Genomic DNA, 72,089 nt, shown 5'->3' with positions numbered 1-72,089 from the left:
ATGAGTAAGCCCGACTTGAGGGCAAGTGCATACTCTTTGTGTCAGAAAGCAGTAATCGTGTCCCAAATGCCTTCTCTTAATCCCCAAATAAATCTTTCCATCTTCTTCTCTTCTGTGTCCACTAGCCGAGGAACAAAGTGAGACAAGTGATAAAATTTCCATTCATACTCCACCATCGACATGTTCTCTTGACGAAGATTAAGAAATTCCACTTCCTTTTGATATCTCACTGTCAAAGGGAAATACTTGTTGTAAAAAGCCTTACTAAATTGCTGCCACGAGATCGAACCTTTGATCGTTCTTTATGTGGATTCTCACCTGAACTTTGCATCATCTCTTAACATGAAAGTAGCACAATTTACGTTCTGTTCTTTTGGGATGTTCATGTGGCGAAAAATGGTTTCTATTTTTGTTATCCAATTCTCTACTATAGTTGGATCCACGGATGATCTGTCAAATATTAAAGGATTGAACTTCCTGAATTCTTGAATGATTTTCGAGTCATTTGTATAATTGATTATTGGTGCGGTTGACAAGGTTGTGCTTCTATTACCCATATTCTGTATTAGTATCTGCAGTGCTTCTGGTGTAAGTAACACGTAAGGCCTTTGTCCATGTCCTAGATTTTGATCCCTTGTGAGTTCATTTTGAGATCTGCCTCGTCGTGTTGGAATCGTTGCGGTGGCATCTGGTACAACATTCTTTCATAAAAAGGAAACAATCTAATCCTACAGTTGATTGATTGATTTATTTATTTATTATCTTTTTCTTACTCATACTTATGTTTACTAAATTACTTGTTTGAAAATTCCACATACCAGCGTATTTGGCATAACTGTGGACATCATTTAACAAGCCAAACCATCAAATACTACAACTCTTCTAATGCAGTAAAGCCTACTTGACTCAAATGCTTTGATACCAAACTATAATGACCAGATCCTTACATATTAAGGCCCGACCACTACGACATGCATACTTAGATTTTCTGTCATGAGATGCGTTTTGGTAAAAAAAAAAAAATAAATAAAAAAATCAAAAGAACATGTCTAAAATTTTATTAATTAAGTAGCAAAACTATACAAAAAGTTTATTTTTTAAACACCAGGATCCTCAAAAATTAGCTAGTGGAACAAAATGCCTATATGACCAAAATAGAGAGTTTGATGGTTGGTCCGTTGAACAATGTCCAGTCATGCCACCTATGCTATATCCTTACCTACAAAGTCTGTAAAATAGGATGAGTATATAATATACTCAATAAGTAGTTCTCACTTAAGGTAGTGACCAAATGCATAGTCACATGCAACATGTCATGAAAACATATGATTGGGACCCAAAACTTAAAACTTATAATAACATGAAGTGGTCGGTTATGCTTCCAACGTAAGTTCTTCCACCCTGGTAGGAAGATGAGGACTTAAGCAAAAACTCACTCATCTGATGATTAGCGGGTCATGAAGTCAACAGGGACAGAGTTGCATCCAACATCAACCATTAGCATAAACGTAAGATTAGACTAGAGGGTGCAACCATACATACCCTGCTAGTTCCTAGCATAAACATAACATAAGATTGGGCCTAGAGGGGTGCAATCACACATACCCTGGAAGCATAACCTATACCTAATTAAAACTTGATCTTAACATAATCGTGAACAACCATAATGCATGTGGTCCCTTATAGAGAAACATGTTTTAAATATATAATACAACATAATAATAAGAACATAATAAAGTAACATAACAAAGGTACACTACCATAAAACACTTAAAGAGAAGGTGGATAAACTATTTACCTTTACTGCAACCCTAATTATTCCTTATGGTTTGGTCTTGAAATGCTCTTGATACTTTTTTTTTTCCCAACAAAGTGCCCCATTTTTTATTTTTTTTTTGAAATTTTAACCGACCTCCCTTTCTTCTTCTTCTTCTACTTATGTTTATCATTTTTTTTTTATATATTTATCTTCTCTTTTTTATGTTTATCTTCTTTTATATCTATCTTTTTTTAATGTTTATCTTCTTTATATTTATCTTCTTTTATATTTATCTTCTTTATATTTATCTTCTTTTATATTCATCTTTTTTTTTTATTTTCTTTTATATTAATCTTTTATTTTTTTTTATCTTCTTTTATATTTATCTTTTATTTTTTTTAATGTTTATCTCCTTTTTTATATATATTTTTTTATATTTATCTTCTTTTATATTTATATTTTTTTAATGTTTTATCTTCTTTTATATTTTTTTTTCTTTCTTTCTTTCTTTTAATGTTTTCTTTTATACTTATATATTTTTTAATGTTTATCTTCTTTTAATGTTTATCTTATTTTTTTTATGTTTATTTTCTTTTAAATTTATCTCTCTCTCTTTTAATGTTTAACTTCTTTTATATTTATCTCTTTTTTTAAAAAAATTATCATTATTATTTTAAACCTTCTACATATTATTATTATTATTATTTATTATTATTATTTCAATTTTCTCATAACGTTCTTATATTGTCATTATTTTATTTTCTAGATTTTTTTTCCTTACTTGGATATTTACTTAATTTTCAAATCAATATTATGTTTGTTATTTATTTAATGAACAATAATATTTATAGGCTAAGTTTTAAACTTAGTGGCTTAAACTTAGAATTTGTTTACTAATAACTAGATTTATTCTTGAACTTTAAGTAACATCATTATTTAGTTTCCTACAATATTTGTATACAAACTTGAGCTGTTACACTATTTGTAGCAATTCAATTGATAATCAAAGTAAAAATTGATGTGCAAATGAAGTGTAATATAAATAGATAAAGTAAAAATAGTTTATGTAAAATGAAAAATCAAACCCATCACTTGAGAACAAATTAACTTCAATACTCATTTTCATTAGCATTTTTCTTTTCTTTTTTACTAAGGTATTATAACTAAAGTATAGGGTGGGGGAATCGAATCTCTAACCTTGAGGTCGATAGTATAAGCACTATAGCAGTGGAGCTATGCCATTAGCTTTTAGATAATATGAAAACACACTATTTTTTAAAAACTAGAATTTCTTACTTTTTAAAAATTATTAAAGATTTTCAAAAACGTTTTCACAATTGAAAAACCATAAAACTCAATTAGATACCAAATATACCGATTTTTTTTTAAAAATCAAATGGTTTTCGAACGTTTTCAACTTTTGGGTTGTAATTTCTTTTTGTTTTCAATATTTATAATATTATTTACTTTAATAGATGTATGGATCAAAACCCGCACAAGTTATTTTGAACATTCTATATTGTAATTGCTTGGCCGTATATAAGATAAATGTTGCATATATATATATATATATATATATATATATATATATATATAAAATCAATTAAGAGACGAATAATAATTAAAAAGGGGGTCTAAAAGAAGAGATGATTGAAAAATCAAACTTTATAATAGCTCCATGTGTACTAAGAACATCAAAATTTGCAAAAAAAAAAAAAAAAAAAAAAAAAAAAAAAAAAAAAAAAAAAAAAAAAAAAAAAAAAAAAAAAAAAAAAAAAAAAACAAAACAAAACAAAACAAAACAAAAAAAAAAAAAGACAAAAGACAAAAAACAAAAAAAAAAAGGAAGTTAAAATAACATGCAATTTTAAACTAAAAGAAACATAATATTTATTCATATGAAAAAAAATTACCCCTCAAGTCACTGATTTTCTTACTTGATTTTTTTTTTTTTATTTAGTTGCCAATCTTTAGTGGGTTGAATTTTAAAATCTGTATGTAATAAATAAGTTGAGTTTTAAAATGTATTTAAACTATTTATATTTATATTATATCTTATAATATAAATTACATATAATTTATTTTTAAGAAATAAAATTTATTATTTTTAATTAAAAAAATCAAAATAGTATGATTTCTTGAACTCAAAATAGCATATTATCATATTAAAATATTTAAAATAAATAAAGAAAAATGGTTATTTTAAAAACAATTCTCCTTTAATTTTAAGATTAGTATTCCACTTTATTCAACTACTTTCTAACATTCTAATTGATATTCATCTTTCTTTTTTTAAAAAAAATATATGAATTTCGTTGTATGATTGGTTTAGGTGATGCACTAAGATGAGTGTAACCCACAATACATCCAAATTATATACTCTATATTTATTTAAAAATATATCTCTCTTTCATAATTTAGGCATGGCTTAAATATTTGACATTTAATTAGGCTATTTGATATTTATATAATTTTTTAGTATAATTGGAGATATAGAGATTCAAATCATAGACCTTGTAGTTACTAGTATACTTGTATGCTAATTGAACTATGGTCATTTTGACAATATTCATACTAATTAAAAAATATATATTAGAGATGGATGGTTAATGTCTGTTTCATCAAAGTACTTGAGTGAAAAATGTAGTTGAACTTAAGTTTCACATTCACTCAAATGAAGAATTTAAAAGCATTTCTTCGCAGATGTAACAAAAGAAGATAGAAGAATAAATGAGAATTCTATTTACAAATTAGAAGTTATAAATGTATCTTTATCCATGACATTTTAGTCTTTAATTTATAGTTTTTTTAATCAATAATGTTGGTTGTTTTATTCGGCTCGCGATGTGATGATGACACAAAATGTGTCAGCCATTACTTTTGGATGCAAACGATTAGTGTTTTGTGTAAAACATATCTTTACACTTTAAAAAAAATATTAAAAATACCTTTATACTTAAATGAAGTTCAAAATACTTACCCTTACTATTAGTATATGAACAAAAACTGTTAATATCTCATTGCATAAGTAACTTTAAAATTTAGAAAAAAAAAAAAAAAACTTAAAAATGCTCATACTGTTAATATAGTTGATCACTTTGTTTGAAGTTTTCTTAAGTTCTAAAAGAATCAATTTTAAACAAATTCTATAGATATCATAATTTATTATTTTTTTTTTAAGTACTTTCATTTTTCTCCTACTTGTCCAATTTTTATAAAAAAAAAATTTATCAATAACCAAAAAATAAAACTCAAATCTGTAAGTTAAAACATGAAACCCTACAAAACCTCAAAAAATTTCAAGATCAAAAGGTCACCTTAAAACATACTAAACAAATAAGTAGCCAAGGAAAAAAAAGGTATTTGGTTATTAACAAACACTCAACTACTAAAGTACAACAGGTTCTAAAATTTTCTTCTTGTTAATTATAGTCTATATATCTTCAGTAAGGTTGATAGCTTTTAGATAAACAAATGTCACAGTTAACGAAAAGAAGAGGTAGGATGGAACGGAAGAAGAGAGTGGAGAAAAAAAAGGAAAAATAAATAAGTATGAGGTATTAACGATGTTTGTTCATATACTAACAGTAAAGATACCTTTTTACCTTTTTATTTTATTTTATGGATATTTTTGAAATTTTTTAAACAAGGAGTTTTTTATTTACTAATAATAAAGGTACTTTTTAATCCATGATCAACCTAACAATTATTATTTTAAATTATTAGTTTCCAGTATTTTATAGTTGTCATTTATAGTAATTTGACATTAATAAAAATGTTCTTAGTATATAACAGACCAAATAAACTTTTATATAGAAGTACTTTTTACTTCTAAAAACGAGTTGTTAAATTTATTAGTGTTTTTATTTAATTAATTTTTATTAAAAATGTTTAAATGAAAATGATTTTTTTGGAAAAAAAAAAAAGTTATTTCCTAATCCATCAATACAGGCCTCCATCAATTAATGAATCGTTATCCATGGCAGTTAGCCTCAATTCACAATTTTTTAATTAATATAGGATTCAAGGAGAATAATCCTCTTTTATATCTTCCAAATAAGAGAATATTAAAATTCTAACTAAAGGTAAAAAAGATGATATATTTTTTTATGGGTTTTATAAGATATATTGTGGAATAAAATATATGATATAATTTTTTAAGAGAATGTAAGATTATATGTTAGTCTTTAACTAATCGTGTATATGTATATAATTATAAATTTGTAATTATTTAATGTGAATTCAAATTTCATGTCACCTAATAGATAAGTCAAAATATTATCCAAAGATATTTTTCATATACGAAAATAATATAATTTAAGGGTTAAGAATACATAAATAGTAACTAGGATTTGTTAAAGTTGTAAGATCAATTAGATTGGTAGATATATTGAGATAAGTTTTATATACTTTTTAAATTTAAACTAATATGGAGAAAATTGGAAAGGAAACAACCAATTAGGTTAATAAATAATGAGGTAAGTTTAATGAAGTTGATTGACCATGTAGAGTATGTAATTAATTGATGGATATATATGGGAGAATATATAATTAATTAATTAAGAAGGATATATATTAGAATTAATTAACATGTTGAGTTGAAATATATATATACGAAGATATCTGTTAAAACTTTAATAGTATAAGAATTAGATTCGGAAAGAGAATTAACATGGAGTTTGGTGGGTAAGTTGATAAAGTTGAAGAATAAAAGAATAGTAGTTTAGTAGTATATAAAGGTGAAAGTGATAGAGAGAATTGGTCCAAGGAAAAATTAAGGAAATTAAGGAAAAGCATTAAGATCATGACGTTGGGAGGAATTTTAGGAGGTGGGTTGGATGTAAATGTGAACCTGGGAATTTTCCAACCCATTGGGAATTTGGCGGACGCAATTATACAACAAATCGCAAATTTTGTGTTGGGAGTGATTGCAGCGGCGGTGGGACTTGAGCTCAGATTGACGGCTGTGGTGAGTGCTAGTGTTTCTATTTTGTCCAATGGAAAACTCTACAGGCTCACGATAAGGGTGTTGGCCAAAATCAACAATGTTTGGGTCACTCAAACATATGAATGTGACGTCTTTATTCCGTTTTTTGGAGTCTGGGAATGCAGATCTTACAAACTTTGTTAAACTAAATAATCCCTTATCAATCCCACTACTACTGTACTTTACTCTACCACATTCTCTATCCAATCACCCATACTTTTCTATTCTCTCTTTCTATCATCAATCAATAAAATAATTACCTAATTTCTTACATCTCTATATATATCTCATGTTCTTTTTCTAATTTTTCTCTTACCACATTATATCATATTTATCATCTCTATTTTTCAACTCCCAATTGCTCGTAATAAAAAACTATTTATCATATAAATAAATATACGTACATATAATAATGTTGTAAATAATAATATATTTTTGAAATGCCTTGAATCTGTTTGTTGGCACTTCGAACAACCTAGTACGGCACTTCGAACAACCTATTTAGATTTTGTATTCAGCATATTTATTTATTTGCAGTTATTTACATTTTTTACCGTAGAGTTCAGAGCAGTGCGATATATAAACTCTCTAATCTAGAGGTGCCGTTTTTTATGTAATTCTGAAAACATTCTCTTGAAATAATATTGTTCTCCCTCTGCTCGTGGACGTAGCTAACACACTTTTAGTGAATCACGTATATCTGTGTGTCGATTTTCCCTACTCTACGTTCCTTTTTGTGTTCTTTAATGGTCGATTTTACAACATATATAATGTGTGCTTCTATCTTCATTTTAAACTCTATCAATTATGATTAACCGACTACAAACCTAGTAAGTGACAAAAGTAGGTAAAACGATAAAATACAAGATAAACATTCGAGTATCCATGACTACCTTGAGTGGTCTTCAAACTTCAATATAAATTTAAAAACAATTAATGTTGCATTTATGATGAGTGCGGTTCAGTAATTATACTATTCTACAAACTTGAACATAGTTCTTGGCATCAAGTATTAGAGGAATGAGGAATAAAATAAGATATTATTTTGTTATAAACTTTTATTTTACCAAGTCAAATTTTTTAGTATTAATTATCCCTCAATTTGAACTGTTAAAGGTAGAATTACACGTTGTCTTAGATGATTGATTGTATTGTCACTTCTCAAAGAAATTGAGCATGTTTTATCAACGACTGGGGCAAGTACGTATCAATAAATGTACCCATATAGAGCATTCAAAGGTAAATAGTTCATTGCATATTGCATAACTGTTATACTGCATTTGCAAATTCACACAACCTCTTTTGAGTGTTATTTATCATTTCAAGATGATCTTCATATCGTATGTTAAAATCACATCTCATGCATATTTCCAAACCTTAGGTTGAAAAAGAACAAGCTTTTCAAGTTGTTACTCTTAATTTAGATTTCTGCAACAAGAACCCTCCAGTTCTTCAAGTTTCTATTTTCGATGATGAGGTTTAAATAAAATTACCTTTCGCCTTTTAAATTAGATTTCTACCATGAAAAACCTCCAATTTTTCCAGTTTTCATTTTAGATAAATGAGATTTGAAATAAAACTAGTTGTCTTTTCTTAAACCCGATTTTCGAAATAAAAACTTCCAATTTTTCACGTTTTCATTTTGGATAATGAAGTTTGAAATAAAACTAGTTCTTCTAAATTGGATTTCTCCAATGAGAACCCTCAAATTTTTCAAATATTTATTTAGACAATGAGGTTTGAAATAAAAGTAGTTGTCATCTTCTAAATTGCACTCCTGTAATAAGATTCCTCAAATTTTTTCGATTTACATTTTAGACAATGAGGTTTGAAATAAAACTAGTTATCGTCTTCTAAATTGGATTTATGCAATAAAAGCTCTCCAATTTTTCAAGTTTTAATTTTGGATAGTGAAATTTGAAATAAAAGTAGTTATCGTCTTCTAAATTAGATTACAAAAATAAGAACCCTACAATTTTTCAAGTTTTTATTTTGGACAATGAGGTTTGGAATAAAACTAGTTACCGTCTTCTAAATTAGATTACAACAACAAGAATCCTTCAATTTTCAAGTCTTCATTTTATATAGTGAGGATTGAAATAAATCTAGTTATCTTTTCTTAAATTTGATTTCTACAATAAAACCCTAAAGTTTTCCAGGTTTTCATTTTTGACAATGAGGTTTGAAATAAAACTAGTTGTCGTCCTTTAAGTTTGATTTCTGAAATAAGAGAAGTTTGAACTTTCAAATTTTTCATTTTCAACAATGAGGTTTTATAACACTCCTGGCTCAGGATTCGGAATTTGACACGTTATCTATTGGGATAGGTGTCCTAATTCTCCTGGTGGTCTATTAGTTTGTAAATTTTTTGTACACATTGTTATTAATAAAATAAATGTTATTTCATTTGCATTTACTCATATCCAATAGACTAAGATCCGTGGTTATTTCATGTAACTTAAGCATGTATGTGAGACATACAAGTGGATCATGCCTTCAGTAATAGCCTAAATGGTATGTAGTATAAGGATAAAGGAGAGATACCTTATCCTGGTGACACTACGGATACAACCCGCTTTATAGATGTTACAAGTATTGTAAAGTGCTACAAATGGTCTGATCCTGACCATTCATGTGGAGACATGCGAGCAGGGATGTCCTATACAAAGAGTTTGTATAAGACCGAACCATGAGATGATTAGTCTCTTTATATAACGTCGTTGATAGTTGAGATTTACATTTAACTAAAATAACCATAGGTGACATGACCTTAATCCTGAGTGAGTTGGGAACTCCTACCTATGATGGCGGTTCTTTGATTAGTATGGATGAGAGTGGCCAGATTACCAACTCAACAAGCCTACCTTTTTGGGGATTTGTCTAATTGAGGAGTTGGAAACTCAGCTACACAAGACGGAATTCACTCATTTCCTGAAGTAGGGGTAAGTAGATAATTTCTCCTGTAAGAGTTGATTCCGGGTCTTGAACATAGTGGCCACACCCTCTCTTTTGAAGAGAGGACTCAGTCATAGTAGGACTATGACTTATTGTTTATTAGAGAAATTAGTGGTACTTAAGGAGTTAGATGTAACTACAGGGACAAAATGTTAAATTGGCCCAACTGTACTTACGAGCAATTTGTGAAGGGTCATTGCATTATTGATTGGTCATATGGGCACAGAAATATATCTGTAGTGTGAAGAGTGTAGCTGTCAGTCTTTAGTGGAGTGATCAATAGTTAATGGATGGTGGATCTCGTGACTAAAGAGTTTAGTCAGTTATTCACGTACCATTGGAGCTTCAAGCTATAGGTCCATGAGGTACCCTTGGTAGATCAATGGGTTCAAGTTGAGAATTAGATTTTGGATTAGTTTGAAGTGTTCAAATTAACAAGAGGAAATTCAATTATATATGATATAATTGATATGATGTATTAGATACATTAATTGGAGGAATTACATAAATATGATTTATATTAAATACCATAAAATAGAAAAAGAACTATGGATTATATGTTTCGTATGATGAAATATTAAAACTATAGGTTATAAATATAATTTGATAAGTAGATTATCATATTTATTTATAATATATTAATTCTATGATAATTAATTCTTTTTCTCTAATAACTGAATTGAGTGGGAGTTTATTGGAAGTTTTATGGTAATCGTGAGATAAAAGGAAAATCGTTTTCCAAAATTAGTAGTTGACTCATTCGAAAAATTGTCACAGAAAAAGCTATCAAGAAAAAAGAGTTTTTATTAAGTGATAGCCATTGAGAGCATACACAATCGAGCTAAGAGTTAACTATACAATAGTCACTCGCTGATTGTTACTACACGATCGAGTAGCAAAGTCTATACGATAGGCTTCATCTTCTAAATGATCGAGTACATCGTCTATATGATAGACAGTCTTCATATCTCCCACTTACTTGGTCGTCTACTCGATCGTTTACCTCATTTCTTCCTCAATCCAAGATCATACAGAGCCCACAACTCCTGGATTCTCACACCGAGAATGCCAAGGTAACTGTTGTGTTCCTGTTCAGTTCGTGGATCGAGTTGGACTCGATTAGGATCAAGGCTTATTCAGACGGTCGTGGAGTCGTGTTCTGTTCGTTGCATTCGAGTGCTGTTTTGGACGCATTGGAAACTGGTTGAGGGATACTTGAAGAATAATTCTTCAAAAGTACACATACTCTATCTCTTGTATCCTCTTGTAGCATGCTGTAATTTATATTTATAATTTGTTTAAGACTGTAATTGTTTTTGTTCATTCTGAAAGGAATTTGGAATGATCCACTTCCGCTGCTCATGAAGATCTCTGTTTAGATTTCCTTCAATTGGTATCAGAGTTAGGTTGTTCTGATATTCCAAATTCCATTGCTGTATTGAACTTCTTTTACAATGATGGTGGGTTTTAAGTTTTCTACAATGCGTTTAAGAGTTAAATGTGTTTGTGGATGTGTTGATGGATGTTTACAGGATGATTGCTTCTGTTTAAAGTTTTTTTTTTTTTTTTTTTAAAGTTTACAAAGTGTTAATTTGTCAAGGCCCCTATGTTTTTAGACATAATTAAAAAGAAATCGAGACTATATTCAAAGTGTTTGAAGTTATTTGAGTCGTTCGTGATGAAGTTTCGAAGCATGGATATATTGTTCTCATCGAGGAAGAAGACCAAAGGTTAGTCGCATCGTGTAGCCCGAGCTAAACGATCATGCAGAAAAGTTCTGTCCAATCGTGTATTATTTACTAAACGATTGTATAGCTAATGCTAAATGATTGGGTAAAGAGTTTACTCTATCATGTAGTGTTGGTTGCTCGATCGCGTGGATGTTCAAGGTAAATGATCGCATAGAGTATTTGATGCTCGTCGTTTAGAAAGCATGCGCACTAAACGATCATGTAGTTCAGCATGCTTCATCGCATAGTCATTGGCTACACGATCACCTAGTATACAATACCTTACGCTTGCTTCATGATCGTTTAGACGATCATTCTTCGCCGCATCGTTGTCATCCACTTGATTGTTTAAGGCATGCATTACACGATGTGCGCTGCACGATTGCATGACCTTCATGCTTCATCACATAGTCCAAGGTACCCGATCGTTGCTAAGCAATCGTTTATGCTCATACAGCATTGCTAGACAATCACAAGGAGTTGTTAAACGATCAAGGAGACACAATCTTCTCCCAGACAGTTCAAGACCCGGTTCGCCTATTTGAACCGGTGGACTCATTGCTCTTTGTAATAGTTAGCTTTGTTTTTTCTTAAGGATTTGAGGCTAATTATCCCCGTTCATCAACTTTTATTAATGTACATGAGATGTATGTTTTTTTATATACCATAGTATATGATATATAGATTTAAAACCCACCTTAGGTTATGCATGCATCATATATTATAAGCGTTATAATATAGTAAATGACATGATAAAATTACAAGAAAGCATGCTCATGCATCATATAATATAAGAGTTATATTTATGCATGCATTAAGCATATTTATGCATCATCTTTATATTATAAGTATTATAGTATAAGGATGTATGAGAGTATGTACGCTTGGTTCATTGCTTTGTTATATAGGAGTTATATACCAGTGGTAATGAATGAATAATGCATGGAGGATGACACTTAGGATTATTTATAAGAGTATGTGTTGCTTTGCGTTGTGGTTGGTTTTAATTGTTTCCTGTTATAAGTGTTATATTGGAAATTAGAACAAAAAATAAATAAGAAAGAGTTACATGCGAACTTAGGTGAACTCATGTTTTAAAAGGGTTTTAAAATTTGATTGAGATAGACCTAAGTTCCTTGTTCTAATGAGATTAGATACCTAAGTTTAATCTTTTAAATCGGTTTAATAGGATTAAATTGATTTTCATACAAGATTAAATTTTTATTAAATCTATCTATAAAGGACCTTTTATCTAAGGCTGGTTTTGGTTAGGCTGGGGTTTTTAAGCTGATAGAAACATAACACCCCTAGCTGGGAACCTACCTGGAAAGGTGAATTAGATAGATTTGCTACAAGCATGCAACAGTTGATCAAAGACTTCGTTAAAGAGTTTAATGAATGATGATTAAAAGTTGTTCAACTTTCCAAAGTAAAAGTTACTTTTGGGCAAACCTAAACAGTCACTTAATTAAAATCATTAGTCGTGCTTTTTCTAAGTAAACTAAACTCTAGGTTATAAAATACTCAATGGGAGGAAAAATTATATATGATATGTTAATTCCACTCATGTTTCTCCTTGAATGTTCACATCGTGAGATTCATGCTTGGCCTGATGGTGCCCTGGGAGCATCCCCCTTCAGATGGTGTTTGCATAAGTCAATATCAAGGTGGATGGAGAGAGTATTTATGGTAAATGGGTGAGGATGAATGTAAACATGTCCTGCGATCTCCTTCATTGGTTTGCATCGTGAGATCTTCTTGTACGGCCTCGTGGCACCCTAGAAGCTTCCCCCTTTGGATGTTTTGTGCGGTTGGTCAATATCAATGTGAACTTTGGAAATGGATAGGGTCGCTTTTGTTATTTCCCAATCGAATTTTTTCCTTTAGATTGGCTGCTTGGGGTAGAACTCTAGGATCTAAAATGAAGAGTCATACTTATGGAAAATTGTTAAGAAAGTTAATGATTTTTTGACTAAATCAATGATGGCTAGTCGTTATAGGAACAAGAATTGTTCTGGTATTAATGACTAGTTGAGAGTGTCTCAATTTAGAAGAGGGATAAATTGACTACCTTTCGGTGGTTTTTGTCCTAAACAACTGAAGTGTCATTGCAAAACTAGATGTCACATAGGGTTCGTTTAGATTTTGCTAAATCAGGTTGGATTTTGTTTTAAAGAGTATTTGCTAAAATCTAACATAAATCAATGTGTTTGTTTTTTTAGCAACATGTATGATTTTCCATTAGTTGTCTCTTTTAGTTTGACCGATTACATACATTGGAAAAAGTCTCTTAAAACATATTTCATGGTAAACAACCTCGAGTTTTTCATGGTTGAGGAGTGTTTTTAAGTTCGATAATGGACAGAAATGCATGTTATTACAACGCAAAGTTATAAAACAATGCAGGATTACTTTGATTAAAATATACAATATTGCGTCCAAAAGCATTAAGTTCACAACATTGCGATCGCATGCGTCCATCGCATTAAAATAGCTAACTTATGTATTTTTGTGCAGAAAATGCGTTGATGCAAGGCGGAAATGTGATCCAAAGAAATTAACGTCCGAGCACATTAAGAGATTGCGTTGACTCAATGTCACACCCTACCCCCAAACCACCTTCTCAACCTGAAAGAGGGATACGACTGCAGCAGTTATCAACCCTTGAGCTGACACTTACTGCCTAATGATTCTTGCGAAATAACTCTGATATCATACTATAACTTATACACAGCGGAATGATCAAGTCAAGGAGATAAACTATAAAGGATTAAGTAGGCCCATCTTTTATTACGATAATGATATAACGTTTATATAACTTAAGGACTTAACAACAAAGTTTACAACGACAACCGTAAAAACCCTCTAGAAGTGTATTGGGGCACGTGGCAGACCTTGAACTTAGCAGCACCCTAGAACTCCTCATCTTCCGCTACCTGAAGGGGGGGAGGGGGGGGGGGGAGATTAAGAAAACATTTGGAAGAGTGTGAGCTACTAAGCCCAGTGAGTGGTTCTTTTAAGACATAAATCATTTGAAAATCAACATTTTTGGGAAATCAATCACATAATAATAATCACAGTGTACCCATGTATGATCATGGATTTATTCATGTAATGATTAACCTTTATTCCAAAATGCTACACGTGGCATGCATATCATATCATCAATCAATACAATCATCTATAGAAACCTTCCTATGACCCCAATTCCCGCCAATGTGCACATCGACCATTTTATTTATCCCACTAGTCATGCTTAGGTACTTGACCATATTTCCCGCCGGTCATCACCGACTATTATTTCCCGCCGACCAAAGTTGACCATATCTTTCCGCCAAGCACCTTTTGTTAAGCATGCTAACCACATCCCGGGCATAATCGCAGTTTCCATAGTTACTACACAAACAATATCATGACAATCATCATATCACCAAAAGCATATATTTTGCATTTACTTATGCATATAATCCTATATCATAGTATAAAGCTAAGTAAATACTCATAATATGCATTTATATACGCATAAAGTTATATAATACTCATAATATATCAAAGTTATATGGCAATCACAGTATGTATCCAAGCTATAATAACACTCCTACTATGCATTTATTTATCAAAGCATCCTAACACTCACGATATATCAAAACTATAACGCTATAACATTCACACTATGTGTTAATTATCAAAGCTATAACACTCACCTTTATTGCTTAGGAGCCTTTCTAATAGTTCCCTTTTCTACCTCGGGCTCCCTTTTTACCCCTAGAATCCATATCCAATTTACAGCTTAGATTACTCATAGTTCTAAACCTTATTTTGAGATACTTCCTTCTACCAAACTATTCTAAAATATCTCAAGAAGCTTACCATAAAATATTAGCTCATAACTCTTCATGGTTTAGCCGAAATCATTCAAACATCAAGACTGGCCCAGCTTACCCGATAACTCGACCCCTCTGTCTTTTTCCCATTCTCCAGCCAAATTCCTTAGAGCTTCTTCTTCGGCAGCCTCACCATGAAAACTAGACTCTCTTATCTTTCAGATGGCTTTGGAATTTCATCAAACACTCAAGTAGATTGGGCGATCTTCTCGTCTCAAGTTGATGCATTCTCCTCCACCCTCACTGTCCAATGCACTCTACTCTCCCCCTCTTTTTACGAATTTTATGATTTGTGATTTGAAAATGAAATCCCAAAGGCTCTATTTATAGGCGTCCAAACCTCTTATGGTGTTGAAACCACCTACTTGGCTACATGGCCAAGTGGTTACTTCTCCCCTCATCAATGCAAACTTACCTCACTTTGGCTCAAGGTGTTCTTTCCATACGCATCCACCACAATTTCTTAGGGTTTAAGAATTTCTCTTAATAAGACACCTAATTTTGGTTGACGTTGGCTCTTGCGTCTTCAATCTTTGTTTGTATTCAATTTAGGGGTTTCAATGCATAATCTATAAGATCGTGGTCAAATTCAACGCATAACTGCCTGACCGTTCGATGAACAAACGGTTTCCTTCGATCGCGTGGGCGTGACGTTCAAATGAGATGTTTAGTCTGCTTTCGCTCTCTCCCACTTTCTCTCTGGTCTCGTTCTTTCCACTCTCACTCTCTCCCACTTTCTCGCTCACAATCTCGCTCTCTCCAACTTTCTCGCTCGTCTCGCTTTCTCCACTCTCGGTCAAACTCTCGCTCTCCCCCATTTTCTCGCTCAAACTGCTCTCTCCAATCTCATTCTTTCCAATCTTACTCTCTCCCATTTTCTCTCCAATCTCGTTAGCTACTGTGAACATGGTTTATCTCCATGCAACTTCCACACGAATTTTCCCAAATAATTTTCTATATTTTCCTCAGTTTTTCAATCCTTTCTTCACTATTCAGGATTTAAGTCTTCAAGGTTTTCTCTTCTTTTTATCCTTTTAGGGTCCTCTCTACTCGTACTCCAGGATCAAATATGGTTACATAACTATAATACCTAACCATTATAGTTTATATTCACTCTTACTAATTGTTGATCCACAGAAGGTGACAATTATTACAGTGATTATGAAAATTGTAAAATTATTAGATTATTTACATATCCTAATTAACCCCTTAATCACTTGCTTAAGTAGGAAAATGGAGAACCGGGGTTCACACGCAAGGCTATGCGATCATTTGTGCTCACGAATATCTACTCAAGAAGGTTGCCGCATAGAGCCGGCGTATCATGGTGGGCGCATCTGTGTGAAAAACATAATAAATCACGATGGGACAGAAAGATGATGACGGTCGATTCCGAATTAAGTTAACAAGACGTTTATGACCTACTGTAGCAAGTACACTCAATGTTTCGATGAAAAATATTCGGCACATCAGACAGAGAATTAATGCTATCCCATCAGTGCAATCATAAGAGAGAAGAAGCCTTTCACCCCGAAACTCTATAAATACCAAAGGCCATCTTCAGTAAAGGAGTTCGTTCAGTTAGACAATTTTCCCCTTAGATAGAAGTAGTCTTGTTCATAGTTTTCTTTTACTTAGAAGGTGGAAGCGAAGGAAGGGAGATTATACCGAGAGATCGTTCCGGTGAACTTAGAAGAGTGTCGGGAGCGTCGAGATCAGAGAGAGGGCTAACTCTTGCGGAAGCAAGAACATCTTTTGAGTAGAATAGAGATAACAGTGTAAAAGCCTTCGGAAGTAAGGAATTGCTACCAGGCTCTCTACCCTTATTTCCATTGTCATTTTATACTATGAACTTATTTATATAAATGGAAATTGCATCTTTATATTTGTTCACTCTCTGTACAATACGCATGAGTAGCTAAATCTGTCGAATGGGTTGAGAAGCACTTAGCTAGGATAACCTGGGATCTTCATTCTATGCGATTATCTTATATTATGTATGCGTCATTCGTCCATTAGAGATACTTGATGACATGCATTAGAAATGCATGTCATCTTAGGCCTTTTACTTAGATTTATGAAGGTTGTTAAGCAGAATATGTGACAATTATGCTAGAAATTCATAAGAAAGTGAGCTTGCGTCGTTCAACATGATGAATCTCGGCTAACCCGTTATTATGCGTTATTATGCGTTTAATGTTCTATTTTTGTAGCTAATGCAAGAAGTGGATGCAAACACAGAAACGGGACCATTGCATAGACGACCGCTTGTGGAGAAACTCTCCATTGCAAAGGTGAACACGTTCGATCAACAAATGGATGTTGCGGTAATCAGCCGCATGCGTCCATCGCATGGGAGTTGCGCTCGTCAAGCGATTGCGGTCATCGTGTAGAGTTGCGGTATTAAGCAAATGCGGTCACTGAATGATTGCGGCTACGTGATAACGCATACTAATGGGGTCAATGCAAGTTTGATGGAATGAACGCATCAACACATCTACCTTGTATGGGTACTGTATGACATTTTATGATTAAAGAATTAATACAATTTGTTTTCAATGCATTTCTCTATTTCCTTCGACTCCATCTCCATCTTCTTTGCTTAGAATCCTTACTTTCATTGCAACACTTAGTGAGATTGCTTGGGTATCGTATACTTAGTCATGTGGATTAGGGATATGAAGCATATAGCAACCCACCGAGAGGTGTGCGTTGCGTGAGTGTGTGAGTAACCTTATTTCCTTAGTGTAAAGCTATGGCAACACCTGTCTATAGGCTAACGCAATGCTTGTCTATGAGTAAAGTCAGCAACAACCAACTGCCTGGGAGGGTAAGTGGTTGGTTGCATTAAGAAATGTATGCATTGTTCACTAGAGATAGATAGGAATAATCTTAGGTCAGCAAAGTTCATGCGGTTACCTTGTCCTGTGAACGCATTATTCATCATTTAGGCATACTTGAGATAGTAGTCTAAAACCCAAATCTAAGACTCGAGAGAGTGGATTGGAATGCATAGGCAAGAACGGGGAACTTAGAGATAAGCTCCATTTGCTAACCTGCATCGTATGCACCCTAGGAATATGTATGATATTATGTGGTTGCCTTATTTGTGTGTGTGTCACTTTGTCATCTCATAAATAAGAATAGAGGCTTATGTGTAGGTCCTATAGACTTATCGCATATATCACATGCATTCTAGCATTAGAAGCTGTAGTATTCGCATCGAGAGGTGGTTTAATATTGTATGTGTGTTGCATGATTGCATGGCTTGCATTGACTAAGGTTGCCCTTGCGGTCACTCTTAAGGATTACAATGAAATCATCTCCGCATTTTATCTATTTTTTCATTCATTTGTTTCATGTCAAGAGTTGTCGTGTCTCTATCTCTCATGCATATTCTCATTGCGTTGTCTGTTAGATAGGAGTAGGAGTAGGGTCAACTTAGCAACCTCTCTTCCATTATTTTATTCAAACGGCCACATGCACATTACTGCATTCATTTTGCTACACGTCCCTGTGTTCGACCTCGGATCACCTGAGAAACTTGCGTTCGCATTATACTTGGCGTGAGCATATGAAAACTTGTGACAGGACGCATGGTCATTGCATATATTTATTAACGCATATTCATTTCAATGCATAACCATCGACGCATGACAATCAACACATATCTTAAGAACATGCATCGCATATTGCGTCCAAGTGATTTTAGTTGTTGAATAATTTGACGTCTAATTTTCCCGTCATCAATACTCAAGAGGGTAGTCTAAGGATAGAATCTAGGCTTAAAAAAGTCAGGTTAGAATCTAGGCTCGTGAGAGTCAGGTTAGAAACGCGTAATCAAGAGATAGAAGCTTAGGAATAAGCTCTGTTTGCTATTAACGCATCGCATGCATCCTAAACATAGTTATGATTATATGCGGTCACCTTGTCCTTGTGTGCATCTTGCATCATTGCATAGGTAAGAAGTAGAGACTTAGGAATAAGCTCTATAGACACTATCGCATTCATCGCATGCGTCCTAAAATTAGGATCCACCACATTTACATTGGAAAATGATTTGTTGTCGCATGAGTGTAGCATGATCGCATAGTTTGAACGAATTCTCGAGAAACGCTAGCTAAAGACCTTCTCAACCCATTATGCCGCATACTCAATGTATATGTCGCATAATTACTTTTATCTTAAATCTGCCGCATACTTTTTATACTGTAAACAACAAACCAACCAACTCTTGATTTATTGTGTATCGCAAAGTGATCTAAAAGTTACTACCGCATATTATTTTCCTTAGTCCTTGAGTTCGACCCTAGGCTTACCAGGAAACTCAGTAGGGTTTATACTTGGGTCCTGTTGAGAAAACTTGTTTGCACAATGCATTTTCCATCAACGCATTCCACTTAATTATTTCATCGCGTAAAATAACGCATCAAGTTTTTGGCACCGTTGCCGGGGACTTCAGCAATACAGTGTGCTAATGGTAATTTTCTAATTTTCTTTGCATCTTTCAATCTCTGGCGCATTACGACCTAGAGATTGAAAGAACGTTCTGACAAAGACTGACAGATAGCTGTCAACAACAACAACAAGAGAAAGATAACATGGCGGAACAACCTGAAAATGGAGCACCAAATGAAAATAATGTCATGGTGAATCCCATCCTATTGGCGAATGACCGCAATAGGCCCATTCAGGACTATGCGTCGCCCAACCTCTACGATTTCTCCCTAGGAATCATAAGGTCCACTCTTGATGGATCGAGATTCGAAATGAAGTCGGTGATGCTGCAGATGATCCAGACTGCTGGTTAGTTTGGTGGAAGGTGTGGCGAGGACCCGCACACCACCTTCAGAGTTTCATAGAGATCTGCAACACTTTTGTGTTCCCTAATATCTCCACCGAGGAAGTTCGACTAACTTTATTTCCATTTTCATTGTGCGAGCAGGCATGAAAATGGGTTTATTCTCTTAAACCAGGAGAGATAACTTCGTGGGAATAAGTCGTGAAAAAGTTCATGAAGAAATACTTCCCTCCAACGAAAGACGCAAGAAAGAGGAAGTTAATTAAAAATTTTGAACAGGAAATTGACGAATCGCTCAGCGACACTTGGGCGAGGTTTAAGAGGTTGGTAAGAGACTGCCCATATAACGGCTTACCAAACTGCTTACAGATGGAGATCTTCTACCAAGGATTGAATTCGCAGACCGTTGCCAATGCGGCAGCCGCTGGGGGTCTGCTGGATAAAACCTATGATGAGGCCAAGAACATCCTTGATCGCATTTCTAAAAATCATGAAGATTGGAGAGAAAGTGATCAAAGATTGAGAATCAAGGATAGTGACGTGAACAATGGTGTCATCGCATCCCTTCAGAGTCAAATGAACACAATGATGAGTTTGATACAAGGCATCATAATTAATAGCACGGAAGCGCAAAAAGGGCAGGTCAACGCAATTGGCCAAACGACCAGAAGTTATGTCATCTGTGGAGAAGCACATCCGATGACAGATTGCCCAGGAAATCCGCAGTCAGTATGCTTCATAAAGAATAACCCTTATTCTGATATGTACAACCCTAGGTGAAGAAACCACCCCAATTTCGCGTGAAAAAATAAACAGTAAGGCCTTCAACCAGTGGCGCAAAAGGAAGGGCCACCCAGATTTTTCCCGCGAACCAACGGTCAAACGCATAACCAAGCCAGCAGTTCGCAGACATCGCAATCTTCATCCTTAGAGAGCTTGCTGAAAACATATTGAGAAGAATGAATCAGTGCTTCAGAATCAAGCATCGTCCATCCGAAATCTCGAAATTCAGCTAGGACAGATTGCGGGCAAACTCAAAAATAGACCACAAGGAGCGTTGCCGAGCTCAACTGAATTCCCTCGCAACGCTAGGGGTACAGGGAAGGAATAATGCTTAGTAGTCTCCTTGCTAAGCAAAAAAAAATGACTACAGATGTAGGGGAGGAACCCATCACGACCAACTTGAATGTGGTAATAACCGAGGACCTGTTGACTTATAATTTAGAAGAGCCTGAGAAGATGAACTCAGAAATTGTGTTCACCCTCAAGCCTCTAGAACATGAGATAGAAGAAGCCCAGCTACCACCATTCCCGCAAAGATTGAGAAAGAAATAGAATGATGAAGATAAGATCGCTATGGAGGTAGTAATGCAAAATACAATGATCCCACCAAAAATGTGCAACCCAGAAATCTTCACGATACCATGCTCAATTGGAGGGGTCTACAGTGGCCAAGCACTATGCAATCTTGGGACGAGTATAAATGTAATGTCGCTATCAATCTTCAAACGATTGAATATGGGCAAACTCACGCCCACGACGGAGACTCTTCTACTCGTGAATAGATCCCGAATACATCCCGAGGGAGAAAGATGTCGCAATCTTAATTGACAAATTCATCTTGCCGATAGACTTCATCATTTTGGATTATAAAGCGGACGAAGATGCACCCATCATATTGAGACGACCATTCCTCTCGACCGGTCGCGTTCAAATTGATATGCGCAAGGGGAAAATCATAATGAACGTCAATAGAGAAAAGCTCTGGATTAAGGCAGTCAAGATCCCAGAAGACCGAGAAAAGAAGAAAAAGCCACCGTGGACGTAAAAAATCCAGCTTGAAATAAGTAGTCCCTGCGTTACTATGTGACTCAAACTCATCAGGGACGCATTCTTTTTGAAATATCCTTTTTATATTAATGCTTCATGAATTTTCATTACCTGTCTTTTAACTATTACCGTATATTTGCTTATCTTTATCTTTATATTTTCATTAAAAAAAATGCAATCGTATTGAACGATCGTGGTAAACGATTTGTGTTAACTTTATTTTTGTATTTGACCCACTAAATGTTTTTTTTTTTGCAACGATCGAGGTAAAAGATTGTGGAGGCACTACACGAAGACGCAACTACTTTATTTCGTCACCGCAATAAAAAGAAAGCAGATCGCCCCAAAGCAGGATGCGTCCACAAATAATGCGGGCGACAGCGTAAATTTAGGGGTTGTATCTTTCCTTGACTTTATTCCAAATTTTGCACTATCACATCGCATTTTAATTTTGAAAATTTTATCACCACGTCCTCTTTGGTTGGCGCAATCATTTAACATTGATCAATTTAGTAAGTCACTGCATGATTTCTCCTTGCCAATTATGATTTCAATGATGAAACGCGTGCTTCTATTTTTTTCGTATATACTAGAGTCAACTTAATTTTAGGATAGTCACCTCATAAAATATTTCTTGAAGTTAGGGGTCTGCTAGTTTTCTTTTAAACTGACCCTTTATGAAACTTCTTAAGAGCATCGCATGACTTCTTTCAATCTTTTAGCAATGAGGACCATTGCCGCATTTTAAATTTGGGGTGTGGTATTCATTTTTTCGGCCTTGCTATTTTTAGTCTTATATAAAAAAATCATCATAACGTTGCGATCGGATCCTACTTGTAGTTGGATGTCCACGTGACACACATGGAGGCAAGCCAAAACGAAGGTAGGAATTGTGTCAACACATAAATAAATGATCGCAACTCCGCTGCCAAATAGGCATGAGTTTAGACTGAGAAGGAGCGCCTTGCTCGTACTTGGATGTCTGCATAACACTCGTGAGGGCAAGCCAAAACGAAGGCTAGGCACTTGGATCAGCGCAAGGTCATAAAAAAATTATTATATGTCTAGAATACGCAATCATAAAAATCATTGAAAAACACCCCAATAAAAAAAGTTTTTTTTTTAATGAAATAAATCATGCAATGCCCTAGAATCTAGTAAAGTCTTTTTTAAGGTAAAACTTGCGGTCCCTAAATTTTAGAAATATTTTAGGAAGAGACCTGGATGAGAATTAAGGAGATTTTGGTGTATAGGATTTGAATAAGGCATCCTTGAGAAATCTAGGAAAGAGAAGGCAATCGACTTTCTAAAGGAAATCTTTAGCTTATGCTTGAGGACAAACATTGTTTAAATTTGGGGGTGTGATAATAGGCAGGAATGCACGTTATTACAACTCAAAGTTATAAAACAATGCAGGATTGTGTTGATAAAAATATACAATATTGCGTCCAAAAGCATTAAGTTCACAAAATTGCGATCGCATGCTTCCATCACATTAAAACAGCTAACGTATGTATTTTTGTGCAGAAAATGCGTTAACTCAAGGTGGAAATGCGATCCAAAGAAATTAATGTCCGAGCGCATTAAGAGATTGCGTTGACGTAAGGCTATGCGATCATTTGCGTTTGCGAATATCTGCTCAAGAAGATTGCCGCATAGAGCCAGCGGATCATGGTGGGCACATCTGAGTGAAAAGCATAATATATGACGATGGGACAAAAAGCTGATGACGGTCGATTCCAAATTAAGTTGACAAGTCGTTACTGACCTTCTGTAGCAAGTACACTCAACTTTTCAGTGACAAATATTTGGTACATCAAACTAAAAATTAATGCCATCTCATCAGTGCAATCATAAGAAAGAAGAAGCCTTTCATCCCGAAGCTCTATAAATACCAAAGGCCATCTTCAGTAAAGAAGTTCGTTTAGTTAGACAATTCTCCCCTAAGATAAAAGTAGCCTTGTTCATAGTTTTCTTTTACTTAGAAGGTGGAAGCGAGCGAAAGGAGATTATACCGAGAGATTGTTCCTGTGAACTTAGAAGAGTGTCGGGAGCGTCGAGATCAAAGAGAGGGTGAACTCTTGTGGAATAAAGAACATCTTTTGAGTAGAATAGAGATAACAGTGTAAAAGCCTTGGGAAGCTAGGAATTGCTACCAGGCTCTTTACCCTTATTTCCATTCTCATTTTGTACTATGAACTTATTTATATAAATGGAAATTGTATCTTTATATCTGTTCACTCTCTGTACAATACGCATGAGTAGCTAAATCTGTCGAATGGGTTTAGAAGCACTTAACTAGCATAACCTGGGATCTTCATTTTATGCGATTATCTTGTATTATGTATGCATCGTTCGTTCATTAGAGATACTCGAGAGAGTAGTCTAAGGATAAAATCTAGGCTTGGAAAAGTCAGGTTATTATCTAGGCTCAGGAGAGTCAGATTAGAAATGCATAATCAAGAGATAGTAGCTTAGGAATAAGCTCTGTTTGCTATTAACACATCGCATGCATCCTAGAGATAGGTTATAATTTTATGCAGTCACCTTGTCCTTGTGTGCATCTTGCATCATTGCATAGGTAAGAAGTAGAGACTTAGGAATAAGCTCTATAGACACTATCGCATTCATCGCATGCGTTCTAAAATTAGGAGCCACTGCATTTTCATTGGAAGATTTGCTGTCGCATGAGTGTAGCATGATCACATAGTTTGAATGCATTCTCGAGAAACGCTAACTAAAGACCTTCTCAACCCCTTCCGCCGCATACTCAGTGTATTTATCGCATAATTACTTTTATCTCAAATCCACCACATACTTTTTATACTATAAACAACAAACCAACCAACTCTTGATTTATTGTTACTGCAAAGTGATTTAAAAATTACTACCACATATTGTTTTCCTTAGTCCCTGAGTTCAACCCTGGGCTTACCAGGAAACTCAGTAGGGTTTATACTTGGGTCCTGCTAAGAAAAGTTGTTTGCACAATGCATTTTCCATCAACGCATTCCACTCCATTATTTCATCGAATAAAATAATGCATCATGTTTTTGGTGCCGTTGCCGGGGACTTCGGCAATATAGTGTTCTAACGGTAATTTTCTGATTTTCTTTGCAGCTTTCAATCTCTAGTGCATTACGACCTAGAGATTGAAAGAACATTCTGATGAAGACTGAGAGATAGCTGCCAACAACAACAACAAGAGAAAGATAACATGGTAGAACAACTTGGAAATGGAGCACCAAATGAAATAATGTCATGGCGAATTCCATCTTATTGGCGAACAACCGCAATAGGCCCATTTGGGACTATGCGTCGCACAACCTATACAATTTCTCCCTAGGAATCATGAGGCCTACTCTTGATGGATTGAGATTCAAAATGAAGCTTGTGATGCTGTAGATGATCCAGACTGCCGGACTGTTTAGTAGAAGGTATGGCGAGGACCCGCACGCCCACCTTCGGAGTTTCATAGAGATCTGCAACACTTTTGTGTTTCTTAATATCTCCACCGAGGAAGTTCGACTAACTTTGTTTCCATTTTCGTTGTATGACCAGGCACGAAAATGGGCTTATTCTCTCGAACCGGGAGAGATAACTTCGTAGGAACAAGTCATGGAAAAGTTCATGAAGAAATACTTCCCTCCAACAGAGAACGAAAGAAGGAGGAAGTTAATTACGAATTTTGAACAGGAAATTGATGAATCGCTCAGTGATGCTTAGGCGAGGTTTAAGAGGCTGGTAAGAGACTGCCTACATAACGGCTTACCAGACTGCTTACAGATGGAGATCTTCTACCAAGAACTGAACCCTGCATTGGCCAAAAGTTTTGAGAACATGGTCATTGCAGTAAGATCGTGGACTTGTTGCAAGAATTGTTTGAACGCCAATTCTCACTTTTTGAGCAAAAAGGGATGGATGACAAAGAAGCAAGTAGTGTCAGTTCCCAAGATAACCTCAGAGTTTCTTGAATGTCAAGGGACTAAAAGAGAAAGCAATTGTTGCTGATTCTGATGAAGTTCATTGACGATATTTTTTCTCTAAAATAGAACCTTGAGATTATTTAGGTTCTGATACTGATCCCTACTCTCCAGAACAGAAAGAAGTCTAAAGACAGTAAATGTGATTTATTTGTCTTGGAGACGTGTTTGGTAGAGAATGATGATCCTACCTAGATACTTAATTTAGGTGCTACTAATCAAGTAAGTTCTTCCTACCAAGGATTTAGTTCCTGGACAATGTTGGAAGATGGAGAGATGACTCTTTAGAGTTGATACTGGTGAGGTTGTTTCAGCTGTTTCTATAGGTAGGCTGAAGTTATTTTTGGAAAAGAAATGTTATCTGTTCTGGATAATGTTTTTGTAGTTCCACATATCAAGAGGAACTTAATCTTAGTTTCTTGTCTGACTGAACAATGTTATATCGTCTCCTTTTCTGAGAATAAAGTGTTTATTTTTAAGAATGGTATGGAGATTGGTTTTGGTTCAATCGAAAATAACCTATATGTACTAAAGGTCGTTAATCATAAAAGCCTTGCTTAATACTGAAATGTTCAAAACAACAACAACTACAAAAAGACCAAAGGTTTCTCTTAAGGAAAACACCCATCTTTGGCATCTAAGGTTAGGTCACATTAACCTCAATAGGATTGAGAAGTTGGTGAAATGTGGACTTGTAAATGGTTTAGAAGAAAACTCCTTGCCAGTATGTGAATCATGCCTTGAAGGCAAGACGACCAAATAACCTTTTACTAGAAAAGGTTATAGAGCTAAGGAAATCTTGGAGCTTATACATTCAGACCTCTGTGGTTTGATAAGTGTTAGAGCTCGAGGTGGGTATGATTGTTTCATCTCTTTCATAGATGATTATTCAATTATGGGTATCTATACCTAATGCAATGTAAGTGTGACGCTCTTGAAAAGTTCAAGGAATATAAGGCTGAAGTTGAAAACTTGTTAAGTGAAAAGATAAAAACACTACAATCTGATCGTGGTGGAGAGTATATGGACTCAGCATTCTAGAACTATATGATAGAATATGGAATCACGTCCCAACTCTCGGTCCCAGGTACACCCCAGTAGAATGGTGTATCAAAATGGAGAAACAAAACCCTATTGGACATGGTTTGGTCTATGATGCTTATCTTCCAGACTCATTTTGGGGATTTGCAGCGGAGACTATATGTTATATTTTGAACAACGTTCCCTCGAAGAGTGTTTCTGAAACATCTTTTGAGTTGTGGAGAGGTCGTAAAGGTAGTTTACGCCACTTCAGGATTTGGGGATGTCCGATCCACTTCTTGTGGCTAAACCTAAAAAGTTGAAACCGCTTTCGAAAGTTTGCCTCTTTGTAGGCTACCCCAAGGAAATGCGAGGTGGATACTTCTATAATCCGAGGGAGAATAAGGTGTTTGTGTCGAAAAATACTATCTTCTTCGAAGAAGACCAAATCAGAGATCATAAGCCATGGAGCAAGCTTGTTTTACATGAGATTTCTAGTGAGACTACTGAAAGTTCAACAAGAGTTGTTGAACAAATTGATAGATCAACAAAAGTTGTTGATGTCGGTACATCTAGTCAACCATCTCAAGAGTTGAGACTGCCTCGACGTAGTGGGAGGGTTGCGAAGCCACAAAAACACTACATGGGTTTGACTGAAGCCCAAAATATCATGTCTGATGATGGAGTTAAGGATCCATTGTCTTATAAGCAAGCAATGGAAGATGTTGACAAAGATGAGTGCATTAAAGCCATGAATCAGGAAATTGAGTTTATGTACTTCAATTCTGTCTGGGAACATGTGAATCAGCCCGATGAGATAAAACCTATAGGGAGTAAGTGGATCTATAAGAGAAAACGACGTGTAGATGGAAAGGTGCAGATCTTTAAGGCTAGACTTATGGCAAAGGGTTATACCCAAATTGAGAGAGTGGACTATAAGGAAACTTTCTCACTTGTTGTCATGTTGGAGTCTATCAGGATTCTCCTGTCTATAGCTACATTTTATGATTATGAGATATGACAAATGGACATCAAGATTGTCTTTCTGAATTGTAATCTTGAGGAGACCATCTACATGGCTCAACCAGAGGGACTCATTATTCCAGATCAAGAGCAAAAGGTTTGCAAGCTTAATAGGTCCATTTATGGGCTGAAACAAGCATTTAGATCATGGAAAATTCGATTTGATAGTGCGATCAAATCATTTGGCTTTGATAAAAATGTTGATGAGCCTTGTGTTTACAAGAAAATCATCAACAATTCAGTTGCTTTCTGGTGCTGTATGTGGATGATATCCTACTCATTGGGAATGATGTAAGTTTTCTGACTGACATTAAAAAGTGGCTAGCCACCCAATTCCAAATGAAAGATTTGGGAGAGGCGCTATATGTTCTAGGGATCCAGATCTTCGGGATCATAAGAATAAGAGGTTAGCCTTGTCTTGAGCATCGTACATTGACAAGATGTTGATCAGGTACTCGATGCAGAATTTTAAAAGGGGTTTATTACCTTTCAGGCATGGAATTATTTTGTTTAAGGAACAGTGTCCTAAGGCACCTCAAGAGGTTGAAGAAATGAAAGTGATTCCCTATGCTTCGGCTGTTGGAAGCCTCATGTATGTAATGTTATATACTAGACCTGACATTTTCTATGCAGTAGGGATTATCAATCGATATCAATCAAATTCAGGATTAGATTACTAAACGGCAGTCAAAACGATTCTCAAGTATCTTCAGAGAACGAAAGACTATATGCTCGTGTATAGAGATAAGGATTTCATCCTTACAGGATACACAAACTCTGACTTTCAGACTGGTAAAGGTTCTTGAAAATCGACATCAGGATCAGTGTTCACTCTAAATGGAGGTGTTGTAGTTTGGCAAAATGTCAAACAAGGAAGCATCATGGGCTCCACAATGGAAGACAAATACGTAGCCACTTGTGAAGCTGCTAAAATTGCTGTTTGGCTTAGGAAGTTCTTTATAGATTTGGAAGTTGTTCCAAATATGTCTTTGTCAATCACATTCTATTGTGATAACAGTGGGGCTGTGGCAAATTCAAAGGAACCTTGAAGTCACCGAAGAGGCAAGCATATTGAACGGAAGTATCATTTTATCAGGGAGATTGTGCATCGCGGTGATGTGATAGTCATGAAGATCGTGTTGGAGCACAATGTTGCTGATCCGTTTACAAAGGCTCTTATGGCTAAAGTGTTCGAGGGTCATCTAGAGAGTCTAGGTCTACAGGACATGTGGCACCTTGTCTTGGGCAAGTAGGAGATAATAATGGGGTATAGAGTATGCTCTAGTTTATTTTATATTATATTGTTTTTATGTATTGTACATTAGTCTCCCGAGGCATTAGGACAAGTGGGAGATTGTTGGGATTGGTGTCCTAATTCTCCCGATGATTTAGTAGTTTGTAAACTTTTTGTACACATTCTCATTAATAAATGTTATTTTATTTGCAGTTACTCATATCCAATAAACTAAGATCCATGGTTATTTCATGCAAATTAAGCATGTATTTGAGATATATAAGTAGATCATGCCTTAAGTAATAACCTAAATGGTCCGTCGACACTACGGATACGACCCGCTTTGTAGATGTTACAAGTGTTGTAAAGTGCTACAAATGGTCTGATCCTGACCATTCATGTAGAGACATGCGAGTGAGTCCTATACAAAGAGTTTGTAGAAGACCGGACAATGAGATGATTAGTCTCTTTATATAACGCCGTTGATAATTGAGACTTACATTTCACTAAAATGACCATAGGTGATATGACCTTAATCTTGAATGAGTTGGGAACTCTTGCCTATGAGGGCGGTCCTTTAATTAGTATGGGTGAGTGGCCAGAGTGCCAACTCAACAAGTCTACCTTTTTGAAGATTCGTCTGATTGGGGAACTGAGAACTCAACTACACAAGATGAAATTCACTTCTTCACTAAAGTAGGGGTAAGTAGATAAATTGCTCCCTTAAGGGTTGATTCCGGGTCTTGAACATAGTGGCTACACGCACTCGTTTGAAGAGAGGACTTAGTCATAGTAGGACTATGACTTATTTTTCATTAGAGGAATTAGTGATACTTAAGGAGGTAAATGTAACTATATGGGCAAAATGGTAAATTGGTCCAACTGTACATACAAGGGTTTTGTGAAGGGTTATCGCATTGTTGATTAGTCATACGGACACAGAAATATATCTATAGTGCGAAAAGTGCAGCTGTCGGTCTTTAATGGAGTGACCAACAGTTAATAGATGGTGGATTTCGTGACTAAAAAGTTTAGTCAGTTATTCATGTACTGTTGGAGCTTTAAGCTACAGGTTCATGAGGTCCCCTTGGTAGCTATAGGATTTCATGACTGTAGTATGTTCTAGCAGCACTCCAACACCTAATGAATAACACAAAGACTACCGGTACGTCTCATAACAGCCCCAAATGAGCTCCCTCATCGCCTTGCAGCTCTAGAAAAACACTATGAGTCAGATGGGCGACACCTCAGTAGCAGTGCAACCATAAATCCACGGATTTCTGACAGCTACATTCCTCCGGCGATCTACTAATGGCTACTGTGGTAGATGAAGAAGAAGAGTTTAGAGATGAAGAAAGGAAGCAGGAAAATCATAAAAGTGGAGAAGAAAATAAATTTGGTAAATTAATGGTGGTACCGAGCACGTCGTCTCAACTTTGGCAGTGGGAGGCCTCCATCTAACTTTACAAAATAGGTTTATCATTTTAAATGATGTATATATAGTACCTGAATTAAAGAGGAACTTAATTTCTGTAAAGTGTCTGCTTGAATGTAAATATACTCTCAACTTTCTAATGAATAAAGTATTTATTTTAAAAGATGGCGTTGAGATATGTTCAACATTACTGGAAAATAATTTGTATGTGCTAAGACCGTTAACAACAAATTCCCTCTATAATATAGAGATGTTTAAATCTGTCGTAACTCAAAATAAACGACTTAAAATTTCTCCTAAAGAAAATGCCCAACTTTGACACCTTTGATTAGGGCACATAAATCTCAAAAGGATTGAGAGATCGGTGAATAATGGACTTCTAAACTTGGTAGCTCAAAAGGATTTAGTACCGGTGGAGCTTCAATCTACAGGTCCATAAGGTTCCTTTGGTAGCTCAAAAGAATTTAGTTGAGAATAAGTTTTTGGGTTAATTTGAATTGTTCAAATTAATAAGAGGGATTTAATTATATATTGCGTCAATTATATATGATATAATTGTCATAATATATTTGATACATTGTTGTTAAATTGGAGAAATTAAATATTTGAATGAGATTCAAATATATTTTCTATCAATATAATTCATAGTTGTTAAATTTAATATAAATATGATTTATATTAGATGCCATAAAATAGAGAAAAAAACTATAGTTTATATTGTATATGATACAATATTATAACTATAGGTTATATGTTATATATGATATAACATATAGTTTAATATAAATATAATATGGTAAGTTAATTATCATATTTATTTATATTATTTTATTATTTTTGAATACTTACTATCCTATTTTCTCTCCAACCATCTTAGTGGGTGGTTATTGATTTTTGTGGCAAGAGGAATAAAAGAAAATAGTTTTCTTCTTCTTCCTCAACAATACGTTTTTCGCTATACCATTGAGTTTTTACATAAACGTTTTGTGTGCTTCAATCTTCTTCTTCCTCCAAACTCAAACAATCCCTCCTAACCAAAATAGTCAGAGTCCATCACTCTTGGGTTCTCACCTTGAGAATACCAGAGGCTTACTGTGGTAGTGTATGATCTATTTGGTTCAAGAAGTTCTTGAAGACGGTTTTCAAGAGTAGCTAAGTTCGTGACTATTTGAGGGAATTACATGAAGAAAGGTTCTTCAAAGGTTATATCTCTTAAACCCTTTTTTTATGGTATTAAACATGTTGTAATTTACTTTGATGCATATCTTGTTTGTTTATTGTAAATTATATTTTTAATAATTAACAGATTTTGGACGATTTGCTTCCGCTCAAGGATCTACTTCAAAACGAATTCCTTCATTTTTTATATTATATTATTAGAAAAAATAATAAACAAGAAACTGTTATCAATTTTTTTTTTTTTTTCAAGAAACAAAATTCAAGAATAGTTATCAAGCATATTTATATTTCTAGTTCATAAAAAGTAGGAAATAAGAAATAAGGAACTAGAAACAGAAAACAGAAACATTATGGACATGAGCCATAACCAATCTCAAATACCGTACAAAAAGTTTAGAATAAAGGAAAACACGAAAATACTAATAATTGACTATAATTTACATCAATAGAGTATATATTCGCATAGTATGAAAACAAAGTTATAAGCCATCTAGAATGTCCCTTAAGAAAAAGATAAGAAATAAAAAAACTATATATAATATATACTTGTAAACTTTATCCCAAAATCTATACGTGGCAACAAATAATACCTCAATTTTTGTCAAAATTATATTCATCTATTGATATTGGTCCAAATTCAATCCATAATACCAACTAAGATTATTCCAATAAAGTTTTTGACATTTAAAATCTGAAGGTACAACACAGACCTTTTTTTTTTAAAAAAAAAAAAAAAAATTTCTTTATTTAAGCATAGAGTAGAAATTAGAAGTTTTGTCCTTTTAAGACTATTACATTTATTTTTATCAATAAACACTTATAGATGTAATTAAAAATAATAATTATTTTTCTTGCGGTACTAACCGCATCAACTATTTTAATTTCCAGTTTTATAACTATGTCCTCGCTTTGTTTAAAAAAAATATACTTATTTTCTCATCATTTCTATATCACATATGATTTTTTTTTAACTTTTATTTTCAAAATTTGTATTTAAATTTATAAACAATAAAAAATGAAGATAGCAAGATAAAGAGAGGAATACGTGGACTCAGTGTTTATAAGCCAATAATTAATTTTTAAAAAGAAAAAAACAATTAAATAATTATCAAACTGAGTTTTTTTCTTTATTTTTGGAAACTCTATGGTGATTGGTTTTTATTTTTGGTTTCTGAAACTTAAGTCTATTTTCTCTCAAATTCTTATAATGATTTGTATCTTTCTTAAATATAAGAATTGAACTTTTAGCTTAAATTCCAAAATAACGACAAGTTTTTAAAATTTATTTTTTATTTTTAAAGTTTTAGCTTAGTATTATAAAATTTAGGTAAAAAGTAATTAAACAAAGCATGAATTTTAAAGGTTGTAATGACTCTTTATGGGCTTAATTTTTTTTTAAAAAAAACAAAAAAACAAAATAGTTTCTGAGACTTTAGCTTCTTGTTTTTAAAAATCTGCTTTTTTGTTTTTTTTCTTTGTTTTCAGAAAATAAAAAACATGTACATTTGATAACTCTTTTTTTTATCTGCTTTTTTTTTTTTTAAAAAAAAAAAAAACAAACATGTTTGATAATTTTTTTAGTTTTATGTTTTTCTTAATTGAAAATCTGAAATAAAGTTTGATAATTGTGTATTTTCTTTTTGTTTTTAAAAATCAAAATAAGTTTGGATGCATTTTCTATATTTTTTATATTATAAAAATAAAAATAAATATTTTTTGCAATATTTTTCTGCCTAATATATATAATTATAAGATAATATCCTCATAAAATAGAAAGACCATATTGATTAAAAATACCAACATTTAAAATGCATTGATTAATGAATCAATTTGACATAACCTTGCAAGATAAAATTCACTCCTACCCTATTTAGGATTAGTAGATAAGTTGTTCTCTTAAGTACTGACTCCAGTTCTTGAACAATCAGGACCCCGCCTTCTCGTGATAGAGAAAGGATTTGGTTCATAAGAGATTATGAATCAAAATTGTTCATTAGAGAATCAGTAGGAATTTAAGGAACAAGATGTATTCACAAAGGTTCTCACCATGAGAATACTAAAGGCTCACTATGGTAATGTCAGATTTATTTGGTTCGAGAAGTTCTTGAAGACTGTCATCAAGAGTTACTGAGTTCATGATTGTTTGAGGGAATTACACGAAGAATGGTTCTTCGAAGGCTATATCTCTTGAACCCTTTTTTATGGTATGAAGCATGCTTAATTTACTTTGATGCATATCTTGTTTTTTTACCGTAAATTATGTTTTCAATAATTAATGGAATTTGGACGATCCGCTTCTGCTCAAGGATCTCCTTCAAAACGAGTTTCTTCATTTTTTATATTATATTATTAGAAAAAAATAATAAACAAGAAATTGTTATCAAACATGTTTTTGTTTTTGTTTCTTTTTTTCAAGAAACTGGAAACAAGAATAGTTTTCAAACATATTTCTGTTTCTAGTTTATAAAAAGCAGAAAACAAGAAACAAGGAACAAGAAACAGAAAACGGAAACGTTATGGATATGAGCCATAACCAATCTCAAATATCGTACAAAATGAATCCAATTGTTTTATTTATTTATTTATACTTTTTCTATCTTCGTATTCATTTTCCAAAAAAAAAAAAAACTCTTTCTAAAATTACATTTAAGTAATCTTAGTGTTCATAGTTCATGCAAAGCTCATTTAGTTCACCCTATTAACTTGGCTCTTAAAAATTTTATAATCAACCCAATCTCCAATATAATTGTATTCTTTATATAAATTATTATTTTTTACCCTTAAACTTTTCTTTTAATTCTTTCCTTTATATTTACATTTCTTGTAAATGAATACATGTCAATTGCTAACATGTCACACCCCACCCCGAGCCAGTCTCTTGAGCCCGAGGAGAGGCGTGAAGAACTGCAAATATCACCCTTTTGTGATACCTACTACCTAACTTTAACCTCTTTACTCATAGTAAACTTTAAGTTAAGGAGATAAACAACAACTGATTGAGTAGGCCCATTTTATTACCACAATGTAATGTTTATACAACTCTAAGACCTGACTAACAAGTTTACATCAACAACTCTAAAACCCCGAAAGTATAACTGTAGCTTGTGGCAGACCTTGACCTTAGCAGCATGATAACGGGCAAAAATGCACGTTATTACAGCGCAAAGTCATAAAACAATGCAGGATTGTGATGATAAAAATATACAATAATGTGTCCAAAAACACTAAGTTCACAACATTGCGATCGCATGTGTCCATCGTATTAAAAAAAACTAACTTATGTATTTTATGCAGGAAAATGCGTTGATGCAAGACGAAAATGCGATCCGAAGAAATTAATGTCCGAACGCATTAAAAGATTGCGGCCGCAATGTTATGCAATCATTTGCGCTCCGGAAAATCTACTCAAGAAAAGTGGCCGCATAGAGCCGGCACATCAAGGTGGGGTATCTGGGTGAAAGCTTAATAAATAACAATGGGACAGAAAGCTGATGACGATCAATTCCGAATTAAGTTGACAAGCCGTAAACGACCACTGTAGCAAGTACATTTAACTTTTCAGTGACAAATATTCGACACATTAGACAGAGAATTAATGACATCCCATCAGTGCAACCATAAAAGAGAAGAAGCTTCTCACCCTAAAGTCTATAAATACCGAAGGCCACCTTCAGTGAAGGAGTTTGCTTAGTTATAGAATTTTTCCTATAGATAGAAGTAGCCTTGTTCATAGTTTTTTTTTTTTTTTTTTACTTAGAAGGTGATAACAGGCAGAAATGCACGTTATCATAGTGCTAAGTTAACAATGTTGGATTGCATTGATGAAATATGTTAAATTGCGTCGATTAAGCACAAAATCTATAATATTGCGGTCGCATGCGTCCAACGCATTAGAACAATTGATCTTTATATTTTTGTGCAGAATATGCGTTAACGCAATGCAAAGATTGCGATCATAGGAATTCATTGGTCGAGCACAACTTCAGCGTAAGGCTTTGCGTTAATCTTGCTCACAAACATTCGCCCAAGAAGAATCGCCGCAACTTGGTCAGCTCAACATGGTGGGCGCATCAAGGTGAAAGGATAATTAAGAGCGATGGGACAAAAAGTTTATGACAGTCGGATCCAAATTAAGTTGACAACTGATAACAGTCACGAAGTACATTCAGCTTTATCGGTGATAATTATTCGACGCATCAATCAGGAATTAAAGTTGTCCCATCTGTACAACCGGGAGAGAGAAGCCACCTTTCACCATGGAAGCTCTATAAATACCAAGTGCATTCTTCAGAGAAGGGGTTAAGTAGTCAATTAATTCACCACTTTACAAGTTCACGCCTCTGTCCATAGTTTTCTTTCATTTTAAGACGGACGCGAGGAAGAAAGTGTGCCGGTAGATCGTTTTGGTAAGCTTGGGAAAGCACCAGAAGCTCCAAGACAGAGAGAGGGCCGATGCCTGTGGAAACTGGAACATATTTAGTTTAGAATAGAGATTCAGTGTAAAAAGTCTCGGTCAGTAAGGAATTGCTACCAGGCTCTCTACCTTTACTTTCCACTGTCATTTTGTATTCAACTTATTTATAACAATAGAATTTCTTTCTCTATATCTGTTCACTCTCTGTTGTTCACGCATGAGTAGCTAAATTAGTTAAATGGGTTGAGAAGAAATTAGCTAGCATAACGAGGAATCTTCATTCTTGCGATTGTCTTGTTTGTGAATACTTCATTCGTCTATTAGAGATACTCGGGAGGGTAGTCTAAAGACAGGATCTAGACTTGGGAAGGTCAGGTCAAAATCTAGGTTTGGAAGAACCAGATTAGAACGTATAAACGAGAGATAGCGTGTAGGAATGAGCATTATTTGTTATTAACGCATCACATGCATCTTAGCGATAAGATATGATTGTATGCAGTCACCTAGCTTTCATGCATCTTGCATCAACGCATAGGACAAGAGTAGAGACTTAGGATAAGCTCTATGGACATTTTGCATTCAACACATGCATCCTAGACTTAGGAGCATCACATTTACATTGGGAAATGACTTGCTGTGCATGGTTGTAACATGATCCCATAGTCTGACACATTCCCGAGTAACGCTAGCTAAAGATCTTCTCAACCCATTCATCACATACTCATTGCATCTATCAACGCAACTATCTTTCTCAAATCCACCACCTTTATTTACTTCTTTTTCATCAACGCAACAACACACCCAATACTTATTTATTTACTTAGTTACCACAAAGTTTTCATAAACATTACCAATGCAACTATTTTCACAAGTCCCTGTGTTCGACCCTGGACTTACCAAGAAACTCAGGGGAATTTATACTTGAATTATGCTGGGAAAACTTGAGTGCGCAACGCAATCCATCAATGTGTATCTTCCATATTTCCATTCAATAAAATAACACATCAAGTTTTTGGCGCCGTTTCCGGGGACTTCGGCAAAATAGTTTGTTAATGGTAATTTTTGTGATTTCTTTACAGAACTCTCAATCTCTGGCGAATTATGACCCAGAGATTGAGCGAACGTTTCTAAGGAGACTACGAGACCGCCAACAGCAACCACAATCAGACAAAGAAGAGATGGTGGAGCAGCCTGGAGGTGGAGCACCAAATGATAATAATGTCATGGCAAATCCGATTCTGTTGGCAAACGATCATAATAGGTCCATTAAGGACTATTCATCGCCAAACCTCTATGATTTCTCTTCGAGAATCATGAGGCCTGCCTTCAACGGAAGTAGATTCGAGATGAAACTAGTGATGCTGTAGATGATTCAGACTGCAGGTCAATTCGGAGGAAGGTGTGGTGAGGATCTGCACGCCCACCTCCGAAGTTTTATTGAAATTTGCAATACTTTTGTGTTCCCGAACATCTCTGCTGAGGATGTTCGACTAACATTATTCCCGTTTTCTCTCTGTGATCAAGCTAGGAAATGGGCTTATTCGCTTGAACCAGGAGAGATTACTTCTTGGGAGAAGGTAGTGGAAACATTCATGAAAAAGTATTTTCCACCTACCGAGAACCCAAGACGAAGGAAGCTTATTACAAATATTGAACAAGATATGGACAAATCGCTCAGCAATTCTTGGGCGAGGTTTAAAAGGTTGGTCCCAGATTGTCTGCATAATGGGCTACCAAACTGCCTTCAAATGGAAATTTTCTGTCACGGTTTGAATCTTGCTTCGCAGACTGCTGCCAATGCAGCAGCCGCTGGTGGTCTGCTTGACAAAACTTACGATGAGGCGAAGAATATCCTGGACTGCATCTCCAAGAACAATGAAGACTAGAGGGAGAGTGACCAGAGATTGAGACTTAAAGATTCTGATGCAAATAACGGTGCTATTGTTTCATTACAAATCCAAATTACCGCAATGATGAATTTGATTCAAGGAATGGCGATCAGTAGCCCAACATTGCAAGGTGGGCAAATCAACACAATAAGTCAAAACATTACAAGGTGTACAACTTGCAGTGATGGGCATGCGATAGAAGATTGCCCGCAAAATCCACAGTCTGTATATTTTGTAAAGAATAATTCCTTTTCAAACACTTACAATCTCGGGTGGAGAAACCACCCTAATTTTACCTGGAAGAATCAACAACAAAATTTTCAATCTGTGCCACAAAAAAAAAAGGGCCACCAGGATTCTTCCAACGCAACAATGGTCAACAGAGCAATCAAGCAAGTAGCTCACAATAACCACCGCAATCCTCTTCTCTGGAGAGCCTACTGAAGAAATATATAGAGAAAAATGAGACAGTGCTTCAAAGTTCGGCTGCGTCCATCCGCAACCTCGAATTGCAAATGGGCCAGAATACAAGCGAGCTGAAAAGTAGACCGCAAGGGGCATTGCTCAGTTCTACCGAACTACCATGCAACCTAGGGGGATCAGGTAAGGAGCAATGTAAGGTTGTGACATTGCGTAGTGGAAAAATTATGGAGGGAGAAAAGAAGGATCAGAGTAGAAAAACTTCCATCACAACGGAGCCTGAGATTGTGGTAACGCAAGAAGAAGAAAGAGAAAATGAAGCAGTGAAACCTGAGGTTGCGTCAACCTCAAAGTCAAATGAAATGGGAACCTTGAAAGTTCAGCTACCACCTTTCCCTCAGAGGCTTAGGAAGAAGAAAAATGAAGAGGTACAGTACCAACGCTTCTTATTTATGTTAAATCAATTGCATGTTAGCATTCCTTTAAGTGAAGCGATTGAGGAAATGCCTGTCTATGCCAAGTTTCTGAAGAACATGGTAACTAAAAAAAGAGGCACTGGAAAATTTGCCACGGTGGCATTAATGCAAAGTTCCAAATCCATTATCCCAAAGAAGATGAGCGATCCTGGGAGCTTCAATATTCCTTGCTCCATAGGAGAACTCTATATTGGGAAAGCCTTGTGTGACTTGGGGGCTGATAACAGGTAGAAATGCATGTTATCATATTGCTAAATCCTTAAATAATGTTTGATTGCGTTGATGAAATATGATAAATTGCGTCCATTAAGCATAAATTCTATAATATTGCGGTCGCATGTGCCCAATGCATTAGAGCAGTTGATCTTTATATTTTGTGCAGAATAATGTGTTAACACAATGCAAAGAATGCGATCATAGGAATACATTGGTCGAGCGCAACTTCACCGCAAGACTTTACGTTGATTGTGCTCGCAAACATTCACCCAAGAAGAATCACCGTAACATGGTAGATGCATCCGGATGAAGGGACAATTAAGATCGATGGGACAGAAAGTTGATGGCAGTCGGATCCAAATTAAGTTGACACCCGATAACGGTCACAAAGTACATCCAGCTTTATCAGTGACAATTATCCGGCGCATCAGTCAGGAATTAAAGCTGTTCCATCTGTACAACTAGGAGAGAGAAGCTGCCTTTCACTTTTGATGCTCTATAAATACCAAGTGCATTATTCAGAGAAGGGGTTAAGAAGTCGATTACTTCACATCACTTTACAAGTTCACATCTCTGTTCATAGTTTTCTTTTCCATTTTACGGTGGAGCTAGAGAAGAGTGGTGAGGCCAAAGATCGTCCAAGGTGGCTCAAGAGAGAACCTTGGTGCGTAAGAGCAGAGAACGGGTTGACTCTCGCAAAACCGAGAAGATCTTTACAGCACGAGTAGAACAGTGTAACGCCTGGTGGTAAGAAATCTCTCTAGGCTCTTTATTATACTTGCATTGTTATTTTGTACTTCATCTTATATCTATTCAATGAAGGTTCTATTTCTACATCTGCTCACTCAATTAATACATATGAGTAGCTAAACTAGTTGAATAGGTTGAGAGGAACTAAGCTAACATGATCTAGGAAGTTCATTGCTTGCGATTGTCTTGTTTTATGTTGTGGAAATTACACCTTTAGAGTTACTCGAGAGAGAATCTAAAGAAAGAACCTAATGTCTCGAGAGAGTTAGGTTAGAATCTGGTCTCAAAAGAGCAAGATTAGACTTGCATAAACAAGAGATAGGGACTTAGAGATAAGCTCTGTTTGTCAACTTGCATTGCATGCATCCTAGGAATAGGAATGATATTATGTGGTCGCATATTTGTGTGATTGTCATGTTGTCATTGCATAAATAAAGATAGAGGTTTATGTGTAAACCCTGTAGACTTATCACATATTTATCCATGTGTTCTAGTTTTAGAAGTCGTGGCATTCATGTTGAGAGGTGGTTTACTATTGTATGCATGTGCACAATCGCAAAGCATGAATGCATCCTAGGGAATGTTAGCTGAAACCCTTCTCAACTCGTTCACCACATATTCATCATATTTCCCGTTTACCAAATCTTTTCAAACTCTACCGTATTTATTATTATTTTCATCAATGCAATAACCACCCCACACTTGTTTATTTCACTGGTTACCGCAAGTTTTTATAAAAATCTCCAACGCAACTATTTTCACAAATCCCTGTGTTCGACCCTGGACTTACCAGGAAACTCAGAGGAATTTACAGTTGGATTCCGTTGGGGAAATTTGAGTGCACAACGCTATCTATCAACACACATCATCCATATTTTTCACACCTCATAAATCTAAGCAACAAGCGCCGTTGCCGGGGACTTCGGCAAAATAGTTGTTAACAGTAATTTTTGTGATTTCTTTGCAAAACTCTCAATCTCTGATGAACTACGACCTGGAGATTGAGAGAACATTTCGAAGGAGACTAAGAGACTGCCAACAACAACCACAATCCAATAAAGAAAAGATGGCAGAGCAGCCTAGGAATGAAGCACCAAACAACAACAATGTCATGGCAAATTCGATTCTGTTGGCAAACGATCGCAATAGGCTCATTATGGACTATGCATCGCCAAACCTCTAAGAATCATGAGGCCTGCCTTAGATGGAAGTATATTTGAAATGAAACCGGTGATGCTGCAGATGATCCAGTCTACAGGTCAATTCGGAGGAAGGCATGGCGAAGATTCGCACGTCCACCTCTGAAGTTTTATTGAAATCTGCAATACTTTTTTGTTGCCGAACATCTCTGCTGAGGAGGTTCGACTAACGTTGTTTCCATTTTCTCTCTGCGATTAGGCTAGGAAATGGGCTTATTCGCTCGAACTAGGAGAGATCACTTCTTGGGAGCAAGTGGTGGAGAAGTTTATGAAGAAGTATTTCCCACCTACAGAAAATGCCAGACGAAGAAAGCTTATTACTAATTTTGGACAAGATATGGATGAATCGCTTAGCGTTGCCTGGGTGAGGTTTAAAAGGTTGGTCCAAGATTGTCTGCATAATGGGCTGCCAGACTGCCTTCAAATGGAAATTTTCTACCACGATTTAAATCCTGCTTCGCAGACCGCTGCCAATGTGGCAGCGGTTGGTGGTCTACTTGACAAGACTTATGATGAGGCAAAGAATATCCTGGATCGCATCTCCAAGAATCATGAAGACTGAAGGGAGAGCGACCAAAGATTAAGACTCAAATATTCGGATGCAAATAACGATGCTATTGTTTCTTTGCAAAACCAAATGACTGGAATGATGAATTTGATTCAAGGAATGACGATCAGCAACCCAACACCACAAGGTGGGCAAATCAACTCAATAAGTCAAAACACCGCAAGGTGCGATGGAAGATTGCCCACAAAATCCATAGTCTATATATTTTGTAAAGAATAACCCCTTTTCAAACAGTTACAACCGCGAGTGGAAAAGCCACCCAAATTTTGCTGGGAAGAATCAACAACAAAATTTTCAATCTGTGTCACAAAAAGAAGGGCCACCAAGGTTCTTTCAATGCAACAAAGGTCAATAGAGCAACCAAGCAAGTAGCTCACAACAACCACGACAATCTTCTTCCGTAGAAAGCATACTGAAGCAATATATAGAAAAAAATGAGACGGTGCTTCAAAGTCAAGCTACGTCCATCCGCAACCTTGAACTGCAAATGGGCCAGATTGCAAATGAGCTCAAAAGTAGACCGTAAGGGACGCTGCCAAGTTCAACCAAGCTTCCAGACAACCCAGGGGGTTCAGGTAAGGATCAATGTCAGGTTGTGACATTGCGCAGTGGAAAGATTGTGGAGGGAGAAAAGAAAGAGCAGAATAGATCAACCTCCATCGCAGTTGAACCTGAGATTGCGGCAACGCAAGAAAAAGAAAAAGAAAATGAAGTAATAGAACCTGAGGTTGCGTCAACCACAAAGTCAAATGAAATGGGAATTGTGAAAGCTAGTTACCACTTTTCCCTCAGAGGCTAAAGAAGAAGAAAAACGAAGAGGTACAGTACCAATGCTTCATGTCTATGCTGAAATAATTACATGTTAATATTCCTTTTAGTGAAGCAATTGAGGAAATGCCTGCCTATGCCAAGTTTCTGAAGGACATGGTAACCAAGAAAAGAGGCGCTGGAAAATTTGCCACAGTGGCACTAACACAAAGTTCCAAATCTATTATCCCACCAAAGATGAGCGATCCTAGGAGCTTTACTATTCCTTGCTCCATAGGAGGACTCTATATTGGGCAAGCCCTGTGTGACTTATGGGCTAGCATAAATTTGATGTCGTTGTCAATATTTCGACAACTAAATGTGGGGGAACTTATGCCCACATCCATGACTTTCTAACTAGCCAACAAATCTTTTGTTCATCCAGAGGGTAAGGTGAAGGACGTGCTGATCACAATTGATAAATTTATTTTTCCAGCTGACTTCATCATCCTGGATTATGAGGCCGATAAAGATATGCCCATCATTTTCGGACGACCTTTCCTATCAACGGGTCGTGCTCAAATTGATGTGCACAAGGGCAAGATCACTTTGAGCATAAACGGACAGAAGCTTAAATTTAATATAATTCGTGCCATGAAATTTCCTAATGAAGAAGACCTTCCAGATTCAGAAGATGACTTGAATTTCATTGAAGAAGAAAAGTTTGATGAAGAGTATGAAGAAGAGGATGCTGACGCATCCATAGTTACCGTAACAAAAAAAAAAAACCAAGGAAGAAGGACCGATCGCAACGTAAGAAGAAGAGCCGAAGGAAGAAAGAAAAATAACGCAACCTTCTCTCGTGGAGCCACCAACTCTTGAACTAAAAACCCTACCAACACATCTGAAGTACACATTTTTGGGGTAGAATGAGAAGGTGCCAGTAATAATTTCCTTTGCGCTCAACGCAGATCAAGAAAATGCATTGATGAGTATTCTCAAAAAGCACGTGCGAGCAATCGACTGGACGCTTGCTGATATCAGAGGAATTAGCCCCGCGTATTCCATGCACCACATTCATCTTGAGGACGACCAGAAAGAAACCATTGAAAATCAACGCAAACTTAACCCTGTGATGAAAGAGGTCATAAAAAAGGAGATTATCAAGTGGCTGGATACGGGCATTATCTATCCCATTGTAGATAGCACGTGGGTCAGCCCTATGCAATGTGTGCCGAAGAAGGGTGGAATGACTTTTACTGTTTGGCGCATCTACAGACCAATGAGAACAATGAATTAATACCGCAGAGGACCATCACTGGATGGCACATCTGTATAGACTACTGCAAATTGAATGCAGCCACAAAGAAAGATCAATTCCCTCTGCTATTCATCGATCAAATACTGGACAGATTAGTGGGGAATGATTTTTACTGTTTCTTGGATGGATACGCCGGGTACAACCAGATCATGATAACTTCTAAAGACCAAGACAAGACCACATTCACCTGCCCATATGGGACATTCACATTTTGCTACATGTCGTTCGACCTTTGCAATGCACCAAGCACGTTTCAGAGGTGCATGATGGCGATCTTTTCAGATTATCTCAAGGACTCAGTAGAAATATTTATGGATGACTTCTCCATTTATGGGAATACTTATGAAGTCTGCCTGGCCAATCTGGAGAAAATTCTGAAAAAATGTGAAGAGACGAACCTGGTGCTCAATTGAGAAAAATGTCACTTCATGGTGATAAAGGGTATAGTGTTGAGACACAAGGTCTCCCGAGAAGGGTTGTAGGTGGACAAAGCAGAGATTGACGCAATTAAAAAGCTTCCACCTCCAACCAACCTGAAGGCAGTGCGAAGCTTCTTGGGGCATGCTGGATTCTACAAACGATTCGTTAAAGACTTTTCTAAGATAGCAAGACCATTGAGTGCGTTACTAGAAGCAGACAGAAAGTTTGAATTTGATAACAATTGCCTCAACATATTTTGAATTTTAAAGGATGTGCTGATTACTGCACCCGTCTTAATTGCGCCGGATTGGACATTGTCATTCGAAATCATGTGCGACGCAAGCGGGTATGTGATGGGAGCCGTACTAGTGCAAAAGAAGAAAACAATTTTGCACCCCATCGCATATGCGAGTAAGACTCTGAACCATGCTCAAATTAATTATACCACCATTGAAAAAGAGCTATTGGCTGTGATTTTTGTGTTGGAAAAATTTTGGGCATACTTGTTGGGAACTAAGGTACTCATTCATACTGACCACTCGACAATCAAATAATTGATGACAAAGAGGGACGCAAAGCCGAGATTGATCAGATGGGTTCTCCTCCTTCAAGAATTTGATATCAAGATAATTGATCGAAAAGGGACAAAGAATCTATCACACCCCCTCCCAGATTACCCACCTAATCTAGAAGAGGTGTGAAGATGCCAAACATCACCTCCCCCAATGACATTTAGCATCTTACTAACCAACTTAACCTGTGTTTAAATCTGAACAGTTACACAATAATCCTTTAGTATATTTAATTTCCATTAAGCATATTCCATATTACGATATCCACAAACAAATTTCATAAACTTTCTATCTCCTGTTATATAAAAACCATGAACAAAGTTTATACACAATGGAAACACTTTCAGACATTACACAAGAAAATAACTCCTCTTGTCCCATACTCCCAAAACCATGACACGTAAGGTTCATGATATGCAATCTACTTACAACGGTGCAAGGCCTACAATGTAGCAGGAGACTCTTGTCATGTGGCAATAAATAGCTCAGAGTGTTTCCGGAACTTTAACGCTACCTGAGGGGGTGGGGGAACATAAAACATCGAAAGCATGAGCTAATGCCCAGTGAGTGGTAATTGAATATAACATAAGTTATCGCTTTGTAAATCATCAGTAAAAGTAATTAAATCGTTCAATAAAACATTGGCCAAGTATAAAAGATTCAATAGCATCTTAAACACGTGCTAGTAAAACAGTGGCATGATCAACTCTCATAAGCACATTTTAAAGCATTCAATCATTATCAGAAAACCACACCAACTCTGTACCCAAATACTCTTTTACAACGGGGGGTTACTCTGGACAAAGAATGCCCCCCACGGTGTAAACCAAATCACAAGGTCATATGTACAGGCAGAGCTACCTCAAGGTTAACCATAAATACACACTACATCTGACCCTGGTGGTAGCCCCTTGATAGCCTGGGTGGCGCTACAGGCGCAGGTTCCTCTTGACTTCCCAGTATACTCTGGCCACATTTGACCCCAGTAGCTCCCTGATCGCCTTAGCAATACTACTAAAACACATTCAAGTAGCACGGGAATATAACCATCTCTCAGGTACAAGAATCAGTAGTTTGAAACCATTTACACAACCATTCAACAACCTTGATTCCACCATCAAGAGGTTTTCATAAAAACCATACAAATCATAAGTATGTAAACTCTGATTTCAAACTACATTTTGATAAATCAAGATTGTATAAAACCATCGAGAGTTTAGAAATCATGCTTTAAACATTTTTGAAATATCAGTCAAGTAAAATAGATCATGCCATCAAATTTCATAAATCATAACTTACTATAATATATAATTAGTTTCTATATCAAAACACTCGAAAGTAAACCACTCACTATCACTGGCGCAAGCTCCTTGGGTTTTAAGCCTTTCCAACCTTAATTTGGCCTGAAATAAAGTCCCAAGGTTATTAGACACTCACAAGAGGTCAAATCAACCCTAAATAGCCCATACTGATTCAATGTAACCACTTGAACTCATTTTAACACCTAAATATTCACATTTTGCACCTTAAGTCCATTTTCCTCACATTACACAAAATGGCCCAAAAATCAGTTTTTAATCCAAAAGTATTCATTCTAGGGTCAAAATATCAAGAAAATCTTAATTGGGATTCAAAAATGCTCACCAACACCTAAAATGCTAAAAAACAAGCAATTGGGCACTAGAAATGGGCATGGGAACTGGATGTGGGCTTGGGTGGGCGAGGCTGGCTATGGGTGGGCAGGGCTGGACGGGCTGAGGCATGCTGGGTGCTTGCACAGAAGGAGGCGCGCTGGTGGTGCTGGCAGCCTTAGGGGGGTGGCTGGCCTGCTGCTACCCTCTTCGAGAAAACACTAGTTTCATTTTAACCAACTTTTAACCCAATTTAAATCGAAACTTTGCACATACTTCCTTCATGAAATATGTTAACAAAACTTTAAGCTAACTAACCTCAAAATTATAGCTCTTAACTCGTATTCCAGAGCTCATAATCTCTCCTAGACTACACCTTACTCGAATTTTCCAGTTTTCCGGACAACCTTTACTCCTTCACAATTTCTTCAGTTTTTCGATCCTAAATCTCTCGAGCAGCCCTAGACTAGACTCACAAATCAATAAGCTTTAATCTGGTTTAAATATGGAAGTTTTTGCACAAGTATTTGTGGAGAACTATCACATTCTTCAGACCCTAAGTTTCTGGCCGAAGCTGCACACGTCTTCCTCCAGTTAAAGTCCTCCACCTATCTGCTTGTTTGCCCTACTACATGGCTTTTTATTTATTTTCCTTGTCCTTTGTAGCCTTACAAGTCTTATCAAGTTAAATTAATTTTAGATTTTAGCAAATTAATCCAAGAATGTTTTTTTTTAAAAAAAAAACAAACAACTCCAATACCGCTCTCGGCCAACTTACATTTCCTACAAATTTTGTTCTTTCTTTCCTTGTAACCCTTAGCCAATAACAAATCATGTTCACTATACAAGTGCCCAATCATGAAAAATTGTTCCAATAATAACATGTATTAGTACATTTCTAAAAGAACTTGCATTGTTAAGTAATTTTCAACTTTAATTCCAACACTTAGAATTAGAACTTTCTTAGGTCATACAATCCAAGTTATTCATTTAAGTACATAAGCTCACTTATCTAGGTTGATGCTAAGCATAAAAAAGAGAAAAAAGAACAAGGGCTTACAAGTCAATAACCCCTTTTTGTGAATTTCGTCCTCGAAATTCAGCGGAAAGTCATCAAGAGAAAAAATGTGGATATTTGGCTCTCATTTGTTGTTCGCTTTCCCAAGTTGCTTCTTCTACTGCATGGTTTCTCCACAACACTTTGTCTAGTGGAATCGTCTTGTTCCTCAATACCTGCTCCTTCCTGTCTATGATTTGTATAGGTTCTTCCTCATAGGATAAATTTTCCTTAAGTTGCGATGGTTGTGATTCTAGAACATGAGATGGGTCCGATATATATTTACACAACATTGACACATGGAAGATATTGTGTATCCTAGAAAGCTCCATTGGCAATGCCAAATAGTAGGCTGATAGGCCTATGCATTCTAGAATTTCATATGGTCCTATATACCTCGGACTCAGTTTTCCTTTCTTACCTAAGCGTAGCACTCCTTTCTAAGGAGAAAGCTTCATGAAAACTCTATCTCCCACCTCAATTTCCAAATCTCAATGACGTTTGTCAGCATAACTTTTCTGGCATTCTTGAGCTGTCTTAAGTTTCTCCCTAATGATTTTAATAGTATCAATAGTGATTTGCACCAATTCTGGTCCGAACAACTTCCTTTCACCAACTTCGTCCCAACATACTGGGGTTCTACATTTCCTCCCATAGAAAGCTTTATATGGAGCCATTTCAATATTGGAATGGTAACTGTTATTATATGCAAACTCCATCAGTGGAAGATGAGAATCCCAATTGCCCTTAAACTGCAGCACACAGGCTCGGAGCATGTCTTCCAAAGTCTATATAGTCCGTTCTGACAGTCCATCTTTCTGGGGATGGAATGCTATGCTAAATTTAAGTTTAGTACCAAGGGTGTGTTGCAAGCCTGGCTAAAACTTTGACGTGAATCTAGGATCTCGGTCAAAGACAATCGATACTGGTGCTCCATAGCAACTAACAATCTCTGCTACATACATCTTAGCCAACTTATCCAAAGAATAAGTGGCTTTAACTTGTAAAAATCTTGCTGTCTTAGTCAATCTGTCAATTATCACCTAGATGCCATCATGACCATTCTGAGTGCGAGGAAGTCCAAATAAGAAGTCCATGGTAACATGCTCCTACTTCCATTCTGGCACTGAGAGTGGGTTTAGAAGTCCAGCTGTTTTCTGTCTGATAGGTTTAACCTATTGGCAAATCATGTATTTCAATACATATTCGGCCATATCGTGTTTCATCCCTAGCCACCAGTAGAACTATTTCAAAGTCCGATACATTTTAGTGCTACCTAGATGTATTGTATAGGTTGAGCTATGGGCTTCCTCTAAAATCTCTTGCTTTATGTCCACCTTATTAGGAACACGCACACGGTTATATCTTATTATAGCTCCGTCGCTCCTTACATCATAGTCTATCTGATGACCTTGCTCCACTGTTTTTCGTATCTGCTTCAACATTTCATCATTTTTCTGTGCCTCAATCTTGTCAATTAGGGTAGGCCCTACTTGAATTTGTGCCATTAAACCTCCCTGGTTATCTGCTACTAACACTGCGTCACAACCCTTTAGTTCACATAAAAAAGATGAACTAATAGCATTTGATGAAGCCTTTGCATATAATGCCTTCCTGCTCAATGCATCAGCTACCACATTAGCCTTGCCTGGATGATAATCAATGGTACAGTCATAATCTTTGATTAGCTCTTGCCACCTTCTTTGCCTCATATTTAACTCTTTCTGATCAAAGACATACTTCAAGCTTTTATGATCTATAAGTATGCGACATGTTCCCCCATACAAATAATGTTGCCAAATCTTTAGCGCCAACACTACTGTTGCTAACTCTAGATCATGTGTTGGGTAATTACATTCGTGTTGTTTCAACTATCTGGAAGCATAAGCTATCACTTTACCCTTTTTCACAAGAACACACCCTAAGCCTTGGTGAGAAGCATCACAGTAAACTTCGTACTCGACACCAGGTGTTGGAAGTGTTAAAATAGGTGTTGAAACCAATCTCCTTTTCAATTCCTAAAAACTCCATTCACAATCCTCCGTCCACACAAATTTAGCATTCTTATTACTTAGAGTTGTTAATGGAAGTGCCCTCAATAAAATGGCGGTAATAACCAGCTAAACCCAGAAAGCTACGTACCTCAGTCATTGTCTTGGGTTGAGCCCACTTAAGTACTGCTTCTATTTTCTGTGGATCCACTATAACACCTTTGGCTGAAATCACATGTCCAAGGAACATCACTTGCTCGAGCCAAAACTCGCATTTGCTAAACTTTGCATATAACTTCCTATCTCGAAATGTCTGCAACACCATTCTCAAGTGTTCAGCATGTTCTTCATTACTCTTAGAATAGATTAGTATATCTTCAATAAACACAATTACAAACTGATCAAGGTAAGGATGAAATATCCTGTTCAGCAAATCCATAAATGCTGCAGGGGCATTCATCAATCCATACGACATTACTAAAAACTCATAATGCCCATATCTTGTCCTGAACACTGTCTTTGGAATATCTGATTCCTTAATTTTCAACTGATGGTACCCCGACCGTAAGTCAATCTTGGCAAAGGATACTTATTATGTATTGTTACCTTATTTAATTGTCGGTAATCAATACATAATCTTAGTGTACCATCCTTCTTCTTCACGAACAATATTGGAGCACCCCATGGAGAAACACTGGGTCAAATGTAACCTTTATCCACTAGTTCCTGCAGCTGAGTTTTCAACTCTTTTAGTTCTGTCAGTGCCATTCTATATGGTGCTTGGGAGATCGGAGTTGTTCTAGGCACTAAATCAATAGCAAACTCTATCTCTCTATCAAGTGGTAATCCTGACAGATCGTATGGAAAAACATCTTGGAATTCTTGCACCACTAATATATCTTCTAATTTCAACTTCTTATCAATTTGTTTATCTATCATTGAGCCAGATAAGCAACATAACCCTTTCTTAACATCTTACCTGCCTTTAGTACAGAAATCACACATGCAGGTAGGATTCGTCTATCGCCTTTAAAATTCACTTCGACTTTTCCTGGTTGTTTTAACACTACCTCCTTTCGATGACAATCTAAAGAGGCCTGATATTTTGACAAGAAATTCATCCCTAGAATTATATCAAATTCCTAGATATCTAGGGGTACGAGGTCAGCAGAAAATTCACTTCCATTAATACGTATTGTACATTCTTTATATACATCTTTAGCCACAAATGTTTCACCCAATGGCGTACTAATTAACAACTCTTCTGGCAAACATTCTAACATTTTATTAACACCCATAGCAAACACACATGACACAAAAGAATGCGTAGCACCAGGTTCAATCAATACATGAGCAGGTTTATAAAAAATAATTAACATACCAATCACGACATCTGGTGTTTCATCAGCTTTCTGTTGGGTCATTGCAAAAATTTTCCCTTGAGCACGGGAGCGACTTACTGGTGCCTTCTGTTTAGCACCGCTCAAACCCTCGCCTTTGGAAGCTGTTGGCATAGTGGCTGATCAACTGTTTGAGAAGTGGTTCTTTGAGTAGTATTGCCCTCTCGTAACAACTTAGGATAATTTTTGCAGAAATGTCCAGGTTGTCCACAGTTGAAGCATACATCATTCTTTCCAAAGAATGGACCCCAGTGACCTCTGCCACATTCTGCACAAATAGGTCTCCTCTCAACATCTATAGAAGCACCACTGATTGGTCTCACATGTGAACCTACTGTGGACCCAAATGGTCGTTTTGAATTGTTAACAGACAAAAATCCTCCTCCTTTACAAAATTTAGAACTGAAAGAACCACTGTATCTCAATTTAAAGCTTCGTTTGTTTGAAACTCCCGGTGTAAACCTCCTTCTGAATCTGTCACGTTGTTGGCTCAAGAAGGTACCTACGCGAGCATTCGTTGCAGCTTCTCACTCTATCCTCTTCTCAGAGATACTCCTCTCAACTCTCATTGCTGTTTCAACTAATCGAGCAAAGTCATTCCACTCAGAACTTGCAGTAACGGGTGTACGAATATATTCCCTCAAGCCATCCTCAAATCTTCTGCATCTGTCCCTCTCAACCTCAATTACTGATCACTTGTCCCTCAACACTTACAGAATCAAGTTGCGGATCACTTGTCCAGACTGAAAAATCCCGAGGTTGACCGTAATGAATCTGAAGTGAGTGCCGTGTTTTTGGATGAGCAGCTATTTCGCATAGAAGAACTGCCCTGGTATGCAAACATCATTAATTATTTGGTTTGTGAACAATTTTCTAAAGATTACACTTACCATCAATGGAAGAAGCTCAAGAATGAATCTAGGCACTACTATTGGGATGAGCCGAATCTGTATAAAAGAGGTGTAGACCAAATAATTCGATTATGCGTACTAGATGCTGCTCAACAACGCATATTGTACAGTGCCACGATTCACCTTATGGACGGCACTTTGGTGGACAACGTACTGCAGCTAAAGTTTTACAAAGTGGATTCTTCTGGCCTTCATAATTTAAGGATGCTGCTGACTACACAATGAAATGTGATCGGTGTCAACACACTGGCAACATTTCATGGAAGAAAGCAATGTCGATGAATACTATCTTGAAGCTGGAACTATTCGACGTATGTGGGATTGATTTAATGGGACCATTCCCTCCTTCAAACGGTAAGCACTATATTTTATTAGTCGTTAAAAGTGGGTAGAGGCAATTGCATGTGTCGCAAGTGATACGGCAGTAGACTCTCAGTTCCTGAAGAAAAATACTTTCACGCATTTTGGCACTCCCCCTGCCATCATAAGTGATGAAGGATCATACTTTATCAGCCAAAATATAAAGGAGTTGCTGCATAAGTACAACATCCTCCACAAAGTTGCCACCACATACCATCCGCAAACAAATGACCAAGCTGAAATGTCCATTTGGGAAACTAAATTGATGCTCTAGAAGGTAGTCAAACCTTCGCAGAAGGATTGGGCAATGAAGCTTGATGATGCGTTATGGGCATACCGGACCGCATTTAAAACACCTATAGGTATGTCCCCCTATGCTTGGTATTTGGAAAAGCGTATCACTTGTCCTTGTAGCTAGAATATAAAGCATTGTGGGCGGTCAAGAAACTGAATTTCAATTTAAAGAAAGTAGGGGAAGCACGGAAAATGTAATTGGTCTAGCTAGAAGAATGAAGGAACAATGCATATGAAAATGCGAAAATTTATAAGGAGTGCACCAAGCGCTGGCATGATCAACGCATATGCGGTAAGAACCTTCAAGTCAGGTAGAAGGTCTTGCTTTTCAATTCATGTCTGCGACTCTTCCCGGGAAAGCTAAAGTCTCGTTGGTTCGGACCGTTCATAATTCGACAAGTACTCCTGCATGGCACGGTAGAATTATCAAATGACGACAGTACCAACATATTCAAAGTTAATGGGTAGCGAGTAAAGGCATACCATGGAGAAGACTGACATCGCCAAGTCGAGTCCATGGAACTAAGAAACTTTGAATAAAGAAGGATGTAGGTGGTCCCTGCATTGTCAAATGATCGCAATTTCTCAAGGATGCAAGTTTTGGAAAACTTCAAGTCTTCAAGTCTTTTCTCCACTACTCCGAATCTTCACTATCTTTTCAGCTATTTTTCATTTTCAGTACTATTTCTACAAAAAAAAAAAAGAAAAAGAAAAAACCTTTTCTTTTGGTTAAAATAATTTGACCCTCTCTTTGTTTTCCTTACAATGATCGAGGAGCGGGATTGTGGAAATGTTACGCGAAGAAGCACTTATCTCATTCCATCACCACAACCCAACGAAGAATGATCACCGCAAAATGGATACATTAATACAATGCGGGTGACAACGCTAAATTTGGGGGTGTACTCTTCTTTATCCTTACTTCAAATTTTGCGATATCACATTGCATATTACTTTTCAAAGTTTTATCACCGCATCCTCCTTGTCGACCACAAACATATCACAAGTAGATAACTTTAGTAGTTTACCGCATATATTCTTTGCCAAGTATGATTTCAATGATGAAAAATACGCTTCTATCTCTTTCGTATATACTAGAGTCAACGTAAATCTTAGATAGTCATTTCATGAAATATCTCTCGAAGTTAGGGGTTTGTTAGCTTTCTTTCAAATTTTCTTTACAACAAATTTTATAACCATCACATGACTTATTCTAACTTTTGGCAATGAAGACATTGTCGTATTTTAAATTTGGGGGTGGGGTATTTGTTTTCGACCTTGCTAAAAAAACAAAAAAATTAACAACTCCACTGTCAACGCAATGGGAAACCCCCGATTGATACGAGTTAAGTTGTGAAAGGCACTGACCCATAGCTGGATGTCTGCATGACACACATAAGGGCAGGTCAAAACGAAAGTAAGTCGCCAGGATCAACACATAAATAAATGACCGCAACTCCACTGCCAAGTTGGCATGAGTTTAGTATGAGAAAGAGTGCATTGCTCGTAGTTGGATGTCCGCATGACACATGTGGGGACAAGCCAAAACGAAAGCAAGGCACTCAGATCGGCATAAGGTCAGAAAACAATAACAATGAAGAAATTTTTTTGTGCAAGGATAAATCATTTGACACCTCGATGGAAAATTTTCTTTTTGAAATAAATCATGCGATGTTTGGGAATTCAGTAAAGTCATTTAAAAGTTCAGCATGCAATCCCTAAGTCTTAGAAGTATTTTAAGAAGAGATTTGAATAAGACTTAAGAAAATTCTAGCATATAGGATTTGAACGAAGTATCCTTGAGAAATCTAGGGAAAGAACTTTGCGGCTAACTTGCTAAAGGAATCTTTAGCTTATGCTTGAGGACAAGCATTGTTTAAATTTGGGGGTGTGATAACGGGCAGAAATGCACGTTATCATAGTGCTAAATCCTTAAACAATGTTGGATTGCGTTGATGAAATACGATAAATTGCGTCCATTAAGCATAAATTCTATAATATTGCGGTCGTATGCGTTCAATGCATTAGAGCAGTTGATCTTTATATTTCGTGAAGAATAATGCGTTAACACAATGCAAAGAATGCGATCATAGGAATACATTGGTCGAGCACAACTTCACCGCAAGACTTTGCATTGATCGTGCTCGCAAACATTCACCCAAGAAGAATCACCGCAACATGGTGGGCGTATCCGGACGAAAGGACAATTAAGATCGATGGGGCAGAAAGCTGACAGTAGTCGGATCCAAATTAAGTTGACAGCCGATAACGATCACAAAGTACATTCAGCTTTATCGGTGACAATTATCCGGCGCATCAGTCAGGAATTAAAGTTGTCCCATCTGTACAACCGGGAGAGAGAAGTCGCCTTTCACCATGGAAAATCTATAAATACCAAGTGCATTCTTCAGAGAAGGGGTTAAACAGTCCATTACTTCATCATTTTACAAGTTCATGCCTCTATCCATAGTTTTCTTCCATTTTAGGGCGAATGCGAGGAAGAAGGTGTGCCAATAGATCATTCCGGCAAGCTCGGAAAAGCATCGGAAGCTCCAAGATAGAGAGAGGGCTGACGCTTGCGGAAGTGGGAACATTTATAGATCAGAATAGAGAGATTCAGTGTAAAAAGCCTTGGTCAGAAAGGAATTGCTACCAGGCTCTCTACCTTTATTTTCCATTATCAATTTGTACTCAACTCAGTTATAAGAATGGAATGTCTTTCTCTATATCTGTTTACTCTCTGTTATTTAAGCATGAATAGCCAAATTAGTTGAATGGGTTGAGAAGTAGTTAGCTAGCATAACGAGGGAATCTTCATCTTTGCGATTATCTTGTTTATGTATGCTTCATTCGTCTTTTAGCGATACTCGGTAGGGTAGTCTAAAGACAGGTGATAACTTGTAGAAATACAAGTTATTTATACTGTTTTATTTAGATATTGTGGCCAAAAGGAAGAAAAGTTATGTCGATAGTATGAAAATTGACTAGGAAATGCGAGAATTATAAATTGTCGTCAATACACCCACTGACACCATTGGGATAGTAGAAAAGAATGTTTCAGTTCTGTTTTGTAGGAAATCAAGTCACCGCATGCGTTCACGGCTCAAGGATAAAATGGATAACACATCTACGTCGCATTGTGCCTGTCAATCAATAATGAAGAGACAATCAATGCAATGACGACGCATGCGACAATCGATCAAGAGCTTTGTGATCAACGTAATTTCCATCGCATATGGTAATAAAAAACAACACTGCATGCAGGCAAACGATCGAAGATGTAAAGAGCAACGCAATTGCGGAGGATTCTGACGCGTCTATAGCTGACCGTTGTGCATTACTGACGGGATTGAATGTATAACCGAAGGAATATTCACTCCACTATTTCAGGAACTGCCTTAACAATAAAGTGGGGACCATAATGCAAAGAGTCAAAGCTTCGCCTATAAATAGCTTCTGCAATTCCATTGAAAAATATACTCGATACAGGAGAATTAATACTTGTATATTCAGGGATACTCGACATGGGAGACCTGAATACTCATTTGAGAGAGAGACTGGTTGAGTGATTAATCAGAGTAGATCTGAGAAGAATCAAGAGACAAGACTAAGAGGTGAGTCTCCAGGCAAAGAATCCTTTCAATCCCTACCATTGAAGCTCTATACGAAGGTCACTTCTACCAGACGAGCAAGCCTGAGAGGGAAGCTCTTCTCTTCCACACGCTGGCAAGCAAAACCTCCGTCCAGATCTGTGTCAAGATGTTGACACTCTTCTGTATTTGTTTCTATCTCATTTTCATCAGTTGTATTCATCTTCTTTACTCTATCATTCATACCATGTATCAAACACTTAATCTTAGTATTGATTGTTATGATCATTTCAATTATCATCTCTCTGTCTATTTCCGTTCATCCATGATTAACTTTTTCCATGATGTTTTCTTAATTCCCTGGGTAATTAATAAGAATTAAGTAAGTAAATTAATCTGTGTTATGGAAATAATTATGTTTAGCTAAAGCATGCTAGACAGCATCTTCACCTGTGAGAGCAGAAGTGAAGATGCCATTTAACCTATCGAGAGAGGGTTGGAAGAATGCGTTAACTAAAGTGAGAAGTATTTCCAGAGATGGAAGCAACCTTGCGTTCACCACATTCATCCCTGTTTCACCATAGAGATATGGGAACGCGGTCGATCACCGAGAGGTGTACGCTAAGGGAAAGCAGAACCTTAGTTACATCTTTAATGTAGTTAACAAACTTACGATGTTTTTACTAACTATTCTTTCTATTTCTGATTCATACATAAAGACTTGCCATCGCATACCACGATCCTTTGTATAACTTCACAGTCAGTCTCGAACTCAGTATCATGTATCATGTATCTTGTATCTTGTATCATAATAGTTTACGACTTTACTTTTATCGCACTTTTATTTTATCAACGCAATTTATGTTTATTGTAATTTAAATTCATGTACAAACCAAATCTTTTATTAATTGTAAAATCGGTCGCATATATCACGAAAGTAACACATTAACGAAAAAATCCCTGTGTTCGACCTCGGATTACTCTGAGAAACTTGCATTGGAATTATACTTGGTTTCAGCACAAGGAAACTTGTGACAACGCATTACTCCATAGCATACTACAAGCATATAGTTAACAATGCATATATTTAGAAGTAGTAATGCATAACACAGCATCCACATTCCATTTCCATCTTTACGTCATCAAGTTTATGGCAACATGAGCTTGTTGTTCATTCATCCATATTCATATTCGTTCACATGCTGTAAGCATACACACACATTTCCAGCATTCCAATTTTATGGCGCCATTGCCAGGGATTGGTAACGGTTAGTGTTGAGTATGTTTGTGATATTTTGCAGGACAGATCTCTTTGTACTGGTTGTTTATCGTAGAGAGCAGTCTGATGGTTTATGAGTACTGAAGTGATCCAGAAATTCTAAGTTGACCCAGAGATCAAATGTACTTTTCATGCAAGAGCACATCGGGACCGCATTAGGCTGAGAAGAAACATGGCAGATAATAACGAGGCACCCGAGGTGAATCAAGGGAAAAATTAGCCAGCGTAAGACCCTGTATTTCTTGCGGCTGATCGCAACATCCCTATGAGGAACTATGCGGCGCCGAATTTTTATAACTTCTCGCCCGAAATTTCAAGACCCACGGTTGAGGAGAATGCAAGTTTTGAGATGAGGCCAATTATTCTGCAAATGATCCAAAATGCGGGGCAATTCGGAGGTTTACAAGGAGAAGACCTGCATGCTCATTTGACGAGCTTTGTAGACATGTGCAACACATTCTTGATGACTTGAAAATTGGTGCGTGTGTAATATGCATGCATGATGATGTGCTACATGCTCATGTTGCCATAAACTTGTAACACAAAATGTAATCTTATGCTGTGTTGTTGCTCATGCACATTTTATACAATACTACTTCTAGATATATGCATTGTTAACTATATGCTTGTAGTATGCTATGGAGTAACGCGTTGTCACAAGTTTTCTTGCACTAAAACGAAGTATAATTCCAATGCAAGTTTCTCAGAGTAATCGGAGGTCGAACACAGGGATTTTTTTCGTTAATGTGTTACATTCGTGATACATGCGACCGACTTTTACAATTAATAAAAATTGTGTGTTTGTACAGGAAAGTAAATTGTGGTAAAGTAAAATTGTGCAAATAAACTAAAGTTACGTTAATAAAATAAATTGCGATGAAAATAAACATAAGCTAATGTGAGCTTATGTGATGCAAGATACAAGATACATGATATACATGATACTGAGTTCGAGACTGACTGTGATGTTTATACAAAGGATCGTGGTATGCGATGGCAAGTCTTTATGGATGAATCAGAAGGGGAAAGAATAATTAGTACAAACGTCGCAAGTTTGTTAATTGCATTAAAGATGTAACTAAGGTTCCGCTTTCCCTTGGTGTATACCTCTCGGTGATCAGCCGCGTTCCCATATCTTTATGGTGAAACAGGGATGGGCGTGGTGAACACAAGATTGCTTCCATCTCTAGAAGTACTTCTTGCTTTAGTTAACGCATTCTTCCCACCCTCTTTCGATAGGCGGAATGGCATCTTCACTTCTGCTCTCATAAGTGAAGATGCCGTCTAGCATGCCTTGACTAAACTTAATTATTTCCTTAACCCAATTAATTTACTTGTTTAATTCTTGCTAATTACCCATGGGATTAAGAAAATTTCATGGAGAAAATGAACTATGGGTGAACGAAAATAGACAGCGAAATGATAATGAAAATGATCATAACATTCAATACTAAGATTAAGCGTCCGATACATGGTGTGAATGATAGACTAAGAAGAAGAAATAGAAACAAATACAGAAGAGTGCCAACATCTTGACATAGATCTGGATGATGGTTTTGCTTGCCAGAGTGTGAAATGGATGAACAGAAGAGCTTCCCTCTCAGACTTGCTCGTTTGGTGGAGGTGACCTTCGTACAGAGCTTCGACGTCGGGGATCGGAAGGATTCTTTGCCCAGAGATTCACCTATTGGCCTTGTCTCTTAATTCTTCCCGGATCTACTCAGATTAGTCGTTTAACCAGTCTCTCCCTCAGATCAGTATATACACTTTTCTCTGTATTCAAGCAAATTTTTTCAGTGGAATGGCCGAAGCTATTTATAGGCTAAGCTTTGACTCTCTGACTTGTGGTCCCCACTTTATTGTTAAACCAGTTCCAAAAATGGTGGAGTGAATATTCCTTCTGTTACGCAATCAATCCCGTTTGAAATGCACAACGGTCAGTTGTACACGTTGTGCTCATTAAGAAAAATGTGCTCATTATAAAAAAACAAAAAAAAAAAAAACAAAAAAAATTGTTTTCATACAAAAATCCAATGTCAGCGCAAGGGAAATCCCAAAACATTCCTAACCTGATAAGAGCTGAGTCGTGAAAGGAACCTGCTTGTAGTTGGATGTTCGCATGACACCCGTAGGAGGAAGCCAAAACGAAGGTAGGTTTCCAAGAACGACACAATATGAGAAAAAAAAGAAAAATAAAATCAGAGAAAAATAAAAGAATATAAGAGACAACTCCTCTGATCAGCAAAAGTTATACTTAACTGAAATTCAAGAGTTAAAGTTGAGATTGGCACACAACTGTAGTTGGATGTTGCGTTAAAAATGGATACAGATGATGAAAAAGAGATGAGAAACAAATATAGAAGAAGTGTCAACGTCTTGACACAGATTCCGAACGGAGGTTTTGCTTGCCGGCATATGGTAGAAATGGAGAGGAAAACTTCCCTCTTAGGCTTGCTTTCCTAGTAGAATTGACCTTCGCATAGAGCTTCAGCTACGGGATTTAGAAGAATTCTCTACTCAGAGACTCACCATTCGGTCTTCTCTCGTGGTTCGCCCAGATATACTCTGGACAATCGTTTCAGACCAGTCTCTCTCTCAGAATCAGTATATGCACGTCTCTATGTATCCATGTATCTTTTTCAGTGAATTTGCAGAAGCTATTTATAGGTGAAGCTTGGCTCTTTGACTTCGTGGTCCCTACTTTATGCTTATGGTAGTTCCTGAAATGGCAGAGTGGATATTCCTTTTGTTACGCAATCAACCCATCAGAAATGCACAACTGAAAGCTGTACATTTGTCAGAATCCTCCACAAATGCGTTGCTCTTTACATCTTCAATCGATCACCGCATGCGGTTGAAATTGCGTTGATCACTAAGCTCTTGATCGATTGTCGCATGCACCATCATTGTGTTGATCATCTCTTCATTCGTAAATGATGGGCGCAATGCGACATAGATGCGTTGTTCATTTTATCTTTAAGCCATGAACGCATGCGGTGACTTGATTTCCTGCAAAACAGAACTGAAACATTCTTTTCTACCATCGCAATAGTGTCAGTGGGTGTATTGACGACAATTTATAATTCTCGCATTTCCTAGACAATTGCAAGCCGACTCCCTAAAAGAATTAGAAGAACAGATAGATAAACTTGCGAGGGAATTAAAGAAGACAATGCCTCGTACGCGGCACAGAAACTCAGGATTAGCGGGGCCCAGGGGTAAAGAACAATGTCATGTAGTGACATTGAGGAGTGGCAAAACAACAGCCCCTATTATGCCAAAAGCACCAGATGCGGCAACAACACCAGTAGATTTGACTGTTGATGATGACCAATTGACTAATATTGGAAAAAGTACCAGTTCAGAAGTAAGCTCATCTTCAAAAGATGAAGCTCCTCAAGACATGAATTATCAATCAACGCAACCTCCAGCTAATGACACACAACGAGCACAGGACCTCACCAAATAGCCAAGTGAACAAGAAATATGGCGGGATCCTCCACCTTTCCCGTCCAGGTTGAAAAAGAAAGATGATAACAAGCAATTTCAAAGGTTTCTGGACGTTCTTCGACAGCTACACATTAATATTCTTCTGATAGAAGCATTAGAGCAGATGCCGAGTTATGTAAAGTTTTTCAAGGATATTCTCACCAATAAGAGAAAGATTGGGGAAAATGAAACAGTTGCGTTAACATATGAGTGCAGCACTCTGTTTCAAAACAACCTCCCCGCTAAAATGAAGGACCTTGGGACCTTTACATTGCCCTACACGATAGAAGGGAATATGGTTGGGAACGCACTGTGTGATTTAGGTGCAAGCATAAATCTGATGCCCTTGTCGATTTTTAAGAAGCTTGATATCGGCAAAGCTAGACCAACCACGATCACATTGCAGCTGGCCGATAGATCGATAAAGTTTCTTGACGGCAAGATAGAAGATGTTCTCGTGCAAGTGGACAAGTTTATCTTCCCGACATACTTTGTCATATTGGATTACAAAGCCGATAGAGAAATCCCTAGCATCCTGGGTCGTCCATTTCTCGCCTCAGGGCGAGCGCTGATCGATGTGCAAAAAGGAGAATTGACCATCAGGGTTGATGATCAGGAAGTAAAATTCAACGTGCTTAATGCATTGAAGTACCCAGGTGATATAGAGAACTACCAATATATTGAGGAACTACGAGAAAAGCATTGGCACGAACCCTTGAAGGAGCTGGAAGAAGAAAATTTGAAATCAGCGCAATATTGGAGCAGGATTGTGCCGCAATTCAGGTAGAATCTAATTTTGAGCCCCTCAAGTAATCTGAAAGGACATCACAATGCATTAAACCATCTTTGGAAGAACCACCCGTGTTAGAGTTAAAGCCATTTCCCGTGCACCTTAAGTATGTTTACTTAGGAAGTAACGACACGTTACCGATTATCATTTCCGCATCGCTAAGTAAGGAAAAAGAAGATGCGCTCATACAAATCCTAAAGAGTAACGCAAAGGCCTTAGGATGGACCTTGACAGACATTCGAGGAATCAGTCCTTCATATTGTATGCATAAGATTCGTGTAGAAGAAGAAGAGACTGGATCAGTAGAAAGGCAACGTCGCTTGAACCCTACCATGAGGGAGGTCATGAAGAAGGAAATAGTAAAGTGGTTGGACGCAGGTGTCATCTACCTGAAATCTGATAGCAGTTGGGTGAGACCAGTGCAGTGTATTCCGAAGAAAGAGGGGATGACAGTCATCATTAATGATAATAATGAATTGATTCCCACAAGGACGACTACGTGGTGGAGAATTTGTATGGATTATCGCAAGCTGAATTTGGCCACTAAAAAGGACCACTTCCCACTTCCGTTTATTGATCAGATGTTAGACAGACTTGTGGGGAATGAATTTTTCTGCTTTCTTGATGGCTATTCAAGGTATAACCAAATAGCAATTGCGCCGGAGGACCAAGAGAAGACAACTTTTACGTGCCCATTTGGTATGTTCACATTCCGACGCATGCCATTTGGACTTTGCAATGCACCAGGCACATTTCAACGATGCATGATGGCAATATTTTGAGACTACTTGGAGGAGTCAGTCGAGGTGTTCATGGATGATTTCATAGTCTTCGGCAGTAATTATGACTCCTACTTGTCTAACCTTGAAAAGGTCTTGAAGAGATGCGTGGCAACGAATCTTGTTTTGAACTGAGATAAATGCCACTTCATGGTAGAAGAAGGTATAGTTCTAGGTCACAAAATCTCTAAGGCATGATTGGAAGTTGATCAAGCAAAGATTGACGCAATTTCCAAGTTACCTCCACCAGGGAATGTAAAAACACTCAGGAGCTTTTTGGGATACGCTGGGTTTTATAGAAGATTTATTCGCAACTTCTCCCAGATCGCAAGGCCACTAAGTGCACTCCTTGAAGTTGACTGAGAATATAACTACGATGACACATGCACCAAAGCATTCAACACACTGAAAGATGCGCTCATCTCCGCACCCATTTTGATTGTGCCAGATTGGACGCAACCATTTGTGTTGATGTGTGATGCTAGCGGATATACTGTGGGTGCAGTTTTAAGTTATCACAAGGATAAGGTATTGCATCCTATTTATTATGCAAGTAAAACATTGAATGATGCACAGGAGAACTATACAACCACAGAGAAGGAAATGCTCGCAATGGTATTTGCACTGGAGAAATTCCGATAATACTTAATTAGAACAAACGTTGTGGTGTATACGGATCACTTTGCGATCAAGTATTTGATGACGAAGAAGGATGCAAAGCCAAGACTTATACGATGGGTGTTGCTTCTGCAAGAGTTTGACCTAGAGATTAAAAATCGGAAGGGCACCGGGAATCAAGTCGCAGATCATTTGTCTAGATTGGAGAATTGCGAGGTTAAAGGGATAGAAAAATATATTGAAGAAAGATTCCCCGATGAGCTGCTGATGGTAGTGGGCATTAATGTTCCCTGGTATGCGGATATCGTGAATTTCATTGTTTGCGGTCAAATACCAGATGAATATACTCACCAGCAAAAGAAAAAGCTAAGACATGATGTTAAATTTTGTTTCTAGGACGACCCATTCCTATATCGACAGGGACCTAATCATATATTATGTCGATGCATTCTTGAGCACGAAGTCAAGCACATACTAGAGCTTTGTCATGCGTCCCCATATGAAGGACATTTTGAGGGGAGCAGATTGCAACAAAGGTCCTAAAGTGTGGCTACTTATGGCCAACATTGTTCAAGGATGCCCACGCCCATGTTGTGCAATGCGATAGATGTCAGAGAACGGGAAATATGTCAAAAAGAAATGAAATGCCATTGACATCAATCTTAGAAGTGGAATTATTTGATGTTTGGGGAATTGACTTCATGGGCCCATTTCCACCATCAGAAGGTCATCACTATATCCTGGTTACGGTTGATTATGTATCAAAATGGGTTGAGGCTATCGCATGCGCCAATAATGATGTGGCCACAATGGCGAAGTTTTTGAAAATGAATATTTTTTCTCATTATGGGATGCCACAGGCCTTAATCAGCGATGAGGGCTCTCACTTTATCAATCGCATAATTGCCAACCTGTTAACTAAGTTCAACGTCAGCCATCAAGTTGCAACCGCTTATCACCCACAGACTAATGGACAGGCAGAGATTTCCAATAGAGAGATCAAAACCATCTTCGAAAAGGTAGTCAATACTTTCAGGAAGGATTGGTCACCCAACCTTGATGAAGCACTGTGGGCTTATAGAATTGCCTACAAAACACCAATTGGCATGTCTCCATATGCCTTGGTCTTTGGAAAAGCTTGTCATCTGCCACTCGAGTTGGAACATAAGGCGTAGTGGGCATGTAAAAAGCTGAAGTTTGATTTAGCAAGTACGAGGAAGTCCGAAAGATGCAATTAAATCAGCTGGTCAAATGGCGAAGGGACGCTTATGAAAATACCAAGATTTATAAGGAGAAAACCAAGAAGTGGCATGATGATCACATAAACGATCGGACATTGACCAAAGGTCAACATGTATTATTATTTAATGCTCGATTGCGATTGTTCTCAGGAAAGTTGAAGTCTCATTGGTCTGGACCGTTCAAAATCAAGACTATCTTTCCTTACAGAGTAGTGGAACTAAAACTTTAGACGGGAACAACACGTTTAAAGTTAATGCTCAATGGATTAAGCCTAACTACGGAGGCGACTTTGAGCGACACATGGACACCATTGACTTGGGCAAGTAGGATTAAACCGCTTGCTAGGGAAGCGATTGCGGTAATCCTGAGAATTATATTTTTTTAATCAACATCCCTATCTATGTTTACTTGCGTTCTTTACAGTTTTCGTTTACTACTTTCTAAATCATGTATTTACTACTTTTTAGAATTAGCCTTTACTGCTTTCTGTAATTCTCGTTAATTCAAGTTTTCATGTCATGATTACTCCTTTTAGTTTATATGTTAGTAGCGTTGTTCTTTAATTTTTGTGAATGATTGGATGAAACAGGAAAGACCACAAATTTTTTTTTAGACTTGCGTTTCTGATGAATTAAACAGAAAAAAAAAACTGGTATGTAACACGATGATGGGTGCATAGTGTGTTAACAAGAGGCACCTTGTGTCTATTACACCCAAATGCATTGCGTTGAGGGGTGTGTTGCGCACGTATATATTCTTTGCCCATCCTTAGCTAAATGCACTATGTTGAGGTATCCTCCAGAAATGCATTGCGTTAAGGGGTGTGTTGCGGGGGTGTATGCGTTGCAACAAAAATGTACTTGCGTTAATAGAAGCAAGGTGTTAATTTTTTTTTCATGCACACGTCTAAATCAAATTTAATCGGTGACATATCAATTCTTTGATTCATGTACATGCACAATTTTTTTATTGCGTTAATTTGTAATTTGTTGTATACTTTGTTAATATTCAATACAATGAGTGCATATTCACTCCATTTTTTCCAGTGCCTTTTTCTTTATCATCTTTTGTCAATAATTGCGATATTCTCAATCTTTTACTTTTGTGTTCTTCATTGCGTTGCTATGATGTAATATATGTTTATACTTAGAAACATTTCCCATACTTTGTAAATTCTGATTAACACTTAGTTAATTCTTAATTTAGCAGTACTTTTCCTTTTATCTTTCAAAGTTCTGCTCAAACCTTCTTTTTGGAACTTTTCTTCTAAGTGTTTGTCTAGTCTATTCAAACAACGCAATGAGGACCTTACTCATCTTTAAATTTGGGGGTGGAGAAGGTCTTAGCAGATAAGATCAAAATATGAAGTATTTAAGAAAATGCGTTCATTTTCATATCCAAAAAAAAAAAAAAAAAATTCCATACAAAGCTCCAATGTCAGCGCAAAGGAAATCCTTAAAAATATTCCCAACCTGATAAGAGTTTAGTTGTGAAAGAAGCCTGCTCGTAGTTGAATGTTTATATGACACCCGTAGGAGCAGGCCAAAACGAAGGTGGGTTTCCAAGAACGATGCAAAAATATATATATATATATATATATATATATATATATGGAAAAGAAAAATAAATGCAAGAGACAAATCCTCTGAAATTCATGAGTTAAAATTGAAATTGGCACACAACCGTAGTTGGATGTTCGCATGACACCTGTGGGGACAAGCCAAAATGAAGAGTGTAACCATGACCAACAGTCTCCAATAAATGATGCAAAGTTTTGCTCACCGCATATAGATATATCGAGTTGTTCTAACAAAGAAGAGATAAACATTCTATTGTGAAAAATTAGAAATGCATTTTTTAGCAGAATTTTTGTTATACAGAAGAATAAAATAGGGCTTGTTAAGAATTAGCAAGCATAGGAAGAAGTTGCGATGTAAAGTAATGTGCCTAAGTGTAACATTCGGAGCAACCAATTGACGCAAAAATATGGGATAGGAATTAAGCTTTATTGCCTAAGTAGAAGATATGCTTGAGAACAAGCATATATCTAAATTTGGGGGTGTGATAACTTGTAGAAATACAAGTTATTTATACTCTCTTATCTAGATATTGCGACCAAAAGAGAATAAATATGCACTAATTGTATGAAAATTAGCTTCGAAATAAAATAATTATAAATTATCGCAATTACACCCACTAACATCTTTAAAATGGAAGAAAAGGAGATTTTACTCTATTTTGCAGGAAATCGAGTCACCGCTTGCACTCAAGGCTCAAGAAGAACTGATCAACGCATCTCTGTCACAATGTGCTCATCACTCAACAATGAAGAGATGATTAACGCAATGACGGCGCAATGCGACAGTCGATCCAGAGCTGAGTTTCAACCGCATGCGGTAATAAAAACAACACCGCTGGCGAACTCACGATCGAAAGATGTAGCTAAGCAATGCAAACGCGGAGGATTGAGACACGTGTACAACTAATGGTTGTGCATAATTGACGGTCTAGTTGCATAACAGAAGGAATAATATCCCTCCATCTTCAAACTTTTCATAACAACAAGTGGGGACCACAAGGCCGGAGTCAAAGAGCCTCACCTATAAATACCCCATAGATTTTAGCGAAAAAATATGCTACTGGATACGGGGCTAATTGGTGCTAAAGTGTTGAGAGGAAAGGCTGAGCTGAGTGCTTAACTGAAGAAATTTTGGAAGAAGACGAGACAAGGCTGAGAGGTGAGTCTCAATTCTGCCAAATACCAGCCGAGAAGCTTTATGTTGAAAACCCTGCTAACGGTTGAGCAAGCCAGAGAGGGAAGCTCATTCATCCATCTGATCCATCCAATCTGGCAAGCAAATCTCCACCCGAATCAGTGCCAAGACATTGGCATTTGTTTGTATTTGTTTTATCTCTTTTCATCATTGTATTTCACCTTCTTTATCTCTTCATTCACACCATGTATCAAACGCTTAATAGATATATTAAATGTTTCGATTGCTTTCGTATCCAATTTTCTATCTACTTCCGTTCCTCCGTTAATCACTTTCTCCATGATGTCTTCTTTATCCCCTGGTAGTTAATATGAATTAAACATGTACTTAACTTGTGTTAAAGAGATAAATGCGTTTAGCTAAGGCATGCTAGACGGAATGTTCACTTGTGAGAGCAGAAGTGAAGATGCCATTCTGATCTATCGAGAGAAGGTTAGAAGAATGCGTTAACTAAACCGGGTGGTTCTTCCAAAGATGGTTTAATGCGTTGTATTGTCCTTTCAGATAACTTGAGCGACTCAAAATTAGATTCTACCTGAATTGCGACGCAACCCTCCTCCAATATTGCGCCGATTTCAAAGTTATCTTCTTCCAGCTCCTTCAGGGGTTTGTGCCAATGTTTTTCCCGCAGCTCCTCGATATATTTGCAGTTCTCTATATCACCTGGGTACTTCAACGCATTGAGCACGTTGAATTTTACTTCCTGATTGTCAACCCTGATGGTCAGTTCTCCTTTCTACACATCGATCAGCGCTCGCCCTGTGGCGAGAAATGGACGACCGAGGATGATAGGGATTTCTCTATCGGCTTTGTAATCCAATATGACAAAGTCTGCCGGGAAGATAAACGTGTCCACTTGCATGAGAACATCTTCTATCCTGCCCTCATGAAGCTTTATCGATCTATCGACCAGTTGTAATGTGATCGTGGTTGGTCTTGCTTTGCCAATATCCAACTTCTTAAAAACCGACAAGGGCATCAGATTTGTGCTTGCCCCTAAATCACACAGCACGTTCCCAACCATCTTCCCTTCTATCGTGCAGGGTAATGTAAAGGTCCTAGGGTCCTTCATTTTAGTAGGGAGGTTGTTTTAAAACAGAGCGCTGCACTCATATGTTAACGCACCTGTTTCATTTTCCCCAATCTTTCTCTGTTTGGCAAGAATATCCTTGAGAAACTTTACATAACTCGACATCTGCTCTAATACTTCTATCAGGGGAATATTAATGTGTAGTTGTCGGAGAATGTCCAGAAACCTTTGAAATTGTTTGTTATCATCTTTCTTTTTTAGCTTGGACGGGAAAGGTGGAGGATCCCGCCGTATTTCTTGTTCAGTTGTCTATTTGGTGAGGTTTTGTGCTCGTTGTATGTCATTAACTGGAGGTTGTGTTGATTGAGAATTCATGTCTTAAGGAGCTTCATCTTTTGAAGATGATCTTACTTCTGAACTGGTACTTTTTCCAGTATTAGTTAACTGGTCATCATCAACAGTCAAATCTACTGGTGTTGTTGCCGCATCTGGTTCTTTTGGCATAATAAGGGCTGTTGTTTTTCCACTCCTCAATGTCACTGCATAACATTGTTCTTTACCCTTGGGCCCCACTACTCCTGAATTTCTGTGCCGCGTACTAGGCATTGTCTTCTTTAATTCCCTCACAAGCTGATTTATTTGTTCTTCTAATTCTTTTAGGGAGTCGACTTGTGATTATCTCATTGCCTCGCTCTCTTCAATATAATGTTTTAACGATGTCTCCAGAGACAAGGTGCTGCAAGAGGTGTCATATAAGAAAGGTTGGTCACAGGGTGGCATACCTTGAGAATTACTTGGTCTACAGTCCGGATTAGTGAAGACCGGAGGGTTGCCTCGATCCCTTTGATAACTGAATTGATAAAACCTATGGCTCTCCTGATCGAGATTCTCATCCATTGTAGACTGCATATACGGGTTGTTGATTCCATGGGCAGGCTTCTACTGGATGTCTCTCTTCCCATTGAGCTCAATCCATTGCGGCTACGTGAATCACCGCATTAACTTGCACTGATCCTTGAGAAAGAGTTTTCTACTGATTAGCCATAGGCTGGAGGAGTGAGGTCATTGTGGTCATTTGATCGACTAGTGCGCTCATTGTGTCTATTGACACATTAGCACTTTCTACTATCTCTTGTTCCTAACCTCTTACCTCGAGCCCAGTATCAACCTACTCATCAGAATGTCGTGAGATGCAATCCAATATAATCTTTGCTTTCGTATATGATTTATTCATTAATCCCCATTCTGCGGAGGCATCAACAACTGCTTACGTTGATAGGAAGCCATTGTAAAAGGTTTCCATCAAAATACTATCGGGAATCCCGATGTGTGGACAACTCTTAACTAATTGCCAGAATCGCACCCAGGCAATGCTCAAGGTTTCGTAACCTTTTGTTTGAAAGCCATTGTAAAAGGTTTCCATCAAAATACTATTAGGAATCCCTACTTCTCTTTGCGTTTACAGACGGAGGAAAGAATCTATTCATGAACCTGTCAACCAACTACTCCCATTCATTAATTTCATCCATTTCTAATACTTGAGCCCACCTCTTGGCTTTATCCTGCAATGTGTACGGGAATAGATATAGCTTAAGCCTTTCTTGAGTCACACCAGGCGTGGAGAATGCGCTGCACATGTTTACAAAATTTGTCAGATGCGCATGTGGGTCTTCTTCTTGTAATCCTCCAAATTGTCCAACATTTTGAATCATTTGCAGCATAATAGGTTTCATCTCAAAGCTTTCATTCGCTTCAACTAGAGGTCTCGAAATTCCTGGTGAGAAATTATAAAAATCTGATGCCGCATAATCCCTCATAGGGATATTATGGTCAGCAACAAGAAAAACTGGATCTTGCACTGGTAAATTTCCCATTTGGTTTCCTGCTAGTGCCATATCTTCATTAACCATACTTCTTCACCAATTACTTTGGCCCTGATGAACTCTTGCACGAATAGTACACTTGATTTCTGGGTCCGCTTTGAGTCACTAGATCACTCCAGCACTCACAAGCCATCAGACTGCTCTACGCATTGAACAGCCAGTACAAAGAGATTTGTCCTGCAAAATACCACAAACATGCTCAAACAATAAACCTTTAACCAGTTCCCCTGCAACAGTGCCATAAACTTGTTGATGAAGAACGCTAGGATTGATGCTAAAAAGATATGCTATGCTATGCTCGAAATGATGCGATACTACTTCTAGATATACGTTAATTATGGATGTTCTTGCAGTATGCCATGGGTTGTCACAAGTTTCCTTACGTTGGAACCAAGTGTAATTCCACCGCAAGTTTCTCGATGTGATCTGAGGTCGAACACAGGGACTGTTTGAGGTTATTGTGGTATGTTTTTTATATATGCGACCAGGTTTTTCAATCTTTAAAGAGTGTTTTGTACAATATATAAATTTCGGTAAAGTAAAGGAAAGCAGCAGAAAAATGCGATAATAAAATAAATATAGTAAACCTAAGCTAGATGATACAAGATACAGGCTTCATGATACAAGATACTGAGGTCCAGGCTGGCTGTGATGGTTATGCGAAGAACAGAGAATGCAGTAGCAAGTTTCCTTACGTTGGAACCAAGTAGGGTTCCGCTTTTCTCTTGGCGTACACCTTTCAGTGATCGGCCGTGCTTCCACATGTCTGTGGTGAAACAGAGACGAACGTAATGAACGCAAGGTTGCTTCCATGTATGGAAGTACTACTCGCTTTAGTTAACACATTCTTCTAACCTTATCTTGATAGATGAGAATGACATCTTCACTTCTGCTCTCACAGGTGAAGATGCCGTCTAGCATGCCTTAGCTAAACGCATTTATCTCTTTAACACAAGTTAATTACTCGTTTAATTCATATTAACTACCAGGGGATTAGGAAGACATCATGGAGAAAGTGATTAACGGAGGAACGGAAGTATACAGAAAATGGGATATGAAAGCAATCAAAACATTTAATATATCTATTAAGCATTTGATACATGGTGTGAATGAAGACATAAAGAAGGTGAAATACAATGATGAAAAGAGATAGAACAAATACAAACAAGTGCCAACGCCTTGGCACCGATTCGAGTGGAGATCTGCTTGCCGAATTGGATGGATCAGATGGATGGATGAGCTTCCCTCTCAATCTTGCTCAATCGGTAGCTAGGTTCTCAACATAGAGCTTCTTGTCGAGTATTTGGCAGAATAGAACTGAGACTCACCTCTCGGCCTTGTCTCGTCTTCTTCCTAGATTTCTTCAGTTAAGCACTCAGCTCAACCTTTCCTCTCAACACATTAGCAGTAATTAGCCCCGTGTCCAGTAACATATTTTTTCTCTGAAATATATGGGGTATTTATAGGTGAGGCTCTTTGACTCCAGCCTTGTGGTCCCCACTTGTTGTTATGAAAATTCCGAAGATGGAGGGATATTATTCCTTCTGTTATGCAGCCAGACCGTCAATTCTGCACAATCGTTAGTTGTACACGTGTCTCAATCCTCTGCGTTTGCGTTTCTCAGTTGCATCTTTCGATCGTGAGTTTGCATTCAGTGTTGTTTTTATTACCACATGTGGTTGAAAGTCAACTCTTGATCGATTGTCGCATTGCGCCGTCATTGCGTTAATCGTCTCTTCATTGTTGAGTTACGGGTGCATTGTGACAGAGATGCGTTGATCAGTTCTTCTTAAGCCTTAAGCGCAAGCGGTGACTCGGTTTCTTACAAAAAAGAGTAAAATCTCATTTTCTTCCATCTTAAAGATGTTAATGGGTGTAATTGCGATAATTTATAATTATTGTATTTCGAAGCTAATTTTCATACAATTGGCACATATTTATTCTCTTTTGGCCGTAATATCTAGATAAGACAGTATAAATAACTTGTATTTCTACAAGTTATCAGCAATGCTATGCATCAATGGTATGCGGCAACGTTATATGTTGGTAGTATGCGGCAACAGCATTAGGCGATGAACTATACGGTGGTAAGACGGGCTAGGATGGACGCATGTGCCAATTGGTGGTGTCCAGACATAGGAATGTTGCGGCAATTGGAT

At 36.9% G+C, this 72,089-nt stretch overlaps 1 protein-coding gene and 1 non-coding gene across 2 annotated transcripts; both read right to left on the bottom strand.

The window, feature by feature from the left end:
* Positions 1 to 25,609: 25,609 nt before the first annotated feature.
* On the bottom strand, positions 25,610 to 25,716 carry LOC150037210 (small nucleolar RNA R71). The gene has a single exon (XR_016528853.1). It is a non-coding gene; the product is annotated as a small nucleolar RNA R71 (small nucleolar RNA).
* Positions 25,717 to 47,991: 22,275 nt separating this feature from the next.
* LOC150037209 (uncharacterized) lies at positions 47,992 to 49,966 on the bottom strand. The gene is made up of 3 exons (XM_090311919.1): positions 49,643 to 49,966; positions 48,838 to 49,224; positions 47,992 to 48,252 (listed from the first exon to the last, which is right to left on the bottom strand). The coding sequence occupies exons 1-3, from the start codon at positions 49,964 to 49,966 to the stop codon at positions 47,992 to 47,994; spliced, it is 972 nt and encodes a 323-aa protein (XP_090168045.1).
* Between the last annotated feature and the right edge of the window lie 22,123 nt (positions 49,967 to 72,089).

This window comes from Benincasa hispida, chromosome 3, assembly GCF_027475165.1.
Source record: "Benincasa hispida cultivar pf3 chromosome 3, pf3_genome.v1.1, whole genome shotgun sequence".
Classification (NCBI taxonomy): domain Eukaryota; kingdom Viridiplantae; phylum Streptophyta; class Magnoliopsida; order Cucurbitales; family Cucurbitaceae; genus Benincasa; species Benincasa hispida.
Note: the sequence above shows the minus strand (reverse complement) of the source record. Positions and strands in the feature narration are given on the sequence as shown.

Excerpts from the sequence above, each read along its gene's own strand:
- LOC150037209 (XM_090311919.1), bottom strand. The coding sequence starts at position 49,966 with ATGTCGTATGGATTGATGAATGCCCCTGCAGCATTTATGGATTTGCTG. Across the intron at positions 49,225-49,642 it reads AACCCAAGACAATGACTGAG|AAAGAGTTAAATATGAGGCA; the intron begins GTACGTAGCTTT and ends GTCTTTGATCAG. Across the intron at positions 48,253-48,837 it reads GTGTGCGTGTTCCTAATAAG|TTTAAGGGCAATTGGGATTC; the intron begins GTGGACATAAAG and ends TGTGTGCTGCAG.